Source organism: Bufo gargarizans, chromosome 6 (genome assembly GCF_014858855.1).
Source record: "Bufo gargarizans isolate SCDJY-AF-19 chromosome 6, ASM1485885v1, whole genome shotgun sequence".
Lineage (NCBI taxonomy): Eukaryota > Metazoa > Chordata > Amphibia > Anura > Bufonidae > Bufo > Bufo gargarizans.
Window position 1 is genome coordinate 327,280,785 of NC_058085.1, and position 58,965 is coordinate 327,339,749.

General features: G+C 45.2%; 1 protein-coding gene across 1 annotated transcript; it reads left to right on the top strand.

Moving 5' to 3' along the window:
- The first annotated feature begins 22,410 nt into the window (after window positions 1-22,410).
- On the top strand, window positions 22,411-50,703 carry ACTR1A (actin related protein 1A). Its single transcript, XM_044296066.1, has 11 exons — window positions 22,411-22,557; window positions 29,050-29,114; window positions 29,194-29,269; window positions 33,805-33,930; window positions 35,917-36,041; window positions 41,032-41,248; window positions 41,987-42,079; window positions 44,560-44,734; window positions 47,397-47,458; window positions 48,081-48,121; window positions 50,073-50,703. The coding sequence occupies exons 1-11, from the start codon at window positions 22,510-22,512 to the stop codon at window positions 50,173-50,175; spliced, it is 1,131 nt and encodes a 376-aa protein (XP_044152001.1). The 5' UTR covers window positions 22,411-22,509; the 3' UTR covers window positions 50,176-50,703.
- Window positions 50,704-58,965: the final 8,262 nt, after the last annotated feature.

Consider the following 58,965-nt stretch of genomic DNA (forward strand, 5'->3'; position numbering starts at 1 on the left):
AGAAAGGGACACATACGACCCTCGAAGTCACCTGTTGCCGCTGGTTTTTTCTTTGTTAAGAAAAAAGATGGTTCTTTAAGACCTTGTCTGGATTTCAGGGAGCTGAACAATATCACAATTCGTGACCCTTATCCGCTTCCTCTGATCCCGGACCTATTTAACCAGGTTGTTGGGGCTAAAGTCTTTTCCAAATTAGATTTAAGAGGGGCATACAACCTGGTCAGGGTCAGAGAAGGGGACGAATGGAAGACGGCCTTCAATACCCCTGAGGGCCATTTTGAAAACTTGGTTATGCCTTTTGGTTTGATGAATGCCCCAGCCGTTTTCCAGCATTTCGTGAACAGCATTTTTTATCATTTGATGGGAAAATTTGTATTGGTGTATTTGGATGACATTTTGATTTTTTCTCCCGATTTCAAAACTCATAAGGAACATTTACGTCAGGTCTTGCTCATCCTGCGGGAGAATAAATTATATGCGAAACTGGAAAAATGTGTGTTTGCGGTTCCAGAAATTCAATTTCTGGGGTTTCTTCTCTCCGCTTCTGGTTTTCGCATGGACCCAGAGAAGGTCCGCGCTATGCTTGAGTGGGAGCTTCCTGAGAATCAAAAGGCGCTGATGCGTTTTTTGGGCTTTGCCAATTATTACAGGAAGTTCATCTTGAATTATTCTTCTATTGTTAAACCACTCACTGATATGACCAGAAAGGGGGTAGATTTTTCTTCTTGGTCAGTAGAGGCGCGTAAGGCTTTTTCTGATATCAAGGAGAGTTTTGCTTCCGCTCCCATCTTGGTGCAACCTGATGTTTCGTTACCCTTCATAGTTGAGGTTGATGCTTCTGAGGTAGGTGTGGGGGCGGTCTTGTCTCAGGGTTCCTCTCCTGCCAATTGGCGACCGTGTGCCTTTTTCTCAAGAAAACTCTCCTCCGCAGAGAGAAATTACGATGTGGGAGATAGGGAATTGTTGGCCATCAAGTTGGCTTTTGAGGAATGGCGCCATTGGCTAGAGGGAGCCAGACACCCTATTACCGTATTTACTGACCATAAAAATCTGGCCTACTTGGAGTCAGCCAAGCGTCTGAACCCGAGACAGGCCAGATGGTCGTTGTTCTTTTCTAGGTTTAATTTTGTTGTCACGTTCCGCCCTGGAGTTAAGAATGTGAAGGCAGATGCCCTGTCACGTTGTTTTCCGGGAGGCGGGAATTTTGAAGACCCGGGTCCCATTTTGGCTGAAGGTGTGGTGGTCTCTGCTCTTTTTCCTGAATTGGAGGCAGAGGTGCAGGCAGCCCAGTCAGAGGCTCCTGATCTTTGTCCTCCTGGGAGGTTGTTTGTGCCTCTCGCTTTAAGACACAAGATTTTTAAAGAACACCACGATACGGTCCTTGCTGGGCACCCGGGGGTAAGAGCCACACTGGATCTCATCGCTCGGAGATTCTGGTGGCCTGCGCTTCGTAAGTCGGTTGAGGGTTTTGTGGCAGCCTGCGAGACTTGCGCTCGTGCCAAAGTCCCTCATTCACGGCCATCAGGTCCTCTCCTTCCCTTACCCATTCCTTCCCGTCCTTGGACACATCTGTCCATGGACTTTATCACGGACCTGCCTCGTTCCTCGGGGAAGACTGTGATTCTGGTGGTGGTGGACCGTTTTAGCAAAATGGTGCATTTCATCCCTTTTCCTGGTTTGCCCAATGCTAAGACGCTGGCGCAGGCATTTGTTGATCACATTGTCAAATTGCACGGTATTCCTTCAGACATAGTCTCTGATAGGGGCACGCAGTTTGTTTCCAGATTCTGGAAGGCTTTCTGTTCTCGCTTGGGGGTTCGGTTGTCATTCTCTTCTGCTTTCCACCCGCAGTCGAATGGCCAGACAGAGCGCGTCAATCAGAATCTGGAGACATATCTGCGCTGTTTTGTGGCGGAGAATCAAGAGGATTGGTGTTCTTTTTTGTCCCTTGCTGAGTTTGCTTTAAATAACCGTCGTCAGGAGTCCTCTGATAAGTCACCATTTTTTGGTGCATATGGGTTTCATCCACAGTTTGGGACTTTCTCGGGAGAGGGGTCTTCTGGTTTACCTGATGAGGACAGATTCTCCTCGTCTTTGTCATCTATTTGGCAAAAGATTCAAGATCATCTAAAGAGCATGAGTGAGAGATATAAGCGTGTGGCTGATAAGAGACGTGTGCTTGGTCCGGACCTGAATGTTGGTGATCTGGTGTGGTTGTCTACCAAGAATATCAAATTGAAGGTTCCCTCCTGGAAGTTGGGTCCTAGGTTTATTGGGCCTTACAAAATCCTGTCTGTCATCAATCCTGTTGCATACCGTCTTGATCTTCCTCAGACTTGGAAGATCCATAATGTTTTTCATAAGTCCTTATTGAAACCTTATGTTCAACCCATTGTACCCTTGCCTTTGCCTCCTCCTCCGATTATGGTTGATGGGAATCTTGAATTTCAGGTCTCTAGGATTGTGGATTCTCGTCTTGTCCGCGGTTCTCTTCAGTACCTTGTTCACTGGGAGGGGTATGGTCCTGAGGAGAGGATGTGGGTCTCAGTGACGGACATTAAAGCCTCTCGTCTCATCAAGGCTTTCCATAGGTCCCATCCTGAGAAGGTGGGTTCTGAGTGTCCGGAGTCCACTCGTAGAGGGAGGGGTACTGTCACAACCAGACAGCTGAGAAGCTCTGACAGAGGCCTTTCAGAACCTCCCCCTTGAGTTCTGTGTTGTGGTATTCAGTTCCTCCTCTCATTAGCGTCTCTCAGCTGTTATGTGTTGGACTAATTGTTTCCCTTTAAATTCTTCCCCAGAATGCTTTTCTGGGCGGCTTATATTTCTTCCTGGAGTATGTGTGCTTGCCCATCTGGTTCTCCTCTCCTCCACAAAGTTAAGTGTTACACTGTTATCTGTTATTTTCTGTTTGCTGGATCCCAGGTGACCCTGACTCCCTCCGTGTCTGGTGTAGGGAGCCGGTGGTCGTGTCCCCTCACTATTGTAGGGTGCTCAGGGCTTTATAGTCAAGGTTCGTGGATATGCATACCTCCACCATTCGGATCTATGCATAGGCTGAGCAGCCAGGGAAAGTGCCAGGTCTTCTACAGGGGTCTCCCTTTCGTTCCTTAGCTTTTGGATCCAGCGAGACATTTATGCATGTTGTTTTGCCTTGTTACCTGTACACATTCCGTGACACCTGTGTTTGATTTCGCTGCCTTAAAATCACCCCTCCTCCTTTGTAGAGGTGCGGATTATACTTTTCATTTGAGCTGTATCTCTCGCTTGAGTATCTTCACCTGTGTGATATCTTTTCACTGGATCTGTGTTCTGCTGAAGCAAGTACTTCGGATATTGTCTGTTGACTTTGGATCTGTTTTCACTGCAGCTGCAGCTCCTTCAGTTAAGTGTTCAGACATTGTGTGTTTCTGTTTCTTTGCTGACTGGATCCGAGGCGACCCCGGTTCCGTCCATATACTGAGCAGGGCACCGGTGGCCGTGCCCCTTCCACTATTGTAGGGGTTTCAGTGGTCATCAGCCTTAGGTACGCAGGCATGTCTCGATCCACCATCTGGATCTGGACATGTGCTTAGCAGCTTAGGGAGAGCTTTTAGGGTCTGACAGGGGTCACCCTTTATCCTCCCTAGTTTGGGTCCGGTCAGTTGCTATTCACTGTGTAGGCTCTTGTTGCTCACTTACAGCCGTGACATTATAATCCGCCCCCTCTGTGGAGGAGCCCATGCAGCTAGGTCGACTTGCCCCTTATAAAAGAGGTTTTAGTCCTGTTTTTGTTGTGGGGGCATAGGTCATTTGGCAAATGTTTGTCCGTCTAGGAAATTCTTGAACTGTACTAAGAGTTATAATAAGAGAAAAACCTCAAAAGGTAAATCATCAAACTCTGCTTCATCTGCTACTTTGGGCAAAGTTGATGTAGGAATTGATGCTTTTCCTCTGACCTGCAGTTCCCGTTTTCTCCTTTCTGCCAGGGTAGCGCTAGGGAGCAAAGTCATTTCTTGTGAAATTTTTGTCGATAGTGGATCGGCCGTCAATCTTATTGATACTCAATTTGTAGCCATGCATGGTTTTCAGGTTTGCACATTAGAAAAGGATATACCTGTTTTTGCTATTGACTCTGCTCCACTCTCACAGAGATCCCTGAAGGGCATTGTTCACAATATCCGGTTAGCGGTAGGTGACACTCATGTGGAGGATACATCTTGTTTTGTCCTTAACGGATTGCCTTCTCCTCTATTTTTGGGGTTACCCTGGCTCACTAGACATAACCCCACTATTGATTGGCAAGGAAGGCAAATAAATGAGTGGAGTGAGTTTTGTAGAGAGAATTGTCTCACAGCTATTTTTGCAGAGGTGTCTACTAAAACGGTGCCATCATTTCTCTCTGATTTCTCGGACGTGTTTTCCGAGAGCGGTGTTCAGGAGCTACCTCCTCACCGGGAGTTTGACTGTCCCATTAACCTCATTCCCGGCGCCAAGCTGCCAAAAGCACGCCTCTACAATCTCTCACAACCGAAAAGAATCGCAATGCGAACTTATATCTCTGAGAGTCTCAATAAGGGGCATATTCGTCCCTCAAAATCACCTGTTGCCGCTGGGTTTTTTTTGTTAAAAAGAAAGATGGCTCTCTGAGACCTTGCCTAGATTTTAGGGAGCTGAACCGTATCATGATTCGCGATCCCTATCCCCTTCCTCTGATCCCGGACTTCTTCAACCAAATTGTTGGGGCCAAGGTTTTTTCCAAATTGGATTTGAGAGGCGCGTACAACCTGGTCAGGGTCAGAGAGGGGGATGAATGGAAAACGGCCTTTAATACCCCTAACGGGCATTTTGAGAATCTCGTTATGCCTTTCGGCCTGATGAATGCTCAGGCCGTCTTTCAGCATTTTGTTAACAGTATTTTCTACCATTTAATGGGGAAATTTGTATTGGTGTATCTTGATAATATTTTGATTTTTTCCCCTGATGTTCAGACCCATCAGGATCATCTTTTTCAGGTTCTGCGGGAGAATAAATTGTACGCCAAGCTGGAGAAATGTGTTTTTATGGTATCAGAGATTCAATTTCTTGGTTTTCTCCTCTCTGCTTCTGGTTTTCGCATGGATCCGGAGAAGGTCCGTGCTGTGCTGAAGTGGGAGCTTCCTGAGAATCAGAAGGCATTGATGCGCTTTCTGGGTTTTGCAAACTATTACAGAAAGTTCATTTTGAATTATTCCTCTGTTGTCAAACCCCTCACTGACATGACAAAAAAGGGGGCAGATTTTTCCTCTTGGTCGGAGGAGGCGCTGCAGCTTTTTCTAAGATTAAAAAGAGTTTTGCGTCTGCTCCCGTCTTGGTGCATCCCGATGTTTCCTTACCTTTTATTGTTGAGGTGGATGCTTCCGAGGTGGATGTGGGTGCGGTTTTGTCCCAGGGTCCTTCTCCTGCCAAGTGGCGACCCTGTGCCTTTTTCTCTAAAAAACTCTCCCCGGCAAAGAGAAACTATGATGTGGGAGATAGGGAGTTGTTGGCCATCAAGTTGCCTTTCGAGGAATGGCGCCATTGGTTGGAGGGGGCCAGGCACCCTATCACTGTTTTTACCGACCATAAGAATCTGGCTTACTTGGAGTCGGCCAGGCGTATGAATACGAGACAGGCCAGATGGTCTCTGTTCTTCTCCAGATTCAATTTTGTCGTTACATTCCGCCCTGGGATCAAAAATGTGAAGGCTGATGCTCTCTCTCGCTGTTTTCCGGGAGGAGGAAACTCCGAGGACCCGGGTCCCATTTTGGCGGAGGGGGTGGTTGTTTCTGCTCTGTATTCTGATTTGGAGGCCGAGGTCCAGGCTGCCCAGACTGAGGTACCTGCCCGTTGTCCTCCTGGGAAGTTGTTTGTGCCTCCTGAGTTACGTCACAAACTCTTCAAGGAGCATCATGATACTGTTCTTGCTGGTCACCCCTGGAGTAGAGCCACGGTAGATCTCATTGCTCGGAGATTTTGGTGGCCGGCTCTTCGTAAGTCGGTGGAGGGTTTTGTGGCTGCTTGTGAGACGTGCGCTCGCTCTAAGGTCCCTCGTTCACGGCCTTCAGGTCCCCTTTTCCCGTTACCCATACCTTCCCGTCCTTGGACACACCTCTCCATGGACTTTATCACGGATCTTCCTCGTTCCTCAGGGAAGTCGGTGATCCTGGTTGTGGTGGACCGTTTTAGCAAGATGGCTCATTTCGTACCCTTCCCTGGTTTACCCAGTGCTAAAACGTTGGCGCAAGCTTTTGTCGACCATATTGTTAAATTGCATGGCATTCCCTCGGATATTGTTTCCGATAGAGGCACGCAGTTTGTGTCCAGATTCTGGAAGGCTTTCTGTTCTCGCCTGGGGGTTCGGCTGTCCTTCTCTTCTGCTTTTCACCTGCAGTCGAATGGTCAGACTGAACGCGTCAACCAGAATCTGGAGACATATTTGCGCTGTTTTGTGGCAGAGAACCAGGAGGATTGGTGTTCATTTCTCCCTCTTGCTGAGTTTGCTCTGAACAACCGTCGTCAGGAATCTTCTGATAAGTCACCATTCTTTGGTGCATATGGGTTCCATCCGCAGTTTGGGACATTCTCGGGAGGGGCTCCCTCTGGTTTGCCTGAGGAGGAGAGATTTTCCTCGTCTTTGTCTACCATTTCGCAAAAGATTCAGAGTAATCTTAGAAAGAAGAGTGAGAAATATAAGCGTGTGGCTGATAAGAGACGTATGCCTGGTCCGGACCTGAATGTGGGTGATCTGGTGTGGTTGTCTACAAGAAATATTAAACTGAAGGTTCCCTCCTGGAAATTGGGTCCCAAGTTTATTGGACCTTATAAAATCTTATCAGTCGTCAATCCTGTTGCCTTCCGTCTTGATCTTCCATGGGTTTGGAAGATACATAATGTATTTCACAGGGCTCTTTTAAAACCATATGTCCAGCCCACGGTACCCTCCTCTTTGCCTCCTCCTCCGATTTTGGTTGATGGCAATCTGGAGTTTGAGGTTTCCAGAATTGTGGACTCTCGCATTGTCCGCGGTTCTCTTCAGTACCTCGTTCATTGGAAGGGTTATGGTCCTGAGGAGAGGATGTGGGTTCCGGTGTCGGACATTGAAGCCACTCGCCTAATCAGGGCATTTCATAGGGCTCATCCTGAGAAGGTGGGTCCTGGGTGTCCGGAGTCCACCCGTAGAGAGGGGGGTACTGTCACTACCAGAGCTTTGAGACGTTCTCACAGCTCTGTTTCTCCACCCCTGTGATGATGTCACTACTAGAGCTTGGAGGAGTTCCCTCTGCCCTGTTTCTCCGCCCCTGTGATGAGGTCTTTACTTTCTGTTTCCTTCCTCCCAGCTGTCCCTCCTGTGTTTGATTTCGCTGCCTTTAAATCACCCCTCCTCCTTTGTAGAGGTGCGGATTATACTTTTCATTTGAGCTGTATCTCTTGCTTGAGTATCTTCACCTGTGTGATATCTTTTCACTGGATCTGTGTTCTGCTGAAGCAAGTACTTCGGATATTGTCTGCTGACTTTGGATATGTTTTCACTGCAGCTGCAGCTCCTTCAGTTAAGTGTTCAGACATTGCGTGTTTCTGTTTCTTTGCTGACTGGATCCGAGGTGACCCCGGTTCCGTCCATATACTGAGCAGGGCACCGGTGGCCGTGCCCCTTCCACTATTGTAGGGGTTTCAGTGGTCATCAGCCTTAGGTACGCGGGCATGTCTCGATCCACCATCTGGATCTGGACATGTGCTTAGCAGCTTAGGGAGAGCTTTTAGGGTCTGACAGGGGTCACACTTTATCCTCCCTAGTTTGGGTCCGGTCAGTTGCTATTCACTGTGTAGGCTCTTGTTGCTCACTTACAGCCGTGACATACATTAAAACATACATTTATAAAAACATTAGCAGCTGATTTGTGTAGGTGGGCTTGAAAATGAGGGACTGGTGGCAGTTAAGAAATCATGTCCTGATTTTTCAGCTCACACTCTAGCTTTTGTCACTCTGCTGGCTGCTCACACACCTGGGTTCCTATGGGAACTCACTCAACAGCAATGGCAGAGAAGAGCGGTTAAAAACAAACTGCTCCAACTTGCTCACTTCACTGGCAGTTGCCATCTTCAAACGGTTGTAGTTTAAAAATTATAAATCCTACAGCGAAGAGCTTTATATTGTGAGAATCACAAGACTCAGACCTACATTGTGCATAGTGCATAGTATATCTCTGAAATATAACAAATAAAGGCACAGTCGCAGTTTAGAAATTGCCCTTAAAATTTGAGTTGGCTAGAGTGGAGTTTCAATGAATGTCAATAGGCGGCGTGAGTTGCAAACAAATGGTCATATTGTGAAAACTATCAGGATTATGGCTTAGCCGTGGACATTTTTAGTGGCAGCAGGGATAGCTGAACGTTTTGATATAAGATTTGTGTAGGTGGGCTTGAAAATGATGAAGTGGTGGCAGTTTAGAAATCATGTCCTGATTTTTCAGCTCCCACTCAAGTTTTGAACCTTCCGCCATTCATTCCTATGGGACCAATTTCGCCACAAAAACATTGATATTTTGTGAACCATTCAGTGAAACGTTCCACAAAGTAATTGCACACCAATCGGGAACAATCCGCACTTTTCCGTATATTACTGTCTATACTGTAAAAACTGTGGGAGAAGTTAAGGTGGTAAATTTGGCTATAATAAGTAAGTAAGCAGGGCCGGCGCAACCATATAGGCGAACTAGGCGTTCGCTTAGGGCGCCGGCCTGCTGGGGGTGCCCTGGCAGACAGGCTCTTGAGCCGCCCTCAGCGCCGTTACAGGGGGGCCAGGAGGTAGAGGTCCTTCTTAAATATGGCAGAGCAGGCATCTGCTTGCCCTGATGGCAGGTGCCTGCTCTGCCAGTAAATTACCGGAAGAGAGGAGGCGGGCGGCAAGGGAGGCTGTTCTAGCAGCTCCCCACTCCTCCATCGTGCGTCATCTGTGATGCCGGAATATGACGTCATTCCGGCCCCGGCATACTAAACGGCGTCCTGGAGGACTGAGGAGCTGCACCACACTGGACCCCAGGGAGGTGAGTGTTTAAGTGTTTGACTGACTGAGTGAGTGTCTGTCTGTGTATTTATGTCAGTGAGTGAGTGTATGTATGTCTTTCTGTCAGTAAATGTATGTGTGTCTGAGTGTCTGCGAGTGTGGATGTCTGTCAGTCAGTAAGTGTCTGTATGTTTGTCAGTGACTATATGTGTGTGTTTGTCTGCCAGTGAGTCAGTGTCTGTCAGTGAGTTTCCATGTGTGTGTGTTTCAGTGGGTAAGTGTATGTCTGTCAGTGAGTGTATGTGTGTCTGTCAGTGAGTGTGAGTTTCTGTGTACGTCATTCAGTGAGTGTCTGAGTGTGTGTCTATCTGTCTGTCAGTGAGTGTATGTGTTTCTGTCAGTGAATTTCTGTGTGTCTGTCAGTGAGTTTCTGTGTACGTCATTCAGTGAGTGTCTGAGTGCGTGTCTGTCTGTCAGTGTGTGTGTGTGTGTGTGTGTGTGTCTGTCAGTGAGTGAGTGACATGAGGAGGGCGGCAAAATGGATCTTTGCCTAGGGCGGCAAAAACCCTTGCACCGGCCCTAATTATAAACTGGATAGTTTTTAAAAAAATCTACCCAGTTTTTGTATGAACGTAGACTTGGAGCTCACTTTTCTCAGGGACCCCCTGGGCCCGAGGCACCCTAGTCCAGCACGGCCAGTCTGAACTTTCTGATGCCTGTATTTCCCCCATAAGTGGGGCTACTATGTCAGTCCTCGTTACATGAGAAATCAGTAATAAAAAAAAATAACTTTAAATGTCCCCAAAGGTCATGTATGACCTTATGGGGGACACAAAGTGTAAATAAAGACAAATAAATATGCCACAGCACAGCTTTTAGCCCTATTCCAGCGACCAGAACCCATATATCAAAACAACCATTACATAAAGGGGACACAATTAAAAAAAAATGCTTCACTTTGTGCTAGTAACAAAAAATAAAAATAAAAAATAGACTATTTTTTCTTTTTTTACATTTTCCTGGGTATATGCCAGGGGCATAGCTATAGGGGGTGCAGAGGTAGCAGTCGCTACTGGGTCCAGGAACCTGAGGGGCCCAAAAACCCTTGTGCCACATAAGACACTGGCATAATAGAAAGTGCATTCTGGTCAATTTACACCTCTGGCTAGAGGGAAGGGGTTAGGTGAAGAATTTGGCATAAGGGGGTGCCCTTTCAATGTTTGCTTCGTGCATCAGGAAGGCTATGTGCTCCTCTGCCCCTTGCCAACAAGCACTAAGAGAATGGGGGCCCAAGCTGAACTCTTGCACCAGGGCCCGTGAGCCTTTAGCTACGCCCCTGGTATATGCCCTATTAATACAAACTACAAGAGTCCCAGATGTAATATAGCCAAAAATCTTAGGGAACCTGTCACCGGGATTTTGTGTATAGAGCTGAGGACATGGGTTGCTAGATGGCCGCTAGCACATTCACAATACCCAGTCCCCATAGCTCTGTGTGCTTTTATTGTGTCAAAATAACGACGTGACACATATGCAAATTAACCTGAGATGAGTCCTGTCCCTGACTCATCTCACATACAGGACTCATCTCAGGTTAATTTGCATATGGATCAAGTCGTTATTTTTACACAATAAAAGGGTGACAAAGGGTCTTAGTGTTAGAGGTGTGAAAATGTGTATATACTGTATTACAGATGCGGGAGACACGGCTAAGACCAATTTCACACCAGTGTAATACATGCACATTCCTGTGCCCTTGCTATAGCTGCAAATCCAGGCCCGAATGTGGGTCCCATCATCTGAACAAACAGCATCACAGGGGGATCTTGATTGTGGTTTGGGCGATCAGATCGGGCATGTTGGCTTTCAGCTGCCTGTACATTTTGTTCTCAGGAGAAAAGCCGCTGCTAGGGGTGCCTAGCAGCAGTTTTCTCTCCTCTACCCGAGCCGAGCATGCATGTGTATGGGAGAATTGGGAGAGATATTTGTCGGCTGAAGAAGAGTTGGGCCAACAACTATCTGTACTCGGGCGAGGATCCTGGCTGTTTTATATATTTTTGTGGCCAGATATTGCTTTAACCCGTTTGCTGTCAGGAGTGTTTGAACATTTTGCACCTCTGGTAGTCCGGACACTTTTCAGTTTTGACATGTACAAAATAAAAACTAACTTACAAAATAAAAAATCATACTAACCCCCACATACCCATGTATTTTCTGAAAGTAGACACCCATTGTCAAAATACTTCTCAGCACTTTATACACATAGACAACTTCATGCAACTTCGCATCAAAGTCTCATTTTTCATACAAATTGATCGGAGTGGTTGTAAGTGTGACAGAAGCAAAAAGTTTCATGGAGCACACCTGCTAAAATTAAACATTCAAAGTTCAACGTGTATGAGTTCATACATACGTCGGCCTAAATTTAAATGCACATATCTTTATAAAATCTAGATTTAAAGTGGCTATTTTAAAAAGTAACAACCTATAAAATACAAGGATTACAGTCCTTAGGGTGGGTTCACATCTGCGTTCTGGATTCCGTTATGGCTTTCCGTTATAACATGGCTATAACGGAAAATAACGGAATCCATAAGACGGAAGGACGGATCCGTTATACTGCCCATAGACTTGTATTATGATGGAAGTCAAAAAGGAAGCCTTTAAAAGGCATTCCGTCTTAATAGAAGCAGGGCTGTGGAGTCGGAGGCAATTTCGGGTACCTGGAGTCGGAAAAAAATGAACCGACTCCGACTCCTACTAGATTTAAATAAAAAAAAAAAGAAAAAAAAAAAAAGAAAGTTTAAATGTCCCAATTCACAAAAAGTTATAATTAATTACCGTATTTTTCGCCCTATAAGACGCACCTAGGTTTTTAAGGTGTGCTTTTGGTGGGTTTTGAACTAATGGTGGTCTGTGGATGACACTGTTATGGGGGCATCTGTGGATGGCACTGTTATGAGGACATCTGTGGATGGCACTGTTATGGGGGCATCTGTGGGTGGCACTGTTATGAGGGCATCTGTGGGTGGTACTGTTATGGGGCATCTGTGGATGGCACTGTTATGGGGCATCTGTGGATGGCACTGTTATGGGGGATCATTGTGGGGGCATCTGTGGATGGCAGTTTTATGGGGGCATCTGTGGATGACACATATATAGCATCTTATCTTATGTGTCATCCACAGATCCCCCCCATAACAGTGTCCCTGTAGTGAATGGGGGCCGGAATCTGTTTCTGTATTGGCAGCGGGGCCCGGTGCCTGCTTCATTCATAAAGTGGGCGGAGCAGGCGCGTGACGTAGTGAGCTACGCTACGAGCGCCCACCCGGCCTCCTGACTGCCAAGAAGTTAGTAGTAAGTAGTACAGCGCTAGATTTAAGATGATTGGAATACTTTAACAATACCCACAAGTTAGATATGATTACCGTATACTACAGTGAGCGGGGCCCGGTGTAGTAGAATACAGTGACTGCACCGGGCCCCGCTGCCATTACAGAAACAGATGCCGGCCCCCAGCCCCTCCTCCCTCTCAGTCTATTCACCGGACGGTCGCAACATTCGCCCCATAAGACGGACTGCTATTTTTCCCCCATTTTTGCAAAAAATACGGTACTTCTCTACTGCATGCAGTGCGTCACGTTACTGCCAAACTAACACGTTAAGTGACCGTGAAGAAGCATGCTTTTCATATGCTTCACTATATGGCACGCAACGCACAGTTAGGGAGCAGCAATACTTATACCTTCCATTGTGTTGTGTTCCGCTGTTACAGGGAACGCAATGCCCATGGTTAACCGAGCCTCTCACTGATAACTGATTAAGTAAATATGTTTTTTGCAGGACTAGAGACACCTGTATAAGTGAAGTCAATGGATAGTCAATAGTTCAAGACTGAAGCTGTAAACCATCAGAAAAACTGCTGTCATTCAGCTAAGGCTATAAAAACTTGTAAACTCAGATTGTTATTTTAAACATTAAACATGACTACGGGATTCTACTCGGGAAATCATGTTTTGCAATAAATGCCCCTTCCCCTGCCCCTTCTTGGATCCTCTCATGGCCCTATCTTCAGGACACAAAGGAGAAGGCAGCAGCTTCCTAGCCAGTAGTTCTGTGGTAATGACATGCATGTTGCCTTTCTTTCCTTCAAGGAATGTATAAAATACATTTGCATATTAAATACAGAAGAGTCGGAGGAACCAAAAACTGAGGAGTCGGAGTATTTATCTGCCGACTCCACAGCCCTGAATACAAGTCTATGGGAATCATAACCAGGGCCGCCATCAGGGGGGTACAGCCGATACTCCAGTAAGGGGCCCAGACCCTGGGGGGGGGCCCGGCCAGTTCCAATGTAAAAAAAAAAAAAAAAAAAAAAAAAAAAAAAAAATATATATTTTTTTTTTTTTTTTTTTTTTACCCCCTCTCATTTGTCAGTGACTTGAGTTGAACTTTATTGCATCGCTAGAGGGGGGCAATTGATCATTCCTTGCTAGTGATGTCCAGTTCATGAACGAATCATTCATTTGAATCGATTCAGTTCACTGAACCGGAGGAGTCGATTCCTCTGACTGAGCGCTCCGTGTGAAACAGCTCAGTCTGAGTCAGTGAGTCACACAGCACACAATAGCAGAGCCGCTGGCAGCAGGGAGGGACTTGGGAGGAGTGTAATCTGATCCTAGAGTGGAAGCTGCTTCTGCCAGCCCCTCCCCTCCCCGCCCACCAACCAATCAGAGCTGAGGCAAGGCAAGCACTAGCAGCTCTGAGTCTGAGTCACTGACACAAGTGCAGGGAGTCTGAGAAAGAATCGAATGAGTCACAGGTTAAAAGAATCGAAAGATCCGACTTAGGCCTCTTTTACACTTGCGTTGTCCGGATCCGGCGTGTACTCCACTTGCCGGAATTACACGCCGGATCCGGAAAAACGCAAGTGTACTGAAAGCATTTGAAGACGGATCCGTCTTCAAAATGCTTTCAGTGTTACTATGGCACCCAGGACGCTATTAAAGTCCTGGTTGCCATAGTAGGAGGGGGGAGCGGTATACTTACAGTCCGCACGGCTCCCGGGGCGCTCCAGAGTGACGTCAGAGCGCTCCATGCACATGGATGATGTGCCATGCGATCATGTGATCCATGCGCCTGGGGCGCCCTGACGTCACTCTGGAGCGCCCCGGGAGCCGCACGGACGGTAAGTATACTGCTCCCCCGCTCCCCACTACACTTTACTATGGCTGCCAGGACTTTAGCGTCCCGGCAGCCATGGTAACCATTGAGAAAAAGCTAAACGTCGGATCCGGCAATGCGCCGAAACGACGTTTAGCTTAAGGCCGGATCCGGATAAATGCCTTTCAATGGGCATTCATTCCGAATCCGGCCTTGCGGCAAGTCTTCAGGATTTTTGGCCGGAGCAAAAAGCGCAGCATGCTGTGGTATTTTCTCCGGCCAAAAAACGTTCCGTTCCGGAACTGAAGACATCCTGATGCACCCTGAAGGACGGACTGTCCATTCAGAATGCATTAGGATAATCCTGATCAGTATTCTTCCGGCATAGAGCCCCGACGACGGAACTCTATGCCGGAAGACAAGAACGCAGGTGTGAAAGAGCCCTTAGAGACTCATTCGATTCTTTGAGTTAAAAGAGCCGTGAGTCACTAGAACAGTTTACACTGAGGCTGAGGCTTTTGTTGCAGCAGTGATAAGATTAAGGGACAGGAGCAGAGAGATAAGAGAAGTGACAGATGACTGTGAAGACCACGCGATCTGTTGCTCAGAAGCCATGAGATTGTAAGGCTACTTTCACACTAGCGGCAGGACGGATCCGACAGGCTGTTCACCCTGTCAGATCCGTCCTTCCGTTATTTCGCCGGACCACCGCTCCGTCCCCATTGACTATAATGGGGACGGGGGTGGAGCTCCGGCCCAGCACGGCAGTGAATGGCGAAAGGCCGCCGGACTAAAAGTACTGCATGTCCAACTTGTTGTGTGGTCTTTGCTCAGGGGTAAAATGCAAAGCTGTTTTCTGGATTATCCCACAGGGCCATGATCCTCCATTATTGTTTTTAACCCCTTCCTTGCCAGCCCACCCAGCCCTATTTAGCTTTGTGTTCAGCTTTGAAAAAAATGTTTAGGCCATGAAGGGGTTAATTAAGTGTTGGAGGGGGTGGGGGGTGTTATTGTGCATATTGTGTTTGGGATCCATTTAACAAGTTTGACCAGTTGGGTTTGAGAGTGGTTGAGTGTCATCCACAGATCCCCCATAACAGTGCGTCACCCACAGACCCCCCCCCCATAACAGTGCGTCACCCACAGACCCCCCTTAACAGTGTGTCATCCACAGATCCCTCATAACAGTGCGTCACCCACAGACCCCCCCCATAACAGTGCGTCACCCACAGACCCCCCATAACAGTGTGTCACCCACAGATCCCCCATAACAGTGTGTCATCCACAGATCCCCCATAACAGTGTGTCATCCACAGATCCCCCATAACAGTGTGTCATCCATAGATCCCCCATAACAGTGTGTCATCCACAGATCCCCCATAACAGTGTCATCCACAGATCCCCATAACAGTGTCATCCACAGATCCCCATAACAGTGTCATCCACAGATCCCCATAACAGTGTCATCCACAGATCCCCATAACAGTGTCATCCACAGATTCCTCATAACAGTGCGTCATCCAGAGATTTCTCATAACAGTGTGTCATCCACAGATCCCCCATAACAATGTCATCCACAGATTCCCCCATAAACAGTGTGTCATCCACAGATCCCCCCATAACAGTGTGTCATCCACAGATCCCCCATAACATTGTGTCATCCACAGATCCCCCCATAACAGTGTCATCCACAGATTCCCCCATAACATTGTGTCATCCACAGATCCCCCCATAACAGTGTGTCATCCACATATTCCCCCCATAAGAGTAAGTCCTCCACAGATTCCCCCCATAACAGTACGTCATCCACAGATCCCCCCATAACACTGTAACAGTAAACCTTGTGCTTTTTTTTTATTTTAAATGTGCCAGGGGAAGATTGCTGGGGCAGATTAGAACAGGTAGTGTAGTTAGTGTTAGTGTAGGGTCCTGCTTAAAAGAGTCTACCTTGTCGTGGTAGCAGGCTTCATATTATTTGGTCAAAAACGAATTCCTTACTGAAATCACTGATTATCACTTTTTACTGTCTTTGTAGTTGTAAAAAAATTATGAAATTGGGGGTAGGTCCTTGGGGGTGGAGGGGAGGTGGAGTCAGGATGGATTCTAAAGGGGCGGGGTAGGAGGGGGGGGCCCAGGCCTTGAGCTGTGTAAGGGGCCCCAAAATTTCTGATGGCAGCCCTGATCATAACGGATCCGTCCCGTTTCTGTTATGCAGAACGGAGAAAAAAGTCCTGTCGACAGGACTTTGTTTTCCATCTTGCATAATGAACAAGACGGATCCGTTATGATTCCCATAGACTTCTATTAAGACGGATCAAAACAGAATGACTCTTAATTTTTTACTTCCGTTTAACCCCTTAAGGACATAGGGCGTACTGGTACGCCCTATTTCCCGAGTCCTTAAGGACCAAGGACGTACCGGTACGTCCTATCTTTAAATCGGCATTCCGGCGCCCCAGGGGTTAATCTGAACAGGATGCCGGCTGAAATCATTCAGCCGGCATCCTGTCAAAACACCAGGGGGGGTCATGAAACTTCAGAGTGCCTAAAATCAAGATTTTGCACCCCCCCCCCCCTGCACCCCTGCACGATTTGATGGCGGCGGGTAGTGCAGGGGGGGTGTCGCAGGTGGTGGGGGCGTTGCGGGAGGCGGGCGGTGCGGCAAGCGGGATTGCGATCCCCCGCCCGCCTCCCCTTGAATAATCGTTGGCGTCTAGTGGGTTATACCAGGGTGCCAGCACATTCCGTACGGACCGATGTATGGAAAAGGTTAACAGCGCAGGGAGCTCCCTCCCTCTCCGATCGGGGGGCTGCTGTGCCTTTGCAGCCCCCCGATGAAGAGGGAGAGAGCCCCCAGGCAGCCCCCCGAAGCCCCGTCCTCACCCTTCCCCGTCTGCGAAGTTGTGGCAGACGGGGAAGATTCCCATGGCAACAGGACGCCTGCTCAGGCGTCCTGCTGTCCATGGTGCTGAACAGATCTATGCTAAAAGCATAGATCTGTTCAGTGTAAGTAAAATACAGTACAGAAACCTATATAGGGTTCTGTACTGTATTTTACAGACATCAGACCCACTGGATCTTCAAGAACCAAGTGGGTCTGGGTCAAAAAAATGTAAAAAAAAGTGAAAAAAGTTAAGATTAAAAAAAAAAACATTTATCACTGAATAAAAATAAAATAAAAATACACTACACATATTAGGTATCGCCGCGTCTGTAATGACCTGATCTATAAAACGGTCATGTTATTTTCCCTGCACGGTGAACGCCATAAAAATAAAAAAATAAAAACTATGAGAAAATTGAAATTTTGCCCACCTTACTTCCCCAAAAAGGTAATAAAAGTGATCAAAAAAGTCGCATGTACGCCAAAATAGTACTAATCAAACCGTCATCTCATCCTGCAAAGAATGAGACCCTACTCAAGATAATTGCCCAAAAACTGAAAAAACTTTGGCTCTTAGACTATGGAAACACTAAAACATGATTTTTTTTGGTTTCAAAAATAAAATCATTGTGTAAAACTTACATAAATAAAAATAAAGTATACATATTAGGTATCGCCACGTCCGTATCGACCGGCTCTATAAAAATATCACATGACCTGACCCCTCAGATGACCACCGTAAAAAAAAAAAAAAAAAGGTGTAAAAAAAAAGCAATTTTTTGCCATCTTACGCCACAAAAAGTGTAATAGCAAGCGATCAAAAAGTCATATGCACCCCAAAATAGTGCCAATAAAACTGTCATCTCATCCCGCAAAAAATTAGACCCTACTCAAGATAATCGCCCAAAGACTGAAAAAACTATGGCTCTTAGACTATGGAGACACTAAACTATTTTTTGGTTTTAAAAATGAAGTTATTGTATAAAACTTACATAAATAAAAAAAATTGGATACATATTAGGTATCGCCGCGTCCGTGACAACCTGCTCTATAAAATTACCACATGATCTAACCTGTCACATGAATGTTGTAAATAACAAAAGAAAAAACGTGCCAAAAAAGCTATTTCTTGTTACCTTGCCGCACAAAAAGTGTAATATAGAGCAACAAAAAATCATATGTACCCTAAACTAGTACCAACAATACTGCCACCCTATTCCGTACTTTCTAAAATGGGGTCACTTTTTTGGAGTTTCTACTCTAGGGGTGCATCAGGGGGGCTTCAAATGGGACATGGTGTAAAAAACAAACAATCCAGCAAAATCTGCCTTCCAAAAACCGTATGGCATTCCTTTCCTTCTGCGCCCTGCCGTGTGCCCGTACAGCAGTTTACGACCACATATGGGGTGTTTCTGTAAACTACAGAATCAGGGCCATAAATAATGAGTTTTGTTTGGCTGTTAACCCTTGCTTTGTAACTGGAAAAAAAATATTAAAATGGAAAATCTGCCAAAAAAGTGAAATTTTGAAATTGTATCTCTATTTTCTATTAAATCTTGTGCAACACCTAAAGGGTTAACAAAGTTTGTAAAATCAGTTTTGAATACCTTGAGGGGTGTAGTTTATAGAATGGGGTCATTTTTGGGCGGTTTCTATTATGTAAGCCTCGCAAAGTGACTTCGGAGCTGTAGTGGTCCCTAAAAATTGGGTTTTTGTAAATTTCAGAAAAATTTCAAGATTTGCTTCTAAACTTCTAAGCCTTGTAACATCCCCAAAAAATAAAATATAATTCCCAAAATAATTCAAACATGAAGTAGACATATGGGGAATGTTAAGTCATCACAATTTTTGGGGGTATTACTATGTATTACAGAAGTAGAGAAACTGAAACTTTGAAATTTGCTAATTTTTCCAAATTTTTGGTAAATTAGGTATTTTATTATGTAAAAAATTTATTTTTTTGACTTTATTTTACCAGTGTCATGAAGTACAATATGTGACGAAAAAACAATCTCAGAATGGCCTGGATAAGTCAAAGTGTTTTAAAGTTATAAGCACTTAAAGGGAACCTGTCACCAGGATTTTGGGTATAGAGCTGAGGACATGGGCTGCTAGATGGCCGCTAGCACATCCGCAATACCCAGTCCTCATAGCTCTGTGTGCTTTTATTATGTAAAAAAAACTATTTTATACATATGCAAATTAACCTGAGATGAGTCCTGTCCCTGACTCATCTCACATACAGGACTCATCTCAGGTTAATTTGCATATGTATCAAATCGTTTTTTTTACACAATAAAAGCACACAGAGCTATGGGGACTGGGTATTGCGGATGTGCTAGCAGCCATCTAGCAGCCCATGTCCTCAGCTCTATACCCAAAATCCAGGTGACAGGTTCCCTTTAAAGTGACACTGGTCAGATTTGCAAAAAATGGCCTGGTCCTTAAGGTGAAAATGAGCCTGGTCCTTAAGGGGTTAATTGATTCCGTTATTTTCCGTCATAACCATGTTATAACGGAATCCAGAATGCAGATGTGAACCTGGCCTTAAAGAATAGTAAGTACACCCGCAAAACCTATATATTTCCTGATCACTGCAGTTGCCTTGACAGACTGCTCAAAACGGTGTCCACCTTCATGTAAGGCTACTTTTGGCTTTCCGTTTGTGAGATCCGTTCAGGGCTCTCACAATCGGTCCAAAACAGATCAGTTTTGCCCTAATGCATTCTTAATAGATAAGGATCCGCTCAGAATGCATCAGTTTGCCTCCGTTCTGTCTCCATTTCGCTCTGGAGGCGGACACCAAACCACTGCCTGCAGCGTTTTGGTGTCCATCTGACGAAACTGCGCCAAACGGATCCGTCCTGACACACAATGTAAGTCAAAGGGGACGGATCCGTTTCACTGCCACAATCTGCCACAATACAAAACGGATCCGTCTCCCATTGACTTTCAGTGGAGTTCATGATGGATCCGTCTTGGCTATGTTAAAGATAATGCAGGCGGATCCGTTCATAACAGATGCATGCGGTTGTATTATTGTAACAGATCATTTTTTGCAGATCCATGACGGATCCGCCCAAAACACGAGTGTGAAAGTAGCCCAACTTTGTAACAAAGAGGAATTCTTAAATACATCAAAACATTGACACCGATAATGCACGGCCAAAAACAATATATTATGGTGTGCAAATATCATATACACCACAAGTGTATACATCAACAAAGTTTAAAAACACTGGCACAAGGGCTATGTAATATATGTCATCACCCAAATATGTGTTAGGGCTCATGCACACAAACGTGCTCCCTGTGCCCCTTATTGCGGCTCACAGCGAGTGGAGCGCCATACCTCTGGTTCTAATGTACCATGGTCGCTCCTAGCATTGCATCCATAATATGGACACAAAAAAGTAGGTAGAATAAAAGTAAATAAAGTAGTTAAGTTCGATTGTTTATGGCGACAGTCAATAAACTAAAATGTATTTTCTGATGAATTTTTTCCCTCTGTAGTGCAGCAATAGCAGTATCGCGGTCTGTATATATTTTACTCTTTAGATCAGGTATGGACAAGATACGGCCATTCTTGATGCTTGTGTGTTTGGTGCGACTTATTTGGCGCTGTGATCTGGACTCTGGTAAATGTCTGGGTTATGGCATCAATAAATGGACACAGAGGGGCGATTACATGAGAAAGAGCTCATCTTCAAACTCCTTTTCTGGAAAAATAAATAAATCAAAGAGTAAGTATGCTCTCCGATTAATAGGTGAAGGGGGTTAATAACATGCACAGAAGTTCATGTTATCCCCTCCCTGGGGGGACAGTTACACAGTATGAGATAATCTGCAGCCTCAGGAATATTCCAGGAGCATGGATTCCGCTGCAGCCAGTGTGGTGCACATATAAACCAAGGACAAAAACCCAGCTCCATTGGAAAAGTAAAATCTCCTTTATGGAATAATAAAATAGTCAACAATCATGGAAGGGAGTACAAAAAATATGGACGTGTTTGGATTGCATAAGCAGTCTTTATCCGACCCCTATATTCACCCCCCCATGGCCGGGCAACTCATATAGGTTATACTTACCTCGCTCCCCCCCCTGCATGGCTGCCGCTGCTTCTCCCTATTGGATAGATCAAAACATCCGGCAACAGGGGCGTTTAGGCAGCCAATAGCAGGCCGCGATGGGGGTGAGCCTCCCAAGCGTCACTCCTAGCGCCGCAAACCTCATCAGCCTGCTGCACCAATTTGTCTGGTTTTTTTTTTATAACTAGTCCGCCAACCGAGAAAACCCACAAGAAAATGTTAGTGCATCTTATAAAGTGAATACCAACGAGCACTTCTATTATGTAAGCACTCATTAGTATGCAGGAGGCACGAGGATCGGTGAATATAACGCTGCTAGGTGTACTCACCGCTCCCTGGTCTTCTTCCAGGCGTTCACTGGGCTGTGACTGCGTATAGCGTCAGGACGTAGTGCACTATGACCTGATTTGTGACGTCAGGCCACAGTGCGGCGAAACGCCAGCAGAAGACCAGGAAGTGGTGAGTATAGGAAGAGCTTGTTGGATCCCCCGAGTGGTGGTGTCTTCTGGAGCAGGAGAGGTTGGATTTTACGGTCTGATCTGAGGTCTGATAGAGATTGGGGGTCTGATCTGAGGTCTGATAGGCCTCATGCACACGACCGTTGTTTTGGTCCGCAACCGAGTCGCAGTTTTTGCGGCTTGGATACGGACCCATTAACTTCAATGGGGCCACAAAAAGACGCAGACAGCACTCTGTGTGCTGTCAGCATCCGTTGCTCCATTCCGTGGTCCGCCAAAAAAATATAACCTGTCCTATTCTTGTCCGTTTTGCGGACAAGAATAGGCAGTTATATCAATGGCGGTCCGTGCCATTCCACAAATTGCAGAACGCACACGGCCCCCATCAATGTTTTGCGAATGCACAATTTGCGGACTGCAAAACACACAACGGTCGTGTGCATGAGGCCATAGACATTGAGGGTCTGATCTAAGGTCTGATAAAGATTGGGGGTCTCATCTGAGGTCTGGGAGGGGGGGGGCTGATAAAGATTGAGGCGGGTCTGATTAAACATTTCTTTTCTACTCAAATCAAATGACTAGGATTAAAAACGTATCTAAAGGAGCTTTCTGGTAAGTACATACATCATTTTAGATTACAATACAGTGAGAACTTTATTACAGGATAGGCCGCCTGACAGACATTCTATCCAGCAGGCCCCGTAACCATTAACCAGTGGGCGAACCCTGAACCGCCCCCTACAGAACAGAGAACACGACACGGATGGAACCGCATCGGCGCATGCGTCAACTATGGCAGGGCTTGGCGCATGCGTACTCGTTTCCGAGCGCCGTCCCGTCAAGTCGTTGGCTACGCAGGCGCAGAAGCAGCTGCAGCCGGCCCGTCAGCTCCTGCACAGGAGGAAGCCGCCATGGAGTCTTACGATGTGATCGCTAACCAGCCCGTGGTGATTGATAATGTGAGTATTTCAGAACGGCCGGCGTAGCTTCGGTTGTCCATCGCTGCACCAGGGTTTTGTGCTTAGTGATTGCTATCGGCTGTGCGGAGATTAATTTTTTCCCTTTGTCATTACAACCGCGCCCCTCCTGTCAGTCACAATGGCCAGGCTGCTGTGCCCTGCGCGGCTCGGAGGGGGTAGCAGAGTCCGGGCGGACGCGGGCACGTTCTCCCATAAGAACTCATAGATTTGTCTTTATTTTATGTCGGGTGTTTAGGGCAGAGGAGGCTGTGAAGGCTCAACCTAACCTGCTGCCGCGACAGAGCACGCCTAAAGCACCGAGGAGGCGTGGCGGACGGCGTTTTCTTGGCCTACGATTGGACGAGCTTGCTGTCAGTTACGCTTAGTGTAAGGGGCGGGAGTGGGTGATGTCAGCTGGCGGCGCCCTCGATTTTTATTGGTCGGGCACCTGAATGACAGCAGCTACGCTGTCTGTGATTGGTCTGTTTTAGGATTGGGCGGGGACAGAGTCAGGGTGTGGAAGGATGGGGATGACTGGTGTAAATAGGCCAAGCCCGTTATGTCTGTGGGTTTGGTTGATTTTAGGATGAAGTCATTCATTGCAGTGTGCCAGTGATTTGGCTTCTCTGGGGGCCCTGCCATGTGACTCCCCCAATATGTGCCCCCAATTATATTACAGGGTTACATAGCGACAGCGTCTCTCACATCAAGTGACTTTTATTTTTCCCCTTATTAAAATGTATCCTGACCACTTCCAGTAGGTGTAACTGAGCCTCGGCCTTGTGCGACACCTCCTGGCGGCAGTTTACAGCTCTCTCACATTATGGGGTAGACACCCCGAATATCTCTTATGTCTGTATTAAGGGGTGGTTTAAAAAGATGAGCTGGACTGTAGGAAATATGATTAAAAAAAAATAGATGCTCCCGTTACCTCATACTCTCTGCTGGTCTTTCAACACTTTAATGCAGTGATCGCTGGATTTAGCGCTCTTAGGCCGCGTTTACATTTCCGTGTCACGTCCCTGGAACAAAGCGTACGTGAAGATGTCCGTGTGTCATCTGTAATTCATGGAAGTTGCTCAGCTGCAAATTAATTTCCAAAGAATCCCCTATTAGTCTTCAGTGAAAAATGTACGCAACACGGATGCCATCCGTGTTGTGTCGGTGATTTTCACGCACCCATAGACTTCAATGGGCGTGCTAGTTGGTCCGCATCACGGATCAAGTAGTGCATGAGCCACGGTCGGTAAAAAAATAAAAATACCGAAATGTCAACAGACAGATTTAAATCAATGGGATCCTGTGCTGTCCGTGGAAAATGCGGACAGCACACGTTAGTGAAAAACGGAAATGTGAACTAGGCCTTATGTGTATGATGCAAAGAAAAAAGTGGTCGGCACCACACATGGACACCATCAAGGCCCAGCTCAGCGAAGGGCAACACAAAGGAGCGGCACTCAGTGAGGAAGGAACATGGTAATTAGAGATGAGCGGATTTCCACTTATGAAATTCGTTCACACTTCGCTTGTTGGTTAAAGCAGAATTTGCGTTATGGATTCAGTTACCACGGACCATAACGCAATTCTACGACGGAATGTGTAACGGAATGCCTTTAGAGGTATTCCGTTATTTATTCCGTCATAATAGAAGTCTATGGGCTGCAAAACGGATCCGTCCCGAGTCCGACTCCCATGCATAACGGAAACGGGAAGGATCTGTTTTGCAGTCCATAGACTTCTATTATGATGGAATAAATAACGGAATGCCTCTAATTGCCTCAGAGAATTGCGAATCCATAACGCAATTCTGCTTTTACCACCAAAAAGTGTGAACGAATTTAAAAATATGAAATTCGCTCATTTCTAATAGTAATGTGAAAATACAGCGAAACAGATATAGTCCACGGCACCCACCCGGTTCATAAGAAGGTCACTTTATTAGACACATGCAGGGAGCAATACTCAGCACATTCAGCCGGCCCACGGCCGTTTCATGTCGTGTGACTCTTTCTCAAGGCCTCTCGACGCGAAACGGCTGTTGGCCGGCTGAATGTGCTGAGTATTGCTCCCTGCATGTGTCTAATAAAGTGACCTCCTTATGTGGATCACCACTGAGGGCAGGGATTGGCAGGCAGTGGTCATATGGGCGCAGTGCTGCAGACTAAAAAAAATAAACAGGAGCCATTGGCTCCTAAACTGAAAAATGTAGGAGCCAAATAAAATTTTTAGTTGCCAAATTGAAAATATATATATGATAATAATAAAAAAAAAAACACTTGGAGAAGATGAGATGCAGGTCACCTGTAGTGAGCCAACACTACATATAGGAGAATACAGCACCACATACCTTCCAGTGACATCTCCTGTCATGTAGACCTTCTCTTTCCTCTTCTCCTCCTTTTGACCCAGACCTCCATGACAAATTCTTTCAGCGCATCTCATCTCTACAGAGTTTGTTACAGACACGTTAGATTTTTCCATCAACTCCCCCCTATCCTGGTGTCCCAACAATGTCATCCTGCTGCCACCCCCACCTCACTGCTGTGCATCCCGGCACAGGCGGGCGTAATGCTGTCATCACGCCCACTTGCACTGGGATTTCACTACCAAATAGACCTCAGGCCTGTAGCGTAGGTGATTGGCGGTGAGGCATGGAATTATTGGCTCCCATGCCCCGCCGCAATATTCAACTACAGTGCGGCAGCTCTGTCGCAAATGGCGACAAGGCTTGTCGCCATGTGCAAATTTTAAGGCACATTGGCAACGTCGCTGAACCCGGACATATCCCCATTTTCACCCAGGCAGGCCTCTTGATATGCGCATCGGAGCATTTCACGCAGGGCATAGGCATTTTCTGGAGATCCGGTGACGTACCGGGCTCTCCATAGGGTAAGCTAGGTGGAGGCTTCCTCCTAGCAGTGAGCCTGGTGACGCCACCTGCACTGATGGATGGGCTTTAGCGCTGCGCTAGTCTGTAAAACGGCTAGGGCAGTGCTAAATCCCACCCATAAGTGCCAGTGACGTTACCAAACACACTGCTAGGCAGAAGCTCCAGCCTATCAGTGAGAAATGTAAACAAAAAAGTCCTGGCCTTGTGCGATACAGAGCAAGGGAGAGCATCGGAACATGAAATGCTCCGATGCTCATATCAGAGGGGCTGCCTGGGTGAAGTATTGCTGACCTATCCTCAGGATAGGTCTTAATATCTGATTGTTGGGGGGCTAACTCCTGGCACCTCCGCCAATCCGCTGTAATAAAAAGGCCGCCTCTCTTCATTGTGTGCTGCGCCAGTGATGTCACGGTCATCAGTCACATGGCCCTGGATCAGCTCAGTCCCATTCAAGTGAAGGCTTGAAAAATCACCAATAGCAGATCATCACCTCGTGTTAATTATTGCGATTTACATATAATGAATCCTTTGGTGGAGGGCATTCAACTGTGGACACCTTACCTCATGCACCATCCAGCTTGGCGTCTCGTAATTCAATTTGCGCATGCTCAACATATCACTTCTTCCCCGTCATTAACAGCTGCATCACATGATCATCTAGTGATCACATGATCATCTAGCTCCTCCTCAGCCGATTCACCGCCGCACTGGCCCATATATAACTCACAGCGCCTCTATTCTAAGGATAGGTCATCGGTATTGTACTTCTTAAATTGCCTTTAACAGGGAAGTATTGGTAATTTCTTGCGGATTCATTGTAGCAATGCTTAAAACGGACAAGAATAGGACATGTTCTATTTTTTTTTTCAGGGCTACGGAACGGACATACGGATGCGGACAGCACACGGTGTGCTATCCGCATTTTTTGCAGACCCATTGAAATTAATGGATCCGCATCCTATCCGCAAAAAAAACTGAACGGACACAGAAACAAACAACGTTCATGTGCATGTATCCTCAGGCTACATGCACACAACCTTATGGCCCCTTTCACACGGGCGAGTATTCCGCGCGGATGCGATGCGTGAGTTGAACGCATTGCACCCGCACTGAATCCCGACCCATTCATTTCTATGGGGCTGCTCACATGAGCGGTGATTTTCACGCATCACTTCTGCGTTGCGTGAAAATCGCAGCATGCTCTATTTTGTGCGTTTTTCACGTAACGCAGGCCCCATAGAAATGAATGGGGTTGCATGAAAATCGCAAGCGCGGATGCGGTGCGATTTTTCACGCACGGTTGCTAGGAGACGATCGGGATGGAGACCCGATCATCATTATTTTCCCTTATAACATGGTTATAAGGGAAAATAATAGCATTCTGAATACAGAATGCATAGTACAATAGCGCTGAAGGGGTTAAAAAATATTTTAACTCCCCTCAATCCACTTGCTCGCGCAGCTGGCATCTCTTCTGTCTTCTTTCTTTGCTGTGTGCAGGAACAGGACCTGTGGTGACGTCACTCCGGTCATCACATGATCTTTTACCATGGTGATGGATCATGTGATGACCGGAGTGACATCACCACAGGTCCTGTTCCTGCACACAGCAAAGAAAGAAGACAGAAGAGATGCCAGCTGCGCGATCAAGTGGATTAAGGTGAGTTAAATTATTATTATTTTTTTTAACCCCTCCAGCGCTATTGTACTATGCATTCTGTATTCAGAATGCTATTATTTTCCCTTATAACCATGTTAGGCTACTTTCACATTAGCGTTCGGGGCTCCGCTTGTGAGTTCTGTTTGAAGGCTCTCAAAAGCGTCCCCGAACGCATCCATACTGCCCTAATGCGGATCCGCTCAGAATGCATCAGTCTGGCACTGTTTGTCCTCCACTCCGCTCAGCAGGCGGACACCTGAACGCTGCTTGCAGCATTCGGGTGTCCGCCTGGCCGTGCGGAGGCAAACTGATCCGTCCAGACTTACAATGTAAGTCAATGGGGACGGATCCGTTTGAATTTGACACAATATGGCTCCATTTTCAAACGGATCCGTCCCCCATTGACTTTCAATGTAAAGTCTGGACGGATCTGTCTGCGGCTACTTTCACACTTAGAATTTTCTCTAAACTAAAATGCAGACGGATCCGTTCTGAACGGATCCCATCGTCTGCATTATATGAGCGGATCCGTCTGTGCAGACACCAGACGGATCCGCTCTGAACGCAAGTGTTAAAGTAGCCTTATAAGGGAAAATAATACAATCTACAGAACACTGATCCCTTGGGTACCAAACATGCAGATTTTTCTCATGTGAGCATTACAATGTTTTGCACTCGCGCGGAAAAATCGCGCCTGTTCCCGCAACGCACCCGCATCTTATCCGGCAACGCCCGTCTGAAAGAGGCCTATGTGTTTTGAGGTCCAATTTTTTTTGCTGGCCTACGGAATGGCCATACTGATGCGGACAGCACACAGTGTGCTGTCCACATTTTTTGCGGACCCATTGAAATGAATAGGTCCGCATCCTATCCACAAAAAGAAACGGAACGGACACGGAAACAAACAACGTTCGTGTGCATGTAGCCTTAATCTCATTTAAAAGGAGACATCCACTAAAACTTCCGCTATGTCTTAGACTCAGGTGAGAAGGTCATGAAGCCTGATTTCCAGAATGAATAGTTTCTATAGAAAGCTACCATCCCTTTGGAGCCGCCCTAAGATTTTTGTTAGTTCTCACAAACACGACCGTGTATTTTTTTTTCTTCTGCATCCGATTTGCAGTTTTTTGCTGATCAGATGCGGACCTGTTCATTTCAGTGGGGCCGCAAAAAGTCTGGACAGCACGCCATATGCTGTCCATATCCGTATACCCGTGTGGCCATTCTGCAAAAAGGATAGAACATGTCCTAGTCTTGTCCGCTGTTAGTAGCTCTACAATACGACCCGCAGAAAGAGTGGGATACACACAGAGGGCTTATGACGAGTCTGTCATTGATTATGTGACATCCTGAATCATACTGGTTTCCCAGCCATCCACTACTTGTATATAGTAACTGTGGGGACAGTGGACGTCCCCTATGCTGGTTCACAATTGAAAAGATTAGCAGTCCTGTGCAAGCAAAGAGGTTCCAGTGTCCATGGTCTACAACAGGTATAGCCAACCTGCGGCCCTCCAGCTGTTGTACAACTCCCACTATGCCCTGCTGTAGGCCGATAGCTGTAGACAGTCTGGGGATGCTGGGAGTTGTAGCTGGCGAGCCTCAGGTTGGCCATCCCTGGTCTACAAGATAATTAGTGGGGCACTATCCTATTCATATTTGGATCTCTTGCTAATGGTTCATTTCCAGTCACGGTTAGCACAATCACTGTATTCAACATTTTGTTAAAGGGCTTTCCTGTTAACAACATTTATTATCCAGTGCCCGCCCATTAGTGGCGGTAACGTCACCGGGCACACCGCTAGGCGGAAGCCTAGAAGTAAAAAGGTAAAGAAACAGCCCTTGCCCTGGAACACCTTTAAATGTATAACATGTAATTGCTGTTCATGCGCTTCCTTAACCTGTTCTTGATGCTTATGATCTAATCTTATGTTCTTCTTAGGGCTCTGGGGTGATAAAAGCTGGATTTGCAGGTGATCAGATCCCGAAATATTGTTTTCCAAACTAGTGAGTACGATTTTATTACGTTGATATACATTTCTCTACCCCGTCCGTACCTGTGTAACAGTGTTGTCTTCTCCCTTAGTGTGGGCCGACCTAAGCATATTAGAGTCATGGCGGGTGCCCTGGAAGGAGACTTATTTATTGGACCAAAGGCAGAGGTAAGACAACTTCATGTGGTGGGCTGCTCTGGGCTACCTGTTCTCTGGTCCAGGGCCTCATAAGCCAGAACATAACAACGCGGCCAGCTTCAACCAGCTGATCATCGGGCATGTCAGGAGTTGGATCCCCTGACCTATCTTGAGGCTAGGTCATCTGTAACTGCAGCCTGGACAATCCCTTTAATCCCTGTTCACACCTGTGTCAGGGGCCTCTGTTGTAGATATTGTTTACCTGAAAAATAAGGCTGCATGGAGGCCTAGGCCTGTGTCACATTTGCATTGTTATTTCCGGTTCTTCTATCCGCCAGAGGATCTCAAAACCGGAATTAAACGGTATTTGAACATCAGGATGCATCCGTTCCGTTACGATGCGGTTCTGTTAAATCAAAACGGAACGAACCAGATCCGTCACTAAATACAATGAAAGTGAATGGGTGACGGATTCTAAAAAAAAAACGGATCTGTCACCATTGACTTACATTGCTTTTAGTGACGGATCAGTTTTTTCCTGTTTCTATGATCGGACACAAAACCGCAGCTTGCGTCCAGTCACAAAACGGAATGCTGAGGGGGGCAGAAGACGTCCTGATGCATCCTGAACGGATCTCTTTCCATTCAGAATGCATCAGGACTAATTGGAACCGTTTTTTTTTTCCGGTTTTGAGATACCAGAAAACAAGAACGCAAGTGTGAAAGTAGCCTTAGCTTGTTCCACGATCCACGAACTTTTTTTTCTTTTGTATCCACACCTTTGTTTTGAAGGGGTTGTCTTACCTATGAAAATTATTTAGAAAAGCCCCAAAAATGTAAAAAAAAAAAAAACATACTGTCCCTTACCGATCCTTTGACAGAGAATTAGAAAGCATTGAAACAGAGGAACAAAGGATCGGTAAGGGAAAGTATGTTTATTTTTTATTTTTTGGGGGGACTTTTCTAAATGGTGCCTCTCAATCCACAGGAAATCTAAGGCTTTAGGTGTGTTGAAAGGGACCAGGGAGTAAAACCAGCCTTCTGAGGGCAGACATAGGAAAAAGAATTAGGTGTGGTGAGGTAAAGGCCCATACGTCAGCAGAAGAGTAAGTAGAGACGCGGAATAGGCGTGTCTGTGCCCCTTTATAATGCTGGTTATCAGTGGGCATATTAACCCCATTTAGACTATAACTGTTTGGGTGGTCAGCATATAACTCTGCAAGGACAGCTATGGGAGTGGAGAACCTGCTGTCAGTGACAGCCGGGCTCCCATTAGAGAAGCCAGGGACAGGTTTTTACCATCCCTGCCTTTTTCTCCCTGTCGTCCCCAGTTACAGGAGAAATCTGCAATAAAAATTTTATGTAAAAAATGGAGTACAGCGGCTCACCCCTGTTATGTATGGATAGGTGCTCACCCTCAGGTCCTACCCTCAGGACCAGTGAAGAATATTGTACCGTGTAAATGAACGAGGGGGCACACTCAAGAGGGAAACACTGACTGGATGTATCAAGTTATTTAATGTATTAAAAATGTATTAAAAACCAACCCTTAAAATACACATAAAACATACATCAAATGATAAAATACGTGATATGCAGCATTAGCAATATAGAAACAATATCTCCTTTGTGGTCAATATAGCAGCCGACGCACTGCTGTATGTGTAGGTGGACAAACACAATAGTAACAGCAGTGTCCAAATTCCAATTGAGATAAATGTAGCAATTCTATATTGGATAATGTTCCAATTCTATATATAGATAGTATTCCAATTAGAAAATATGGTGTGGACGTCAGAATCGACAGCTCAAATGTCCCGTACCTTTCAACAAATGCGGCACTATACCACTTGGGGTAATGATTCCGCGACTTAGATGGGGCGCAGATTTTATGCCAATGTCCGGTACTCAAAATATGTAGAGATGCGTGTAACAGCCTCCAAGTTACTCACAGTTTCTTGCCGCTGTAGTGTTCCAGTCTCCCCCTTCCTTGCTGCGTAACTGCAGCGCTGATCTCCCAGATGGCCGTGGCGTCCCACGTGACCTGGTCTCTTGGGTTCCGGGTTGACGCTTGTATGACGTCACTACTATGCGGCAGTAGCTTTGCGGCGGTAACTTTGATTATGGAGGTGAATCGTTGAATCGCTGAACTTTGAAAGTATGCTAATATATAGCTTTTATTCTTCGCTTGGAATCCACGCACTCTGAATTGCCAGACGCGTTTCAGGGTCTTGCACCCCTTCCTCAGTGGCCACCGAGTGAGTGGATTCTCACTCCTTATGTATGGTGTTGTCCCACCCATCATTAAGCTCTCTAGTGCTTGTTTGAATATGTGGGATGGATTTCATTGCTGCTTTTCTTATTATGGTTCAAAATAAAACATTAAAATAACACTAAAATTCATAAATATTATACCCAAATATTCAATATATTGTACTATTTTATAAAAACAGCTTTGTGGATAAACTGCAAGGTCACAACATCATTTTTAGGAAAACCGCATCAAAACCGCATCAGTGTGAATTGCGTTTTATATGCGGTTTTTATCCAACAGGATCAAAAATACTCTTTTCCTAGAAAATTCAACCAGAAACACATCAATATATAATTGTTTAATACAAAAACACAAAAATTACATCAAACAATTATATATTGATGTGTTTCTGGTTGAATTTTCTAGGAAAAGAGTATTTTTGATCCTGTTGGATAAAAACCGCATATAAAACGCAATTCACACTGATGCGGTTTTGATGCGGTTTTCCTAAAAATGATGTTGTGACCTTGCAGTTTATCCACAAAGCTGTTTTTATAAAATAGTACAATATATTGAATATTTGGGTATAATATTTATGAATTTTAGTGTTATTTTAATGTTTTATTTTGAACCATAATAAGAAAAGCAGCAATGAAATCCATCCCACATATTCAAACAAGCACTAGAGAGCTTAATGATGGGTGGGACAACACCATACATAAGGAGTGAGAATCCACTCACTCGGTGGCCACTGAGGAAGGGGTGCAAGACCCTGAAACGCGTCTGGCAATTCAGAGTGCGTGGATTCCAAGCGAAGAATAAAAGCTATATATTAGCATACTTTCAAAGTTCAGCGATTCAACGATTCACCTCCATAATCAAAGTTACCGCCGCAAAGCTACTGCCGCATAGTAGTGACGTCATACAAGCGTCAACCCGGAACCCAAGAGACCAGGTCACGTGGGACGCCACGGCCATCTGGGAGATCAGCGCTGCAGTTACGCAGCAAGGAAGGGGGAGACTGGAACACTACAGCGGCAAGAAACTGTGAGTAACTTGGAGGCTGTTACACGCATCTCTACATATTTTGAGTACCGGACATTGGCATAAAATCTGCGCCCCATCTAAGTCGCGGAATTATTACCCCAAGTGGTATAGTGCCGCATTTGTTGAAAGGTACGGGACATTTGAGCTGTCGATTCTGACGTCCACACCATATTTTCTAATTGGAATACTATCTATATATAGAATTGGAACATTATCTAATATAGAATTGCTACATTTATCTCAATTGGAATTTGGACACTGCTGTTATTATTGTGTTTGTCCACCTACACATACAGCAGTGCGTCGGCTGCTATATTGACCACAAAGGAGACATTGTTTCTATATTGCTAATGCTGCATATCACGTATTTTATCATTTGATGTATGTTTTATGTGTATTTTAAGGGTTTGTTTTTAATACATTTTTAATACATTAAATAACTTGATACATCCAGTCAGTGTTTCCCTCTTGAGTGTGCCCCCTCGTTCATTTACACGGTACAATAAAAATTTTATGTTGAATGCCCCCTAGAAGTTTTGCAAAGTGTAAAAATAAAAGATAATGGAAAAAAACAACAACAACATTAAAGCTTGTAGCCCTGCCCTCAGCAACCATAACCCACACATCCCATATATCAAAATGACCTTTACAGAAAGGGAACATGATTTAAAAAAAAGTATTTTAAAAATGTGAAAAATAGGCAATTTTTCTTACTTTGTCAACTCTTTTTTTAAAGAATTTTTACAGTTTACTAAAATAAAAATAAAATCCCATATGTCACCCAAAAAATGTGCAAAAATTATTTACATACCCAGACGGGGAAAAAATTCTGTGTCTTTCAAAGACGTGTGTACTAAAAAACTGGAAAATGCAATTTTCGTGTTAGCAGTTTTCTCCCCTGTTCTCATTACTGCATCCTGGCTGAACGTCCTGTTTTCCACAGCTTCCTGTTGGGTTGGCGAACCAATCCCAGCATGTTTTGCTCTGTAATATTTCACAGGGCTTGCTCCTAACATGGAGAGGGGAGGTGTAGGGGGTGTGACAGTGTGGCAGCAGAGCACCACCTATACAGGGAATCTCTCCACTTGTCCTCTATGAGGGCAGCATAAGCTAGTGATGGGCACACTGATTCCAGCGCTCTCTCCATTGTGTGTGTGCGGAAAATGTCATTTCTGAGAAATGCACCATTTTATTAGCTGCAGCGCTGGCATTGTGCTCTGTGGAGGAGTTTTCATGAACTGTGGGGATATGTAATCTTCTCCAGGAACACAGAGGGCTTCTGTCTATTCGATATCCGATGGAACACGGGATTGTCAAAGACTGGAACGACATGGAACGTATCTGGCAGTATGTCTACTCAAAGGATCAGCTGCAGACCTTTTCTGAAGAGGTAAGTGGACCTTTTTAAAAACTAAGTGCATTTACCTGGCAAATCTGTTTGCAAAACAGGGAAAATCTGGAGCAGCCAGATAACATTGGTGTAAACCTGTATGCTGGGACCGCCACTGCTTACCATGAGGATCTACAGAACACCTGAAGCCTTTCTGCTCTTCTAGCAGATTTCTATCTCTTTACCAGCTAAATCTAGCTATGCTCATTAAAGGGGTTGTGAAAGAAAGGCTTGTGATGCGCCATCGATGTCAACATCTGGTTTGACCTGGCCACAATGGCGACTGGGATCCCCTTGCAATCATGTGACTATTTGTCTTAAGGGGAATCGGTCACCGCCGCAGCTAATCACCAACTGTATGTTGACATCTATAAAGCCCAACTGAGCATCACAGGCCTGCAGGAGAAGGAGCAGGGAAGCATGTAAGGCTACTTTCACACTAGCGTTCGATCGGATCCGTTCTGAACGGATCCGCTCATATTAATGCAGACGGTGGCTCCGTTCAGAACGGATCCGTCTGCATTATATTGTCAAAAAATGTCTAAGTGTGAAATTAGCCTGAACGGATCCGTCCAGACTTTTACATTGAAAGTCAATGGGGGACGGATCTGTTTGAAGATTGAGCCATATTGTGGCATCTTCAAACGGATCCATCCCCATTGACTTACATTGTAAGTCTGGACGGATCCGCACGCCTCCGCACGGCCAGGCGGACACCCGAACGCTGCAAGCAGCGTTCGGGTGTCCGCCTGCTGAGCGGAGGCTGAACGCCGCCAGACTGATGCATTCTGAGCGGATCCGTGTCCACTCAGAATGCAGTGGGGCTGGACGGAAGCGTTTGGGTCCGCTCGTGAGCCCCTTCAAACGGAGCTCACAAGCGGACAGCCGAACGCTAGTGTGAAAGTAGCCTAAGTAGGCCAAAAACTCCCCCATTTTTGCACAATCCCTTTAAAGGGCTTCTGTCACCCCACTAAACTCATTTTTATTTTTATTTTTTGTGTACTTATAATCCCTATCCTGCGATATTGCCATACATTATGTTATTAATAAATTTTCGTTCAGTAGATTTAGCAAAAAATGTACTTTTAATGATATGCTAATTACCTGTCTACCAGCAAGTAGGGCGTCTACTTGCTGGTAGCAGCCGCAGAAAACCGCCCCCTCCTCCTGTTGATTGACAGGGCCAGCCGTGTTCTTCTCCTTCGGCCGGCCCTGTCAGCATTTCAAAATACGCGCGCCTGTGTTGATTCGGCGCAGGCGCTCTGAGATAAGGAGGCTCGCCTCCTCAGCACTTCCTCAGTGCGCCTGCGCCGATGACGTCACCGAAAGAGAAGACGTCATCGGCGCAGGCGCACTGAGGGAGTGCTGAGGAGGCGAGCCTCATTATCTCAGAGCATCTGCACCGAATCAACACAGGCGCGCGATTTTTGAAATGCTGACAGGGCCGGCCGGAGGAGGAGATCGCGGCTGGCCCTGTCAATCAACAGGAGGAGGGGGCGGTTTTCTGCGGCTGCTACCAGTGAGTAGACGCCCTACTTTCTGGTAGACAGGTAATTAGCATATCTTAAAAGTAAATTTTTTGCTAAATCTACTGAACGAAAATTATTAATAACATAATGTATGGCAATATCGCAGGATAGGGATTATAAGTACACAAAAAAAAAAAAAAGGAGTTTAGTGGGGTGACAGAAGCCCTTTAAGTTGATGCTGGCCAAACCCACCTTTTTTGGTGGGACCAGTTGACTATCTAATATGAATGGGGACCCTCCCGACATTCCCCTAGCGGCAGATATTGGAGAGAGAAAAATCTAGCTGCTGGATTTTAACATTTCCCATTATTTTGTTATATAATATGTATATCAAAATGTAAAAAAACTGAGAACTCAGAATATAAAATGAAAGTGGAGCAGGCATTGGTGGCCCGCTCCACGTGTTTTTCTTGTCTCCAGTCCCCATGTGCTTCTTTTCTGTTTCTCATTTCTCCAGCATCCCGTTCTGCTCACAGAAGCCCCCTTGAACCCACGGAAAAACCGTGAACGAGCGGCTGAAGTTTTCTTTGAGACGTTCAATGTTCCAGCTCTGTTCATCTCCATGCAAGCCGTCCTCAGCCTGTAAGTGACTTCTACACACCCACGTACATACCTGGTAATACTGCTCCGCAATGTGAGAAAATGACTCGCAAGTAAACAGACAGGTGATAGGAGACAGGGCGATGTTTTATTGTTGGCATTACAGGCGCCATTGTCACATTTTACTTCGTACTAACAATACAGCAAAACCTGCTGAGAATCCTGCTGTAAATTGCATTTTCAGTATCTGAACCCTTAGGTTAGGCTACTTTCACACCTGCGTTAGGTGCGGATCCGTCTGATATCTGCACAGACGGATCCGCACCTATAATGCAAACGCTTGTATCCGTTCAGAACGGATCCGTTTGCATTACCTTGAACAAACAAACATGATAATGCAAACTGATCCGTTTTGACTTACATTGAAAGTCAATGGAAGGCGGATCCATTTTTAATTGCACCATATTGTGTCGGTGAAAATGGATCCGTCCCCATTGACTTACATTGTAAGTCAGGACGGATCCATTTGGCTCTGCATCGTCAGGCGGACATCAAAACGCTGCAAGCAGCGTTTTGGTTTCCGCCTCCAGAGCGGAATGGAGGCTGAACGGAGGCAAACTGATGCATTCTGAACGGATCCTTATCCATTCGGAATGCATTGGGGCTAAACTGATCCGTTTTGGGCCACTTGTGAGAGCCCTGAAACGGATCTCGCAAGCGGACCCAGAAACGCCAGTGTGAAAGTAGCCTTAGTTTCACACAAGCGTGTTCAGTTTGGGAAGCACAGTTTCTGTGATGGCTGCATTTCCCAGAACGAACACTGCCCCTCTGACCCTAACTCACAGCATAAAGAACACCTTGAGTACCGTACAGTAGACCTGCGGTCAGGCAGAAACTGACAGCATCATAGGTGGTTATTAAGCTGTGAGTTCAGGTCAGAGGAGCAGTTTTCGGTTCAGGAAATGCGGCCATCACACAGAGCGTGTTGCCCGAACCCAACACACTTGGGTGAAGGATTTTGATCCGAAGGATAGACCATCAATATCGGATTGGCAGGGGTGCAGGGTGTCAACTTTTGCCTTTTGGTTCTGGTGACAGAACCAATACAGCTCATTCCATTGTGTAGTGGATGGAGGTGATAACCGCAGTGCTGCTCCCGTTCACTTTAATAGGAGCCTGGTCTGTCCTCTGCACAATTGATGAAGCCTGTGTAGGTTTGGAGCCACTTTGGAACAGCTAATGGGTTGTGGTGCAAGGTGTCAGACTGCCACAGGTATTGATGACCTGTCTTGAGGAAAGGCCATCAATATAAAATTCCTAAAAAACTCACTTAAAGGGAATCTGTCAGCTCCAAAACATCCACCAAACTAGAGTAAGAGGTGTACAGTGTGAGTCAGATTATGTAATTTGTATCTACTCGCTTGCATTCTGACACTTCTCCCACAAACCAGCAGTAAAATGAATTGCGAGGACTGCTCTTTGAGTCCTCTCCTCTATGTGCGTGAGCTCAGGAGTCCCCTCCATGCATTTTACTGCTGGTTTGTTGGAACACCACATCGGAATGGAAGCGAGGATGAAGATAAAAATTACATCACCGGATTCTGCGACACTTACACTATACACCTCTTAGTCCTTGTTCACACGTCGGTTATTTGATCAGTTATTTCCATCAGTGATTGTGAGCCAAAACCAGGAGTGGATTGTACACAGAGATAAGATAAGATATAATGAAAAGATCTGCACCTGTTCTGTGTTTTTGACCCGCACCTGGTTTTGGCTCACAATAAGGCCTCATGCACACGACCATATGTATTTTGCGATCCGCGTGCATTCTGTATTTTGCGGGACAGAACAGCTGGCCCCTAATAGAACAGCCCTATCCTTGTCCGTAATGTGGACAATAATAGGACATGTTCTATTTTTTTGCAGAACAGACATGGACGGAAACGGAATGCACACGGAGTAACTTCCATTTTTTTTGAGGACCCATTGAAATGGATGGTTCCGTATACGGTCTGCAAAAAGACATAACGGACTTGATGGAAATAACTGATCAAAAAACTGACGCGTGAACAAGGCCTAAGGCTTCGTTCACATCACCGTTCAGCCTTTCCGTTCTCCTGCTCCGTTTAGGACGGATAAGCACATAACTGACGCCAAACGGAGTCAAACGGAGCCTTTAGGACCCCATAGACTATAATGGGGTCCGTTATGTTTCTGCTCAGAAGATGATTTTTAAGCGGAGACAAAAGTCCTGCATGCACAACTTTTGTCTCCGCTTAAAAATCATCTTCTGAGCGGAAACATAACGGACCCCATTATAGTCTATGGCGTCCTCAGGCTCCGTTTGGCTCAGTTTGGTGTCAGTTATGTGCCTTCTCCGTCCTAAACGGAGCAGGAGAACGGAAAGGCTGAACGGTGATGTGAACTAAGCCTTACTCTGGTTTGGGGGGAGGGGGTGGGGGGTTTCGGAGAGAAATGATTCCCTTTAAGTGGTTGTTCTATATGACAGTGATCTGATCCATACAACTCTCTACTCGGACAGGCTGCATCTGCTTGTGTGGAGGAATAGTCTGTCCATGATCCCTTCAAGTATTGATGAATTTGCTGGGAAACCTGGGTTTAGGCTTATGTGAATCGAGCTTCATATCATAGATCCGAAGTCGATTCGTAAAAAAACTTTATTGCTAATGCTCTTTCCGAGCAGTATTAAAATATATGGTCTCCTTGTAGGCAAACTTTGTCTCAGCCGAAGTTGCGCGAGGCTTCGGTGAATGACTACGGTATTCCCATCTGCACAATTATTTTGACACATCTCCTCACGCAGGCAGGGATCACCTTGCACGGCGGTTGATTCCTCTGTACAGTACGAGCTAGCCAGTAATCTTTCTTGTTGCACTTTGGATCCAGACCTTCCTTCCAGACAATCAGTGTTACGCCCTTTGTATAATAAGTTGCCCTGAAAGGTTTCTTTTTGTGTGAGATTTTGGAAGGATTCATCGATCATCAAGGGGCTGTATTCCACTGATCTGTCTTCCTGCAGAACGAGTGGCACTCATTTGCATCAGCTTGTTAGGCTACTTTCACACGGTCACGGATCAGCAAAAACACTTCTGTCATGATAATACAACCTGCTGCATCCGTAATGAACGGATCCGGTTGTATTATCTGTAACATAGGCAAAACAGATCCGTCTCTAAAACCGTTGTAAGTCAATGGGGGACAAATGCGTTTTCTTTTGTGTATCCATTGACTTGCATTGTGAGTCATGACGGATCCGTCTTGCTCCGCATTCCAAGGACGCACTCAGAAACGCTGCTTGCAGCACTTTTGTGTGCATCATAGGAACGCAATGAAACGGAGTGGAAAGCATTCTGGTGCACTCCGTTTCGTTCAGTTTTGTCCCCATTGACAATAAATGGGGACAAAACTGAATCGTTTTCCTCCGCTATTGAGATCCTATGACGGATCTCAATAGTGGAAAGGGAAAGCGCAGATGTGAAAGTAGCCTTACATTGGCTGTGGCATAGTATATGGGGGAGGAAGGATTGCCACCATGATTGTTCCTTCCCCTTTCAGTTGTTGTATCGATTATCAGCAGCACATCCTTGGTTACAAAGGGAAACGTGAAAGAATTGAATTTCGAAAACCGCTCCGTCTGTACATGGATGGACAATTTCTGCAATGTGTTGATGAGTGTGAGTGCCTGCCCATCTAATGTTCATGGCGGCTCTTGATTTTTTTATATATATTTTTCTAATCTCATTTACTTTCCTGGTACTGAATAAGGCCTCATGCACACGACCATTCCGTTTTTTGTTGTCCGCAATTCGCGGATCCGCAAAACACGGAAGCCGCCCGTGTGCCTGCTGCAATTTGCGGAACGGAACGGGCGGCCCATTGTAGAAATGCCTATTCTTGTCCGCAAAACAGACAAGAATAAGATATGTTATTTACTTTTTGCGGGGCCACGGAATGGAGCAACGGATGCGGACAGCACACGGAGTGCTGTCCACATCTTTTGCGGCCCCATTGAAGTGAATGGGTCCGCACCCGAGCCGCAAAAACTGTGCCTCGGATGTGGACCAGAGCAACGGTTGTGTGCATGTGGATTTTCCTCCTTTAAATCCTCACATGATACACAGTGTGCATGTGGTCTAAAGGTCCTTTTTAGAGCTGAAACGATTACTTGATTGAATCGAGTTACTCGATTTGCATCGAGGATTCGTTTGTGTCATGTGACCACGGAGCATGAGTTAAGTGCTTGCTATTACTCACTGCTCCGTGGTTACCGCCGGCCCGCACTGTCTTCCTGATATATCTTCAGGACATTGAAATTGCACTATGACCTGACGCTGTGTGACGTTGGGACGAGCTGTGGAGCGGCGCCGCAGCTGATTGCACTGGGGTGTGCTGCTGATTGCACTGGGGGGGTGCAGCTGATTGCACTGGGGGGGGGGGGGTGCAGCTGATTGCACTTGGGGGGGGGGGGGGCAGCTAATGGCACTAGGGGGGGCAGCCTGATGCCTCTGAGGGGAAGCTGATGGCACGTGAGGGCTGATGAGTTTTTTATAAAGCAAAACATTCTTTTAATTAGTTTTTTGCTATTAGAGTACTCGATTAATCGTTGGGTTAATCTAAAGAATACTCGATTCCAAAAATAGTCGATAGCTGCAGTCCTAGTCCTTTTACACAGACAGATAAATTGCACGCACCAAGCACCGATCGCCGATATAGGCAGTAAATGCTTCTTTGCTGTTATCATCACTGGCCAATTATTGGGATGGGTTTGAATGAATGATCGTTCCTGCCGGTTGACCAGTTTCTCTGCTAATCACTGGGCATGTTTACACCAGGCAATGATCCGGAATGGAAGACACTGAGTTTTATGGACCTTTTCCATTGCATACAGTAAAGTGACTAAGACGCAGGGTGAAAAACCCTTCATCTGGAATTGCTAATTGTTTGTCTACTCCATTGTACACTTCAGTTTCCAGTACAGGTTTCTAAAATATATCTGGTTTTATTGCAGGTATGCAACAGGAAGGACAACAGGAGTTGTGTTGGACTCTGGGGATGGAGTGACGCACGCTGTCCCTATCTACGAAGGCTTCGCCATGCCGCACTCCATCATGAGAATCGACATTGCTGGCCGAGACGTCTCCCGCTTCCTCCGCCTTTATCTCAGGAAGGAGGGCTATGACTTCCACACTTCAGCTGAGTTTGAAATTGTCAAAACTATCAAAGAGGTTTGTACGGAGTTCTGTATGTAAGCACATTACTCATTAGGCAATAGTAATATGGCCGGCTCACCTATTTGGCCATATGAACCCCATTGGACCCTTCTCTATGATGCAGAGTGGAGGGACGATAGCAAAGTGGCTGTCAAGCTGGTGGACCTGGTGTGCCCATGTATTACATGGACAGCCTTCATATAAATGGCTGCCATGTAATAAATACCTCATTTGTGCTAATATGTGGCTGGGCTGCAGCTTTGGGTTTCTGAAGCTGGAGCAATAATACTTAGCTGTCATAGAGAGAACTCCTTTAAGGCTACATCCACACGCCCATGATGCCGCTGGGTCCGTGTTATGGACCGCAAACAGTGGATCCGCAAAATACAGCATCGGCCATCTGAACTCATTAGAGTGCAGACCTATTGACATGTCCTATCTTTTGCGGTGGGGAACTGCAGACCCGGAAGCCCACGTAATGGCTTCCTGGTACGTGCCTCCGTGCCGCAAAAGAAAGCACATGTCCTATCTTGCGCCACATTTTGCAGATTATGGACCCATTGAAGTCAATGGGTTCATACCGGTTTGCATAGGAACTGTAGACTCAAAACGTTAAGGACAATTTTTTAATCAAGATTTTGTAAGCTTGCCATGCCTGTTTTTTTGTTTTTCGAACACATTTTTAGGCCATTTATACGTATGCATAATATTTTAATTGCCTTCTTTTTTATTCTCCCTCTTCTGAACATGCAGCGTGCTTGCTACCTGTCCATAAATCCACAGAAGGATGAGACATTGGAGACAGAGAAGGCTCAGTATTACTTACCTGATGGGAGCACTATTGAGGTATGGATGTCTTTCTACTTGTAGTATGACTTACTAATATTACAGTAAATCTTATATTGGGCTGGGTGTGGACAGAAGCGGCGTCAGTAGGCGCTGTAAAACTGCTGCAGTAATGCCATATCTGTGCAGAACTACTGTGAGGGGATAACAAGTAGCTGCAAGCAAGGGTGCGACCTGCGCGCTAACTATGTGAGGCTTTTATGGTTTGTATTTCTGTTTTCATGCAGTTGCGTACCAGCTTAGATTAGGTGTCGGCCTGTGGCAGATCTGTGGAGGAATTATGTAAGATTAGCATTTGTTTTAAAGGGAATGTGTCATCAGAATATGACCTATTGTTCAAATCCAAACATTTCTGGAAAAAAATATGTTTTAATATATGCAAATGAGCCTCTAGGAGCAACGGGGGCGTTGCCGTTACACCTAGAAACACTGCTCTTTCTGCAACTGCTGCGCCCTCTCCACTTTGATTGACAGGGTTAGGTGTGATGATATTTTCACTGTCTGGTCCTGTTGATCAAAGTGCAGAGGATGCGGCAGTTGCAGAGAGAGCTGAGCCTCTAGGTGTAATGGCAACGCCCCCATTGCTCCAAGAGGCTCATTTGCATATATTAAAACATAATTTTCTCAGCAATGCGGGCACATATGAACATGGGACCAACACAGATGCCTTCAGCTGCCAACTGCACATGTAACAGGTCAGCCAGTGTCATAGGTACAAATCTGCTGACAGATGCTCACCTCTAGGACCCACACCTATCTTTAGAACAGGGCCCTTTAAGTATTATATTTTTATATACATATCCATTTTTTATTTTATTTTTTTACAATCTACAATCTATGGTGATTTATTTTATTTTTTATTTTACATATGGCAGTTTTTCCTGCCGTTTTGAGACTGTCCACTAAGCCTAAACCCTGTTCTATACAGGTCACTTTCCAGCGGTCAGCTCATTTTTATATCAGACAGAATTACAATCACCTTTGTATAGATAACTCAGGATCCACCACAGCTCACCTCCTCCTCCTCCCTGCACAATGACCTGTGCACAAGTCGCACAACATAACTAGAAAACTATCCCATAGAACTCCATGAATCCCTTCCAGTCTAGTGTCTGTGGCCCATTTTGACTTCTGTAAAGTATATCTCTAAATGCAGCTCAGGCAAGATGGCTGCGCCCATCATCAGAAAATAAAAACAGATTAGAGAAAAAGAATATGTATCGCTATCTGGTTTTAATAGGTGTCACATTCCCTTAGAAATCGATACCCCACATATGGGTTTATATTCCCCCACACTTTACATGCCTTGTTTGCAAAATGTCTTAATTCTGCCCGGAGGCTGAGTACAGACTGGTATAGCATTATAGGTTGTAGCAGTTCTTAAAATGATTTTCCTTTCAAAAATCTAAAATAAATGTAAATAAATAACATGAATATAATATAAAATAATATGATATAAAATAGCAGATACGCAGCTACTCCTCTTCGGCAGTTCCAGCTTCAGCCGCAATGATGAAGTGCTGTACCGAGCCAATCACTGGTCGTACCGGTCACATGCCGTATGTAAAAGTATCACTGCTGCAGTCAGTGAATGGCTATGGTATTGCACATCCTCACTTCAGTGATATAGAGACCACCAGCTCTGTCTGCTGCCCTTTCCTGTACAGATTGTGTGTTTTATTTAAACAGTGGGAAACAATGGCCAACATATTCCACCTTTTCGAAGGATCAATCGGGAAATACTCCCGTCCTATAACCCAGAAAGAAGGGAAAAAAGCATAAGAAGTGTGTCATCTCAGACAATGCCCCCATTGTCTTATAGGTGCGGGTCCCACCGCTGGAACCCACTCCTATATTGGGAACGGAGACCCAAAAGTGGTGGTTGGAGGACTACGGTCCGGCCACCACCAGGTGCTTTCCCCATAGAAGTGAATTGTAGCGCACCGCGCTTGTCCGACCACCGCTTCCATTTACTTCTATGGGCCCGACGGAAATAGACACCCCAGCGCTCGGCTATTTTCGGCGGCCCCATAGAAAATGAATGGAGGGCGGTTGCACATGCGCAGTGTGCCCTCCACCAATTTCAGGGCTACGTTCTCGATATACGTGGGACCCGCACCTATAAGACAATGGGGGCATATCCTAGCGATATGCCCCCGTTGTCTGTGATGAGAACCCCTTTCAGCCCATATGCAGCTACCAGTGCACCAGCAATTAGACTTTTTCCTCTAAAATGTCTCCAGTTACAGTAAAATACATCTGTTTAGATGCACAGATGTAATCTTGTAGTCATGTGATTTGGGAAAAATTAGAAACTCTGATGGAAGTGAAATGCCTTTCATCCAGACCCAAGCCTGCTGGCGAGATCTTCAGCGTGACTAGTGGATGACTCATGTGTGATAACTGGGTGTGGTATGAAGTCTGGCCGCTGCTATTTCCAGTCCTGTTGATGACTGGATGATTTTCGTGTTTATTTGCAGATTGGTCCGGCCCGATTCCGAGCCCCTGAGCTGCTGTTCCGACCAGATCTAATTGGGGAAGAATGTGAAGGAATTCACGAGGTCTTAGTGTTTGCCATTCAAAAGTCAGACATGGACTTGAGGCGAACTTTATTCTCCAACATTGTGTTGTCTGGCGGATCCACTCTATTTAAAGGTGCGCAAACGAGCAGCTCTACACACTCACATACAATACTCCAAGCTGTGATACAAATGTCTGCCCCTTTAACCTCTAGAGGTATTCATAAACTAGATTGGGATTCCATGCCCACGTTTCTAATCGCATGTCCTGGTAATCGATGTCACTATCTATATCAGTTCATTTGAAAGGTATTTCTCATCAGAATGAAGACCTTGGAGGACCTGCGCCGTGCTATTAGAGTTCCTCCGCTGCAGAGTTTGTCTAGGATCTGCACTGTAAAGGGTGAAATCCGTGGTGGAAATCCAAAGCAGAAAATGACATGCCACGGATTTAAAATATTGGGCCAGTGAGCAGCAGATTGTTGGGAAGGAAATGCTCTTTCCCGACAGTCGGCGGCTCGTTCAGTGGGGGTGAAGCACTGTATTTACATGCAGCAATCAGCTCCACAGTATGAGGATGAGCGGTTGCTATTGGGATCACTCATCCTCATACAGCTGCATTGTTTCTGGGCAGCCGATCTGCCCAGAAGTGCTAATTTAGGTGGTTTCATGAACGACCTTTTCACCCGATGAACCAGCGTTTCGATCTGTGGCACATTGACACAGGCAGATGGTCTGGAATAAGCATTCACAGGAATGTTCGTTCCTGATAATCTGCCCAATTATGAACGCTTTTATATGAGCTAGTTGCCACACTCTGGACTCGCTGCGTGAGTATAAGACATCTCCCATCCCGAACTCCCAGCACTGCCGGGATCGCATAGCATTATACTGATTTATGATGCTATGTAACCTTTACAGTTCTGGAATGTATTGTATAACTCTGACATAGTGCTGTCAGTTTTATCCAATACATTCCAGAACTGTAAGGGTTACATAGCATCATAAATCAGTATAATGCTATGCGACCCCGGCAGTGCTGGGAGTTCCAGACACTCACGCAGCAAGTCCGGAGTATGCAACTCGCTCGTCTGTAAGCGGCATATCTGGGCGTCTAAATCCACCTTTGCAAGGGCAACAGCAAAGGAGGGGTACTCCTTTGTACACACCACAGGGTTTCTCTGGAACGTGATATATGCCTATGGTATCACAAAGTCCTTAATGGGTTAAAGATAATTAAAAAAAAATTAGAGGAGTCATTACTCATCTCACTGTTCCCACGCTGCCATTCAGACATTGCTCTGGTCCTCACTGCTCTCTATTCCTGACTTGACCCATAGCAAATGGCTTGAGCTACTCAGCTAGTTGCTACAGTGGTGACCCACCTCGGTCAGTGATTGACTTAGCAGGCAGATCAAGCCATTATCTGTAAGTCAAGCCCCGAAAACAGGAATTAGAGAGCAGCAAAGAGCCGAGCGGCAGGGTGATCGGTGAGGTGAGTAATGTTCTTTTTTTTTTTTTATCTTTAAAGGGTCGCTAAGCTTTCACAAAACTTTTGATATGTCCTAGCGATGTACAAATGTTTGATCAGTCTGAGATCTGAAACCCCCACTGATCGCTAGAACAAGGAGAGAGAAGCAGTCGCATAGTGCACTCTGTCTCCTCACTGCAGGGAACAGAAGGGAGACAGACTTTCTATTGAGCCTGTCTCCTGCATCTAGGCGAGACAACGCACTACGCAAGAGCTTCTCTCACCTCCTTCTAGCGGTCGTTGCAGACACTGATGTCAGGGGAGTTAAGTGTTGTGCATGCTGGTTTTCAACTGCCTGATCCTTTTGTTTGTGAGGAGATAAGCCGCTGCCAGAACTGTCTGACAACTGCTTTCTCCCCCATTCAGTCCATATACGTTCTACATATTTATACAGACTACAACAAGTAGTCTCCACAAATTTGCTTTTACTGTAACAAACCTCTATATAGATACAAAATGTCTTTTAAGTGATGAAAAAAAAAAAGGTTAAATAAATGGTATGCATTTTTGGCAAACTATATATTAATTACTAACATATATGTACTCAGAAATGGTACCAAAAACAATGCCTTATACAAATCAGAACAACAAGTCAGAAATGACTAAAACTACCCAAAGTAGAAAACCCCTTTAAAGGGAGTTTCTGGGTGTTTAATATTAATGACTTGCCCTCAGGATAGGCCATCAATATCAAAATTTCTGACAACCCCTTTAACTGCCTCCGCTGTTGAAATATTCATACTTGCTTGCTCCCTGCTGTTCTGGTCCTATGCTCTGTCTCGCGTGTTTATTTTTCTTCTGGTCCCTGGCTTCTTTACTTTCCCCCGGGCATGTTCATCTGCTCCACTGCAGCCAGTGACTGACTTCTGCAGGGATGCGTCCACAGGAGACATGTCACTGCTGAAGCCAGTGGTTGGCTGCAGTGGAGCAGGTGACCATGCTGGCAGGAAGTAAACAAGCCGGGGACGGAAGATAAATACACATGAGAGCCAGCGCACAGGAGCCCTAGGAAGCAGGTACATTTGAATCTTATAATAGTAGAGGCAGGCTGCGGTATCAGTTAAAGGTTAGGTTTTACCGGACAGCCCCTTTAAGGCCAAAAATTGTCTGGTCATCAAGTGGTTGAAGTGAACGTTGACCAGTGAATAGATTTAATTTTAAACAAAATTTTAAGCGGAATAGCGATTTTCCTGTGCATCATATCTAGAAATATTCTACTGTATGAAGCAGCCCACTAGTAACTGGACTCTTACATTTTACTTTCCAGGTTTCGGGGACCGGCTTCTAAGCGAAGTGAAAAAATTAGCACCAAAAGATGTAAAAATAAGGGTAGGTTGTGCTTTATTTTTTCAGTGATCACTTTGTACTGTGTACGTTTTTCTGTCGATCCATCCATCCTTGTAGACTTCTATATGCATACTATACATATGAATATCTGTGTGTCACGTCCATATAGAAGTCATGTCGGCCAGAACTCTCGCCCTACATCTGTCCTCCCGAGATCAGAAATAGAATCCTGGCCTGAAGACCTGGTTCTGTCTTCTCTTCTGTACATTTATTGGTTTCACAGTAAGCCGTTTACATTCCTATATTGCCGGCTGTATATGGTACCGGGGTGTATGGATGTAATACGGCTGAGTCAGAGCAGAATGTTGCTACTGCAGACCCAGACCATCCATGTTTTTGATGGATTTCATTTGGATGTCCGCCAAGTAATGCAGAATTCTCCCAGCAGCAGCTGCTCCAGGGGCAATGTCTAGAGATCGCTGGGAGTTAGGAAATCTGGACCCACAGAAATCAGCCGATCACCATGCCAGCTTCCATTTAGAAAGGGGTTGACTTCATCAGACAACTCTTTCAGTGATTTGTTAGGATATTCACTTTTTCTATAACCGATTCTATGGAATGTTATTTTATTACATAAATTTATATTTTATTTATATTTTTTTAGATATCTGCTCCTCAAGAACGATTATACTCTACATGGATTGGGTAAGAAACATTTCATTCCTTTGTCTTTCTTGCATTATCAGTATCTTGACAAGTAGAATTACTTAGAATGGAATAGATGGGCTTTACCTTACCAAGAGCGGAGATAGTACTAAAATATAGATTTATATATAGATTGATAGATCTATAGATACATAGAATCTATATAGGTATAGATACTCTATATATATATATATATATATATATAATAAATCCGGAAGAATGAGCGGCACTCCAATGGTAGAAAAAACAAGTGAACCTTTATTCACCCAGGTGCAACGTTTCGGCTCTGCTCTTGAGCCTTTTTCAAGCATTTTTTCTTGAACTATATATATATATATATATATATATATATATATATATATATATATATATATATATATATATAGTTCTATGGTCCTAGGAATGAGAAGTCCCAGATCCATGTACGTGGGTGGGATCCACCCATTCATGTGTAGTCAGTCTGCATAGAAATGAATGAGAGATACTGTACAGACACAGCAGAATAAGCGGACATTCATTTCTATAGGGTGACTGCACGTCTGCACTGTGTCTTAAAACATAATAAGCTGCAAACCTCTATGAAAGAATCCTTGCATTTTGCCCACATAGGTCAGATGACAATTTTGTCTGATGGTCCTCGGCTACAGACCACACACCGTCACCATCTGTAGTCTGTCGCTAAGGAGCATCTGACAGAATTAGCAAATTTCCGAACTTCTAAAAGTTGGAAGGTATCGATTTCGGCAGGTTTAAAGAGGACCTTTCACCACCCCAGACATGCCTGTTTTAATAGCTTCATGCATTTCCCATGTAATAATTTCTGGAACATCTATTCTTATGTCTCTATGTTGTGACATTTCTTTATTATTTGCACTAGAAGCTATGAATGAATAGCTAGCAGTCTGCAGTAAGGGCACAGAGGGGAGGTAACTAGGGATGAGCGAATCGACTTTGGATGAAACATACAAAGTCGATTCGCACAAGACTTTGTTTCAATACTGTACGGCGCAAGCGCTCTGTACAGTATTAGAATGTATTGGCTCAGATGAGCCGAAATTATTACTTTGCAAAGTCTCGCAAGACTTCACATAAATTCATAAATTGATTTCTACTGTAAAAAAAACATTTCCCAAACTCGGGTTCAGTTCTAAGTGGTACCTTGGAACTGAACCCAAGTTTGGGAAATTGTTTTTTTACAGTAGAAATCAATTAATGAAGTTATTACGCAAAGTCTCACGAGACTTTGCAAACTAATAACTTCGGCTCATCGGAGACAATACATTCTAATACTGTACAGAGCGCTGGCTCCGTACAGTATTCAAAAGAAGTATGTGTAAATTGATTTTAGATGTTTAATCCGAAGTCAGCGACTATAATTCCTGTTACTGGTCATGTTTTAAAGTATAACTTTTATTTTTAATTTTTTTAAACAAACAATGCCACAAAATACATAAAGTGAAAATTAAAAAAATACATATGGAGGGCTGAATATATTTGGGGCTGAAGTAGTACTAATTGCACCCTATTATCAGAGAGATATGCATTAATATCATCTGATCTATTAATCAAGTAGAGACACCATACCTTCAGCCCCAAATATATTCAGCCCTCCATATGCATTTTTACATTTTCACTTTATGTATTTTGTAGCATTGTTTGTTTAATAAAGTAAAAATAAAAGTTATTTGAGCTGTAAGTTACACCAGGGATAAATTTGCTAAGAAGCATCGTGGCAAGTGTGCCATAAAAATCTCCAAAAAAGACAACATTTTTTAGCAAATAATCGCATATATAATTGCGACTGTTTGGCACATGGGATATGATAAGTTCCCCCCCAGAGTTTCACAGGGTCTTGGAAATGTATAAGCAGGATGTAAATCATCTGCTCGTGTTCAATACTTTTGATCCTTGGAAATATTAATCCTTTTTTTTTCTCCGTTTCCCTTTCCAGTGGATCCATTTTGGCCTCTCTGGACACGTTCAAGAAAATGTGGGTCTCAAAGAAGGAATACGAAGAAGACGGACCCAGAGCTATCCACAGGAAAACCTTCTAACGTCAAGGAAGACCAAATCACGTTATCTGTCCACTTCAGTTTAAAACTCGCTTTTTGAGTATGAGAGTGTGGTCGGGAGGTGACTGGGTGTGTATGAATGTGTCTGTATGCGCTCTCCGGCATGCCAAGAAGGGGTCATACAAAGGTAAAAGATCTGACATGGTAAAGACCAGCAGAGAGCTCCAAGGAGAGGAAAGCCTTTATCCCATTCCTATTTATGTGTTCCCTTGCGCCAGGGTTCGTATAAAGGTCCGTCGCGACAGTTCTTTTATCGCGTTATAGCCAATTTAACCCTAACATAACCGTATGTGAGATCTAAACAAAGTGAAGGGGGGGTCCATGTTGGAGTGGATCGAGATCTGTTCAGTTTTGACCCCCGCACTTATACTGCCGCACAGGCCTCCGGAAATGCATTTTCTTTGACTCTACAAAGGAAACTGTAACATGTCAAATTCGTCTAAACGCCATGAATTTTGGAAAATGTTTCTATTGCATGTAATAAAAAACCAGTATAGTTATATAGTTAGACATCTGGATTCTGTCTTTGTTCTAGAGTATCCGTGTCACTACGCCTGCAGGTCAGTGTAGGTTATATTGCAGGAGTAGCTTCTGTTCCCTGATCATTTCTGTCATTCTTCACACTTAAAGGGGTTTTGCAGCAGTTAAAGTGCATCTGTCAGCAGATTTGTACCTATGACACTGGCTGATCTGTTACATGGGCACTTGGCAGCTGAAGGCATCTGTGTTGGTCCCATGTTCATATGTGCCCGCATTGCTGAGAAAAATGATGTTTAAATATATGCAAATGAGCTAGGAGCAACGGGGCATTGCCATTGCACCTAGAGGCTCAGCTCTCTCTGCATCTGCACTTTAATTGACGGGGCCAGGCGTGATCATGTTTACACTTCCTGGCCCTGGCAATCAAAGTGAAGAGGGCGCGGCAGTTGTAAAGAGAGCACAGCTTCTAGGTGTAATGGCAACGCCCCCGTTGCTCTTAGAGGCTCATTTGCATATATTAAAACTTAATTTTTCTCAGCAATGCGGGCACATATAAACATGGGGCCAACACAGATGCCTTCAGCTGCCAACAGCACATGTAACAGGTTAGTTCCAGATACAAATCTGCTGACAGATGCCCTTTAAGTTGTTGATGAGCTGTCCTCAATATCAGGTCAGTGGGGGGGGGGTTTGACTCCTGGCATCCCCTGCTTATAAGTTGTTGGAAGGGGCTGTGGCACTCAGGCAGGCTCTGCAACCTCTTCCTTGGCCAATGACATCCACTGGTCACACTGCCTTTATACAGCTCAATCCCATTCAAATGACTGCGACTGAGCTGCAATACCAGGCACAGCCACTAAGCAATGGACGCTCTGTGCTGGGTATAATATGAAGAGGCTGCAGCACTCGTCTGAGCATCACAACCTCTTCAATCGGATGACTGATGGGATGCCAGGAATTGTTCCGATAGTTTGTCACTAATATTTTACTGCCGGAATACCCTTTTTAAACAGGGGTCCACCAATGACTACATGTCTGTTTTAGTTAATACTTGTATTTCCTACAAAATAATGATTTTTATAGAACTCTATGTTGTTGTTGTTCCTTCTATTCTTACTCCTGGAAATGTGTGACTGAATTGACAACTGGGTGTCACTGAAATGGTCAGCACTGACCCCCAGCTGGTAACACCCAGTTGTAAATGTATTGATAGATTTGTAGGAGGAATAATAGAGCAGCAGCAGCACACAAAGAAAGCTGCTCCAGAATTATTACATAGGGAATTAAAGTACCTACTAAAAGACATGTCAGGAAAGTCGTTTGTAATTAGAAAAAAAGGGCCAGATTTATTTCAGAAACTGTGTCCTCTTTGGGGGGGTGCAGGTTTTTGTTTGTAACTTTTAATATCACCCCTTTATAGTAAAGACGGCTGTGGAATTAAAATCCCCCAAATACTGAAGGCCCACAGCCCCTGTGCTGGTTTTAGTTGCTGATCTTTACTGCTTTCTGTCCTACGAAGCACATAGGAAGTAATACCACGATTGTGTTCTGCGGCCTGTCCGTCTCGGCCCATACACGTCTTCTGTTATCATTCAGACCACATTTGCCTTGAAAACTTTTTATTTTTGTCTTTACTAAGTGAAAGTTGAAACCATTGAGCGGTAATGGTGGCGATCTTGTAAAGCGCAGATCTGCATGGCGAGCATTTGCTATCCTCTTCCAGTTGTCTACAATGTATGTCCAGATCTTCTAGTTAGAATTACTGTATACAGAGCAGGCTTGCACGGGGCCCCCAGGTCCCCTCTTTCAGCATGTATCTTATATGCCCGTGTATATATCACTTTAACGCTTCCTATTAAGTGCTCTTGAAGAACACGGAAAGGCCACTGATAACTAACAACTAAATACTAAAACGTATTTATTCCTGCGTCTTAATAGATTTTGAGCTTTTTCCAATACCAGTATCCTACTCATGAGAGTCAAGGAAGCTGAGATACGGGGGTTGTTTTATGGCATCCTGCCATAACTGCCTTAGTAGCGCTGAAGGTAGTCATCCTAAACGAATGCTTATTTCCATGTGCACTGTCTTCTCCATGCCTGCATGTGGCAACCCTACACTTTTAGGCTGGGTCCGCACAAGTGTATTACAGCGCATTTAGACTCCATTTTCCGTATGTGTGTACTACAAGGTTTAACTGATCCGAACGCACAGCATGGCAGAGCCTTATGATGCTGGGAGTTTGGGTCCATAAACTCTAGGTCAGCACAGGACAATTTGTCCGAAATGCAGACCGATAATGCATCTGTAGTATACTAGTGTGCATCTGGCGTGATCCTAACAAACAGCATCCTAATCTCAGCTTCGACCTAGATATGAGCAAGGAACAGCAGTTTTGGATGACTGGGCTAATTGAAACAGACAGGAGAACCATCGGTCACTAAAGTTAGTGTAAGTCCCTTGTATGCCTTAGGTTCCATTCACATGACTGTATTTTTCGGTCTGCATTTTTTTGCGGACCCTATTCATTTCAATGGGCCCGCAACAGATGGGGACAGCACACCGTGTGCTATCTGCATCCATATGGATGTTCTGCGGCCCCGCAAAAAAGCTAGAACATGTCTTATTCTTCTCTGTTTTGCGGACAAGAATAGGCATTTCTGACACAGGGTGGAATGTGCGGAACTGCAAAATGCAGGACACCCGCGGCCGGTCTCCGTGTTTTCTGGATCGCAAAACGGATACGGTTGTGTGAATGGACCCTAACCTAAAGCTGCATATGTTTTACCTGTGTATTTATTTCCTAACTACTGCCGTCATGTCCCAACACTAAACCCTGGCAATATTTCAGGTAGCACTTGTCTTGGCAATAGGTAACAGACTCCACTATGGACTGTGTATGTCAGGGGGCATTTTATAATGTATATGTATAGGATTATATAAGACCTCTTTGATTACAGGACCTTCCTTCTAATCTTCACTTAAAGGGATTGACGTGATCACATGTGTATCACTCAGTTCAAGGAACGCCTGCACCCGTGATCTCAGTAACGGGCACATGAAGCTGCTCTATAGCAGGCATCCTCAAACTGCGGCCCTCCAGCTGTTGTAAAACTACAACTCCCAGCATGCCTGGATAGCTTACAGCTTTTAGGAGGGCCGCAGTTTGAGGATGCCTGCTAGTCCATGGTGACTATTACAGTATCTGGCTGCACAGCTAGGAGCTTCATCCGGCATGACCGCTCTCTGCATGCATTCATCAGCCACACTTACCTTTACAGTATAGTACCAATATCTTTGCTACTGGCTGTTAAAGGGATGCTTAGAAATGGCATGATTAGCTGGCGTCAAGTGGCAAGCAGACGTTCTGACCAAATCTTTCTATGAATATGTACATTTATGCCATGGGGAACACAGAACTGCAAGGGAGGGTGTCTGAACGCAGTGCCCTTACTAGTAGACCATGCGCAGCATCTGACAGGCAATGGCGGCTGGGCTTGGTACTGCTGCTTATTTTTATTCACTTGACCTGTCTACAGCTCAGTCCGATTCATGTGACCTCATAGCTGATCGGTGGACGTCCCACTGATCTATCCTGATCAATATTTGAATCTGGGAAAGAAGTTGGTTGTTTCTTCTAAGGTCACCTTGCTATCCAGTCCTAAAACTATGGACACACAGCCACAAAAAAAAAAAAAAAAAGCTCTAAGCAACAGCACCACTCATGTTCATGGATGGGTCTGGTACTACAATTCAGCTCCTATTTAAAGGGCAACTGTCAGCAGATTTGTACCTATGACACTGGCTGACCTGTGGCTTGACCTGAAGGCATCTGTGTTGGTCTCCTGTTCATATGTGCCCGCATTCTGAGAAAATTTTTTTAATATAGGCAAATGAGCCTTTAGGAGCAATGGGGGCGTTACTATTACACCTAGAGGCTCTGCTCTCTCTGCAACTGCTGCACTTTGACTGGGCTGAGCGTGGTGTTTTCACTGTCGGTGCAGGGGGCACAGCAGTTGCAGAGAGAGCAGAGTCTCTAGGTGTAACGGTAACGCCCCTGTTGCTCCTAGAGACTCATTTGCATATATTAAAACTTCATTTTTCTCAGTAATGCGGGCACATAGGAACATGGGACCAACACAGACGCCTTCACCTGCCAAGCGCACATGTAACAGGTCAGTCAGTGTCATAGGTACAGATCTGCTGACAGATGCCCTTCTACAGACAGTGGACTAGGGGAGTGCGGACCCTCTTTTCTTATCCTGGTCAGCCCCTCCATAAAGAGGGTTATAGATGTCTTGATGGTATCGGACATCTGCTCAGCGTAAATATCCTGCAATTCAATATTACACACTACATCCACGGTTTTGCTGTGTCCTTTTGTATAACAGGGTGGCAGTGATTCTCAAGTGATAAGGTGGCGTTTTGCTTTTACAACTGCACCCCCTTTTAATATTAGTGTATGGGGGGCATCCCTTCTGTCATGCGCCAGGGGTTGGATGTGTGTAGGCATCCCGGCTGCAAACCCACAGCTGTCTTTTTATTTGTATGGGATGATTTATTACGGCTCGGACATCAGTCTAGAAACGCCCTCATGCTCTGCTTAATAGTTTCTACCACAAGACAGCGAATAGTGTTTCCGTTCATTTCTGTTTTTCCATCTTTTGTAAAAATTTGCCCAATTCTGTACTGTGCACACGTAAACTGGTGTCGGCAGGTGATGCCCAAAACACAAAAAAATATAAAAATCCTAAAATAAAATAGAATCTTATTCAAACTAAGTGTCATGTGATGAGTTGTCGCACGAGCGATGGACAGACAGACGGACACCAGACTGCAGAAAATAGACTTTTATTTGATGGCAGATTATGGGTCACATGTGAACATGGCAGTGACGCAGCTGCTCCCCAGCAACGGTGCCGGTCCTGAGATGAAATGAGGTAATACATTCACTGCTGAATCAGGAATATCTGGCGAAATTTACCAAGTACAGTTCATGTTTTGCATTGGTCAGAGAAGTAAAAAAATACTCCATGCTCAGTTTCCCCATAAGAAAGCTATACAAAATGGCGGCTGTGGTTTGGGCCACACAGACGGCAGGATTCGGGTCAGCATTTGTAAGCCGTGGAGGAAAAGTATAATTCAAAGATTTGCAGCTCTGTGTTTCTGGTCTGAGCTTGCAAATACTGACTAGAATGCGTGTCATGTGAACAAGGCCTTACTGAATAGAGCGGTGTGCGCCATTTAAGAGTGCTGCCGAGCCGGCCTTTGCTCATGGAGCAAAACTTAACACATACAGGAAAACTAGATTATTTATACATTTAGGCCACATGCACACATTGTTTTTTGCGGTCTGCATATAGCGGATCTGTGTTCCTGTTTTTTTTTTTTTTTTTTTTTCCATCCTAAGGCCTCATGCACATGGCCGTTGTTTGGGTCCAAACGGCGGCTCAGATGCGGACCCATTCACTTCAATGGGGCAGCAAAAGATGCGGACAGCACTCAGTGTGCTGTCCGCATCCGTTGCTCCGTTCCGCGGCCCCGCAAAAAAAAAATATACCATGTCCTATTCTTGTCCGCAAAACGGACAAGAATAGGTAGTTATATCAATGGCCACCCGTTCCGTTATTTGCGGAAGGCACACAGGCAGCTTCCGTTTTTTGCGGATCCGCGGTTTGTGGACCGCAAAAAACGGCACGGTCATGTGCATGTAGCCTAATCCGTTCCATTTGTCTTCAAAAAAAACCCCTGAAGGCTGTAATTCTTGAAATTTCCCCACCCATGATACAGGTTTCACAGCAAACATCCGCAAAAAAAAAACTGATGCGGATGACATCTGGATGGCTTCCGTTGGTCATCCGCATTTTTTGGCGGACCCATTGACCGATGGGTCCGCAAAACGTTTATTACGGACAAGAATACGACATGCAATACTTTTTCTGCGGACGGGAAACATGGACAGCGGAAAAGAAATGGTTGACTACACCACAATTTTAACGGCTCCATAGAAATGCATCTGATCAGCCAAAAAAAACCACTGAACGGACGCAGAGAAAAACATCTGTCGTGTGCATGTAGCCTTAAAGGGCGTCTGTCACCAGGAATCTCACCGATAAGCCCAGGTTCACATCACCAATTATTTTTCCGTTCTTCTGATCCTTCAGAGAGAAAACAATGGATCCTGTATTTAAAGCATGCGTTATGCACATTTGGCATCCGTTTATCCATTTCCGTCTGAGATCTGTTACTTTAGACAGAAAAAATAAAAAGTTCTGCGTGCATAACTTTTTTCCCCGTCTAAAATAATGGCTCACAGATGGAAATGTCCAAAACGGATGCCAAACGCGCCTAACAGATGCTTAAAGTACAGGATCCATTTTTAAATGTATTTTTCTGTTCTTCTGACGTATCTGAAGAACAGAAAAATAAAACGGTGACGTGGACCCGGCCTAAGCCAGGCACAATGGCGCTCATCTGGCATAAAAATAATTGCAAAGGGCATTTTTGTGACTATTTAAACAATATTTTGTTGCACAGGCGGTTTAAATTCCAAGAACGACCGATGGCGGCGTGTTGGGTACGTGATGGAACTCTGGCCCTGGCAAATTCACTCCTTTTTTGAGAAAGTAGAAAAGCTACTTCAGCCAGGGTCGTGACCTGCCTCATTATAAATTAGCCGTATATTACGGCACAGCGGAGGGGACAACCAAGACCGACGTTAAAAGCTGTCTTAGTAAATGTCCCCCAATTCCTTGCAGGGCTAGCTCAGCTGAATGTAATGTTACCTTTCACTTACTGATTTGTTCCGGAGAAAGTACTTTTGACCTGTGTGCAACTCAGCAATAAATTGCACCGAGGGCAGACCCATGCCAGTCTGCACTCGCCCCTCCCATTTATTTTGCGCTCCCTTTCTTCTCATTAAAGGGCTTCTGTCACCCCATTAAACCGTTTTTTTTCTTCTTTACTAATAATCCCTACACTGCGATCTCATCATACATAAGCTAATTAATGATTTTCGTTCAGTAGAATTTGTTAAAAATCGATTTTTGAAATATGTAAATTACCTTGCTACCAGCAAGTAGGGCGGCTACTTGCTGGTAGCAGCTGCATCCTCCGATGGTAATGACGCCCCCTCTGCTTGTTGATTGACAGATCCCGTCTGCTGGCCCTTTCTCTGCTGGCCCTGCCTGTTTTGATTCAATATCTGGCGCCTGCGCCGCGGCCGTACCTCTCTTCAATCTGCGCAGGCGCACTGAGAGGCGGCCACTCGCTCCTCAATGCACCTGCGCCGGGTGTAGATGTGACGTCATCGGCGCAGGCGCATTGAGGATGGAGCGGCCGAGCGAGTGGCCGCCTCTCAGTGCGCCTGCGCAGATTGAAGAGGGGTACGGCCGCGGCGCAGGCGCCAGATATTGAATCAAAGCAGGCAGGGCCAGCAGAGAAAGGGCCAGCAGACGGGATCTGTCAATCAACAAGCAGAGGGGGCGTCATTACCATCGGAGGATGCGGCTGCTACCAGCAAGTAGCCGCCCTACTTGCTGGTAGCAAGGTAATTTACATATTTCAAAAATCGATTTTTAACAAATTCTACTGAACGAAAATCATTAATTAGCTTATGTATGATGAGATCGCAGTGTAGGGATTATTAGTAAAGAAAAAAAAAAAAAAAAAAACGGTTTAATGGGGTGACAGAAGCCCTTTAAAGGGATTGTCATGCAAAAAAAATATTTCTAGTTTTCAACCAGCATCTGGATCTGAATACTTTTGTAATTGCACGTAATTAAAAATGTCGTATCGCCAGTGAGCTATTCACTGAAAACCTATCTGTACAGCGCCACCTGCTGTTTGTTCTTTTTCTAATTTCTCTGTCCTGCCCATTTAGGTTGACATCCTTCCATCCTTTAGTTGCGATAGAAAGGACACGGCCACTAAGCTGCCAGTCTGAAAAAAAAAAAATCTAGTAGAACGACTGGGGCAATGAATGGACAGATCTCTGCGTCCATGTGAGGTGCAGGGCTGGTTCTAGAAAGAGACTCATGTACTATAGAAGATTTTCCTTTTTTCTTTTGCATTAATCATGGGATAACCCCTTTTAAATGACAAGGGCCAGGTACCTATAGTCATCTTGCCTGTCCTTGGCAATCAGGCAGGAGGGGCTGGTAAAGGAAGCAGTAGGAGCATAGGGTGCACTTACCGTAACTGCTCATCTGCATGTAGGTCAACAGTACTTTTTCTCCAGAATGAACCAACAAATTGCCAAGTGTAAAGTATCATTACATTCCGCTGAGCTAGCA

What these genes read in the sequence shown, in the direction of transcription:
- ACTR1A (XM_044296066.1), top strand. Translation starts at nt 22,510, where the DNA reads ATGGAGTCTTACGATGTGATCGCTAACCAGCCCGTGGTGATTGATAAT. An exon ending in CGGATCCACTCTATTTAAAG is followed by an intron (nt 44,735 to 47,396) that starts GTGCGCAAACGA and finishes TTTACTTTCCAG; the next exon opens with GTTTCGGGGACCGGCTTCTA. An exon ending in CAAAAGATGTAAAAATAAGG is followed by an intron (nt 47,459 to 48,080) that starts GTAGGTTGTGCT and finishes ATATTTTTTTAG; the next exon opens with ATATCTGCTCCTCAAGAACG.